The sequence below is a fragment of the Chiroxiphia lanceolata genome, chromosome 3 (assembly GCF_009829145.1).
Source record: "Chiroxiphia lanceolata isolate bChiLan1 chromosome 3, bChiLan1.pri, whole genome shotgun sequence".
Lineage (NCBI taxonomy): Eukaryota > Metazoa > Chordata > Aves > Passeriformes > Pipridae > Chiroxiphia > Chiroxiphia lanceolata.
In genome coordinates, this window is record NC_045639.1 from 83,475,370 (window position 1) to 83,547,458 (window position 72,089).

The 72,089-nt window shown below is 40.3% G+C and overlaps 1 protein-coding gene across 4 annotated transcripts; it reads right to left on the reverse strand.

Annotated features, from left to right (window-relative positions):
* Positions 1-11,574: 11,574 nt before the first annotated feature.
* SH3BGRL2 (SH3 domain binding glutamate rich protein like 2) lies at positions 11,575-50,282 on the reverse strand. 4 transcript variants are annotated; one of them, XM_032683652.1, is made up of 4 exons: positions 50,139-50,282; positions 28,192-28,377; positions 16,823-16,903; positions 11,575-15,720 (listed from the first exon to the last, which is right to left on the reverse strand). In XM_032683652.1, the coding sequence occupies exons 1-4, from the start codon at positions 50,181-50,183 to the stop codon at positions 15,718-15,720; spliced, it is 315 nt and encodes a 104-aa protein (XP_032539543.1). In that variant the 5' UTR covers positions 50,184-50,282; the 3' UTR covers positions 11,575-15,717. The 4 variants fall into 4 exon arrangements, with proteins under 4 accessions (XP_032539543.1, XP_032539544.1, XP_032539542.1 ...); XM_032683653.1 differs by having other exon boundaries at positions 14,066-15,720; positions 28,202-28,377; positions 50,139-50,278; XM_032683651.1 differs by having other exon boundaries at positions 14,066-15,717; positions 50,139-50,278.
* Positions 50,283-72,089: the final 21,807 nt, after the last annotated feature.

Here is a 72,089-nt window from a genome sequence, read left to right on the forward strand (position 1 = left end):
TTCAGCCTGGAGAAGAGGAGGCTCAGGGGAGACCTCATCACTCTCCACAACTCCCTGAAAGGAGGTTGTAGCCAGGTGGGGCTTGATCTCTTCTCCCAGGCAACTATCAGTAAGACAAGAGGGCACAGTCTTAAGCTGTGCCAGGGGAGGTTTAGGTTGGATATTAGGAAAAAATTTTTGACAGAGAGAGTTCAGACATTGGAATGGGCTGCCCAGGAAGGTGGTGGATTCACCATCCCTGGAGGTTTTTAAGATGAGACTGGATGTGGCACTTAGTGCCATGGTCTAGTAACCTCAGTGGTGTTGGATCAAGGGTTGGACTTGATCCTGGAGGTCTTTTCCAACCCGGTCAATTCTATGATTCTGTGATTCTGTGATTTTGCCACATTATTTGACATCAGATGGGGTAAATGCAATTTTTCTTTCTAAGTGTCAGAGAAAAGTATTTTCTATTGGTAGATGTTTTCCTTGGAGGTGATAAATAATTTATTGTATTAATTTTAGTAGGAACACAAGCTTTAGGAAACCTCTATCATCCCTGCAGCTGGTCTCTTACGTTCTGAGGCACTGGCTACAAATTCAAGACAAGCAAATTTCAAGTGAACCTGAAAATAGCATATTATGATCAGGACAGATGTTGAAAGGGTAGAGGAAAACACAGAAGAAACGTGGGCTTCCTTTGATACAGAATTGCAACAATCAAACAAGGGTGGTGATCAAAACACAGATGAACAAGATTTTATTTCCATTTCTGTAATTTATAAAATACTTCATAAACAGAGCTGGCTGGTGTGAAAGAACTTACTTGCTCCATTGATTTATCTTCCTTCACAACACATAAACTGGATGAAATGCCAGTTGAGCAGAAAAGTTTGAGTAAGTATTGTCCACATAAGATTTTTTTTTCTATTATCTGATATTGATAAAGACCTGATTATGTTCTTACCTGATATCAATAAAGATCTGATTATGTTCTTACCAGATCTCTACTTCATAGAAAATGTCTTTAAAGGTTATCATTGCTCATGTCAGTGACACTGTGCCTATCCTGATCCTTCCTTTGCTGCTGCTGCTGCATCCCCAGTAGCCTTATCAAAAAGGTCCTTCTGTATTGTTTCTAGTTCAGTCATTACTGTAGTAACCAACCATGAATGACGATAGTATTTGTAGAAGTAGTTGGAAGAAGATTAATTAAAGGTCATTTGGAAAGGAAGATGGTCTCATGCTGTAAAAAAATAATATCAAGACCAAGCAACTGTAATGGCTTTGGAAGGTTTACTTTTGCTTTTAAAGCAGATGTCTGTGTTGTTATTTAATTATGAATAAACTGGAATAGCTGGATGGTATGGGAAATCTGCTGTAAAGGCAGATGTCAGCCAAACTGTTTTAGTTCATACAAAGCACTTGTAAACTCCAGAGGGTTATGGCCCCTTTTAGTTAAACTACAAAGTCTGTAACATACAGTGCTTATAGTTTATTAAATGCCATTTGTTAAAAGCAACTTATTAGGGAATGTTGAGATTGTCCCATTCCTTTACTCTCTTGTTCTTCCCTCAAGAACAATTAAAGGATGTTCTGCTCCTTTTTGATGTGTAAAATCAGGCACAACCATGTTAGGACTTTATTAGCAATAAGTATATTTTCAGTGGAAAAGAAATCCAGCCCTTTGCAAAGGGAAGCACACCCACGATGTATTTTGGGGGTTCCATATTAGCACCCAGAAGATGGGACCACTGCTGCCCAGATGGTGCCATGACTGGTGTTTTGCACGTGCTCATGCACTGCTTGGGCTCATGTTAAGACAGCGGAAGGTGAATACTGAAGTCAGTCACTGCGTGGTGAGGATCTGTGATTCCAGGGGCTATGAGGAGACACTTCTAGTAGTAGCCGACTTTACTGCCAAATATCCTTCCTTCAGTCACCTTTGTTTTTTGAAGATGTTTATTTGAAGAAGACAATAATATACATAATAATATATTTATGAACCATCTTTGAGATATAGATATGTCAGTTAAAATGAATATTTTCTGAGCTTACATTTGTTGTGATTAATGTAATGCAGATATACAGGTTTGGAGAAAATCTTAAGCACAGCTGAGCCCTTCAAAGTTCTTGTAAGACCAAATCACTTTTCATTTTTTCATTTGGCCTTTCATTTTATACTGAAATCAGGTTTTTTCAATGAAAGATAACAACTTTTAAAATTACTTCAAACAAACATTTTCTTATTTCCTCTTATCCTCAAAATCTTGTCTCACAGTGTCTATAGCAAAGTTTTGGGTGATTACTGTAGAACAAGCAGGAAGAAAATGTGTCCCTGGAGGTCTGGAAGCTGTGACAGCTGGTGCATCGAAGATGAACATAGAATAAAATATGGAGATTAGTTATCTTTTCCACAGAAGACAGGATTTGGGTTCAGACTTAAATGCCTGCATCCAAGTAGCCTTCTCTAGATGTCCATTTGCAGGAATGGGAACTTTGATTCCTTGTTCACATGAGAACATTCATTTACTTATTTTAAATGGAGCTAAGCCACATCCCAGGGTTTGCGTGTTTTCTAAACTGAAGAAAATGACACAAAGCTAAAGGATGCATTCAATTTATGGACTGTAATTAATGTCAACAGAGTGATGATGCATTTATTCAGTGATAAAGCCAACTGATGAAGTAGGGGCATCAAGAAGGTGTTTGTAGAGTTGCTATGATCTTGATGGAATCCTTAATGTTGAAGGATTGTAACCAATATTTAAACAATTGAAAATGGTGCTACTTAGGTCTAGTGGCTCCTATGACCATGGTTTGCTTTAACAGAACTTGTGCTTCAGGTGGTTTGGGTTGTAAGAAAGCACATAACTGCTTTCAAAATATACCTGTTACATCTGTTGGTCCCTTTGCCTATCTCACAGAGTAAGTTTGCAGGGGCACCATCGATGGTAAGCTTCTACTTTCTGCAAGTGCTTCTTTGAACCCAGCAACAAGGAGGCCTAACTTTACTCCACGAATTTTTGGTGAACTTGTGTCACGCTACATAATTTCAGTCTCACTGCTCAGTAACAGGTGTAGCAGAAGTAACACATTTTCACAGAGGCCTGTCTAATTGCAGCCTAATTTTCAGCCTGACAACAGCAGCACTGAAATTCCCTGAGGGGTTTTTCCTGTTTCTGTGTGCCTGTGCAAGGAGAGGCATTTCACTCTGCCTCTCCCCCAGCGGAGCAGAGCTCCTGTCGGCCTCAGCAGAACAGCTGCTTCCCTGGAAAAACCACTCCTACCTACGTACATACTGCTGTGGAACAATAGCCCTTGTAAAACTGGTTTAAAATTGTATTTTTCACTTTAAAAATGTATGTGCTAAATATTTCACTCTGCATATAATTATTAATCTGTATTTCAGCTTTTCTTTAATCTATTTCTAGACAAAATAGGGGTGAAAATAGGACTTTATATAACCCTGATGAAAGTATCTGTCAAGTAACGGGAAAGAAATAAGCACAAGAGACTTGTTAATAAAACAGTAAAACTATCTAGAGACACAGTATTACAACGAGGGAGCTTAGTGCTCTAATTAAACCATCTGCTTTTAAAATTGATTTTCTTTAGCAACCAGCTTGAGTACTGGGGTGCCCCTGCATGGCACTGAGCTGAGCCCATGGACTCGTCTCAGTCTCCTCTGGGCAAGCAGGCACTGTCCTCCACACTGGCTGTCTCAGGTGGCGCAAAATGACCCCCAAAGCCTTTGTCCTCATTCAGGAGTGCTCCAGAGAGGTGTCTCATGTGCCAGGGTAGTGGTGTCCCCTGAACTGGGGCCATTTCTGCCTCATCCATATATCTCCTTCATTAGGGTGCATGCTGAAACCGTACCTGACAGCCCCTCATTTGGGGGAATTAGGGAGGAGGAATAAAATAACCTTTCTCCATCCACTGAAGCAATTTCCTAGGTCTGAGGATAGTGGCTACTGGCTGGTTTATAGAGCAGAACAGCAAAGATTTAGGAGTTTTGTTCCAGAGTACAACTGGAAGAACTTTGCAGTCTTAAAGTTTTGTGAAGAAGTCAATCCCTGTGCCATCCAGCTCTACTGAAACACCATCAGGAGTCCACCACCCGTTTATTTTCCACACATAACATGTTTTCACTGCAGATTAACAGTTTTTCTCACTTCCTTTCTTTTTCTTCTTCTTTTTTTTTTCTTTGCCTTTTTTGGTTTTGTTTGCCTCATGCCACAGGCATGAGGACCATGCTCATTGGCAACATCTTTCTCCTGAAGACCTTTCATGAATCCAACAAAACAGAATAAGTCTCTGGAAATTTCAACCACTGGGATCCATTGCTTGCAAAGGCAAATTGGCAGAAGCCTCCGCAGAAGCAAAGTAGGCAGCAGTGGGGGTGGCTGGCTGGAGCACTGTTTAGCCAATGTGCAGAGCTGCTGGGAAGCAGTGGCACAGGCTACACATACTGCCTTACCTGACCTCTGGTAAATTCAGAGGGCAAAGCTGTAAGCATGGGAAAAGCTAATTAAATGCAGCACTCAATTAAAATCCTTCTAAAAATGTTTATTAGCTTTGTGCAAAACAGTTTACTCATCCTTATACTATTCTGCTCAGCTTCTTTATGAGGACAGAGTGTTCAGGAGTGCTGGAAAACCAAGGTGTAGGATAATTCCGTGGTCCTCGGAAAGTGCCAATTTGACATGGTCTAAGCAGAGCGATGAGGTGCTGCATGCATGTTCAGCCACCTTGAGAGGAATCATAGAACCACAGAACACCAGATTGGAAAGGACTTCAGAGATTATCTGGTCCAACATTTTTGGGCAAAAACATGGTCTAGGCAAGTTGGCCCAGCCAAATCTTCAAAGTGTCTAGTGCTGGGGAATCCAGTGCTTCCTGGGGAGGTCATTCCATTGGCTAATTGTTCTGATTGGGAAAAAAATTTCCTCTTGTGTCGTCAGAATATCCCCAGGAGTAACTTGTACCCCCCCCCCCAGCATTTTCTACGTAATTCCTTTCAAAAAGGGAGTCTCCACCTTCTTCATAGCCATCCTTCAAATACTGGAACATAGAAATAACATCTCCCCTAAGCCTTCTCCTCTCAAGGCTGAAACCCAGCTCTCTCAGCCTTTCCTCATGTAGAGTTCTTCAATCATATTTGTGGCCCTTCTCTGGACTCTCTCCAGCTTGTGCACATCTGTTTCTGCACAGCAGGAACCATAACTGAACACAGCATTCCAGGTGTGGACTGACAAGCGCTGAGTGGGATAATGGCTCCTTTATCTCTGTTAGTGCTGCCCTTGTTGAGACAGAAGAAGCAGCTCCTTTGCTTGAAGTATTACTGACCACGTCCTGGGGAAAAAGAAGCCAGTCTAGTCCAATGAGCTGCAAACAGGTAAAAATAATCTCTCTAAAGCTTCCTGGAAATGGTATGAATTGCTGTTTCAGCCTTTTCAGTTGTTTTCTGCATCTACAAAAGCTTGGTGTCGGCAGAAAGAATTGGAGAAGGTGGTCTGTCTGTAATAACTTTCATTTTCTTCCCCTTAAGCTGTGCCAGGAAGAGGAGCCTACTGTGAAAATATGTCTCTAAAATTAAAACTAATTTCTCAGGAGCCTCCCTACTTACTTTCTTTAATTTTAAAAGCTGGTTTATCTTGCATCAACAGAAGCTTGAACAACATGTTCTTTACAGGCAGGCATAAACTATTCATAACACAAACGGATGACAACAGGATTGCACAATGCTCCTGGGCACTCCTCCAACCAGAGGGACTCCATCCAGCCCCCATCCACAGCGCAGCAGGGCAGAACTCCCAACTTGAAGCAGGGCTTGTACCATACGGCATCTAGTAGCATCCCACAGACTCCTACCAGCACTCACTCGGCACAGAGTGCCAAGCAGGTGTCCATGGACCCTGGCATTAGAGCCATGGGGCTCTGCCAGTGCCTGACCTCCCTCACCTGGCTGAGTAAAGCCCATGGACTTCACAGTCACAGTGGGAGACGGCAGCTGCCGGTATGTTCCGTGTACGGAAACTTCTGTTGCTGCAAATTTGGTCAGCCTCAAATTTTATGTTGGCTGGGGAGAGGAAGACAAGAAAGCACCCGCAGAAGACAGCAGTGCTGCTGTCTCACAGACAACAAAAAATGCCATGTCCATGGGTGAAGTGGGTAAAATGCTTAAAGGTAGCAGGAGCACCAGTTTGGAAAGCCAGTGAGTGTCAGCTGTGAGCATCTCTGTGCCTGTGAGTGATACTGGGCCCAGGAAGGCTCACCATACCCTGGGTTTGGTAACTTCATATTATTTCACAATGTACATACTGTCTGTGCTGTCCTCTAGATGTCAGTGACAGACAGCATATCCCAGCTCCCCACTTCCACCCGTACCTCCTCATAGTTGGGCCAAGCTCTTCCCTCTTTTCCTTTTCCTGGCTTCATTGTCTCTGATACAGGACTGACCCTTTGTGGCAGCACCAAAGGAGATGGTCCTCCAAAGCAAGCCGATATGTAAATCTGTGACCTCATTTTTTGAAAAGGTGAATCTCTGATTTTCCCTGGGTTACCACTCCTTGGCAATACGGTTTGTCCTTTTGCTCCGTTGGATGAGGCCATCCAGATCTCCATGAAAACACGGGCATGCTTTCCCAAAGCAGGTACGTTCTCCTCGGAAGTGAGCAGAGGAGAATTACTGTAGGCCCCTGATCAGGATGGGGAATGCCATGCCAGTGTGTGCTGATGGTGTTACAGCAGGATCTCACAACAATGGACAGATAAGGAGGTGCAGGAGGAAAAAAAGTCTATTCAACAACTTCCTATGCTAATGGAGCTGCTGGTAAAATAATTTTCCATCAGAACCTTTCTCAACGAAAAATGAGGTGGGTGAAAGTATTAAAAAAAAAAAAAAGTCAATGTACTTTCTTTGGGGCTTCTATCTTTTAAGAAGAATGTAAAAAATAATTTATTTATTACATTGGCTTGTTTTCCATCTTTTTATTCTATAAGGGAAGTGGGGAAGTGGACAATGTTTCTCTAAACATCTCTAATGTAAACATCTTCAGACAGCACAGCGTGAAGCCCATATTCACTAGAGACCTCATTCTCTAACCTCACCCTCTTTTCATCCCTCCCCCTCTCATTTCCCAGGATGTCAAAAAGGTCTTCAAGAAGGTACAACCATGATTTAGTCTGCCTTTACTAATGCTCTACAGTGTTAAATGTCTAAGAGCATCATTTGTAAGGACACCATAAGAGTGATTTTTTGGGGCAAATCCAGTGATTTTGGTTTGACGTGCAAAAAAGCCAGGCAGCAGCACTAGACTGGAAGTGAACAAGAGGCAGCAGCAAGAGGAGAAGGGAGAGGGAGATCCTGAGCCCAGTGCAGCACCAGCAGGCAGCATTCAACTGCTGAAAGGTAAAAGACAGATTGTGTACAGGCTGGGGGAAAAATGGCCATTGCCCTTATCTTGCTCACTACAGCACACAAACAGGGCCATAACTGCAACAGGCCTCAGGCCCATCATGTACAGGATTTTATGCCAAAGTAACTGCTGTCTGCCAAGGAGAGTCATGTTCCTTGTTCGAATTAGTGGGGAATTAGGATCTGCCTTTACCAATATTTTTTAAAACATATGTCCACCTATTAAACAGAAATAAAATTCTAAAAGATGATTGGCTACTCATGGTCTTTTCCAGATCTGTATTTTATTCCTGCAGCTGTTATAAGTTTAAGGACCAGATCCCTGGCTATAGATTTTTCTGACACCTTTGAATTAACTGAAGGTTAACGTCTGTCATAAGAATGTTTAATTCTTGTACTTAGCAAGTCCAGTTCTTTCATCTGCCCACACAATATGCCAGGAAATATGCTAAACTGGAGCAATAACTCAGTCAGGGTTAAAATGGGAAACTGCTAAATGGCAACACTTCTGCTAAGAGACTGAAAGGAAATATCAGAATAATCTCTAATTACAAATTTTGGTAGCTGAAGTAATTTAAGTGCTCGTTCTGGACTTGCTTCATGGAGTTACTCCATGCTATTGTATAGAGGGAATCTCCTCTTTCCAGGGATCTCAGTTGGCCATAGATGCCAGTGGTGCTGACAGAGAGAGAACTGAACTCTCCACTGGCAGAAGCATAGCTAAGGCAGTAGAGGAAACCAGCTTGTATGACAGGTAATTCCTGTGAGGGAGGCTTTTTAAATGAAAGAACAAGGACAATGAAGACAAAATATAAAGTTCAGCTGAAGTTTGGAAGAAAGTTTATTTTTTTGGTATAAGAGAAGCAGGATTTAGAGACAACTTTCCAACTGGTATAGCAGAGCCAAAAAACCCCAAAACAAAACAAAACACCAAAACAAACAAAAAAAAACCCAAACAAAACACACCCACGGGAAAAAAAAAATCAACCCAGACCCAGTGTGGTGCTTTAAGCTACAACTGGGTAGTTTCATGAAACAGACTCTGTGACGACAGAAACAGCAGAGGACTTGTCTCTCTAATCCAAGAGATCTCCTCTAGGTTGACTATTTAATGCAGATTATGAAATTTGTTGCATTGAAATACCATCCCCTTTGTAGGTTTCGGCAGGTATAAGTGGGTTTGATGGATACTCACACTTTGGTCAGAGTGAGAATGTTCTTAAGGATATGAAATGCTCACTTAGGCCTTAAGTATTATAGTCCATCTGGAACAGTACTGATGGTACAGCAATTTACCTTAATGACTCAAGAGCATATTTCACAGCAATGCTGTGTAGCTGTCTTGACCTAAAAGCCCTCTCATGGCTTAAACTCAAATTTATGACACTCACAGAAGACATCTAAAAGAAGAAAAGCATATCCAATAAAACCATGAAGAAAAACAGAAGATTTAAAGCTATGAAAACATAAAGAAGAAAATGTGTTGAAGGAAAATTATACCAACGGTAGCAATGATTATCGAGGTCTCATAGTAATAAGACCCTTACTTTGGGGGTCAGCAGTGAAAGCCTTTATCAGCCATTATGGGGTGCCCCACATCAGGACAGCAGTAGGATGCCCTGACTCTGTGGGTTGCAGCACCGGTCAGGCACAGTGCCCAAAGCACTACAGACAGCTCAGCAAGCAGATTCCCTCTCTTTTGGAGATGACATATGGCCATGTCTCTGCTGCAGACAGATGATGTCAGCAGAGGACTCGGAAAGAGCCATTCCCAGCACAGACAATTATTAGGCAATAGCTGAAAGAGGACAATATGAGTATGTGGGCAAAGGAAGCTGAGGCAGAAAGAATTGGGGTCCTGTCCACATGCAGCTTTAATCAGAAAATTTACAACTAAATGATAAAAGTTTTGTATTTGAAAACATTAGTGTGTTCATATCATGCTTAAGACTGATTCAGCTTTCTTAGTTCTCACATATGAAAGTCTGGTCAGTACATCATCGATTTTTGCCTCTTCACACTTACATTCTTCCTGCCTCCCCCCATTAGGGATATAAAGCTCTGAAAGGTAAGCACGGTTTGCTGTGTGGCACGGTTCAAGGAGGTAGCACGCGGACTGGAAGAGGTATATGGTCTCTGAGATTTGAGAGGCACTGAACTAGTGCACTGTTTATTCCTGGTATGTGAAAAATACCTCCTTTCTCAAGCAGCAGGAAGCATCCCCAGGTGGTTGCAGGGCTGCTGCAGCATGTGAGGTGTTTTCTGAGAATAGCAGCATCACCACATAAGGGCTCTTGCTTACAGGGTGCCTACTGGGGCATCCTTGGGGATTGGGACAGGGTATACAGGGTCCGCCTGCTTCCCCAGACACAAAGAAAGGATTTTCTCCTCCTGTGCCTACCTACCACTGGCTTTGCATCTGAATGCCTCTAGAGCAGGGATTTTTAAGACACAAATTTTTTTACTTCTGAGTATTTCCCTGGGCTGAGGAGTCATGGCCAGAAGTATGTGCTTTCCCTGGAGAGTGAGGTTTCTCTCCTGAACTAGATGTAAGTACTGTGGACAGCTGAACTGGATAGGACAACCAAGCAGCTAGAGAGTGGCACATATTTCCCAAAGACTCTGTGTCTGAACTCCCTGTTTCCAATCTAAAATAATTTCTTTCTTGCCTTCTAAACATAATTTTTCAAGGTTCCAGCTGATCTTTTCTTTAGGGTGCTAATTCCTTAATCCTATAATTTTCTAATGTTTCCCAAATTCACCAGGGGATTCCATTACATGCAATGGTCGCCTTTAAAGAAATCAATGTATGGAGGACTTGATCCAGAATGTTTGCACCAGGCAACCTGAGGGAGGTCACTTCAGATGAGAGTGTCAAGGGACCTTCAATGACAGCTTGGTTGAAGTCTATGGAATAATGAAGGCACATCATTCAGGCACCTAAAAGGCAGATCAAGCAAATGAGCAAGTTCAGGAGGACCTTCTCACAGCCCAGACCAACAGCTCTGGGGTAGGAATGAGATGAAGACAGACTGGCAGACACACGTGTGCACATGTGCAAACACAGCAGTGACTTTCAAGCACTTTCCCACTGATGCTCCCCTGGCAGAGGGAGCAGACACAGAGCTGGGATGCATGGGAGGATGACTGTGGCAAAGCATCCTGCATCATGCAACCTTTGCCTGCTTACTGCTCTCAGCATATTCCTCAGCAGCCAGGTAAGAGGAATATGAGTGTCGTAAATTTACACACAGGCTGTGATGCTACATGATCAAAGTGACACAGACCATCACTTCCTCTCTGCAAAGCAAGAAGCCCCTGCCCACCCCTGCAGCAAAATCTGTCTGCTTCTTCCCACCATAACAGTTGAGCTACTAGAGCTCTGCTCACTTCAGAAAGGTGCAACTGGTCCTCCCTCAGCTGAGGATCCCGCTTCAGGCATTTCAGGCTTGCCTTTTCCATCCATACCTCCTGCGTTAGAGCAGGTGGTAAAGAACCTTGTTCCAAGGTGCAGGAGTCATAAATAGGCAAAGTTTTCATGGCAGTGCTCACACTAGATAGCAGAAAAGTTTTAGACAGGAACAATAAGGTATTAAAAAATACATACTAGACAGAGAATCAAGAGAAGACTGTAATGACGCAAACCTGTACATTTAGTTAGACTCTTACCTGGCAAAACATATTTAATTACCTTCTATGGATTAACAAAGTGGATAGGCAAACCAGGAACTCACATTTCTTTCAGACAATAAAAAGCAGTGAAGATTTTAGCTCTACCTAGGAGTTAAACTTCAGTGTGCAGAAACTTCCTGGCCCCAATGTCCAAGTCGCCCCAAAGGATGTGTCCTTTATTTCTGTGGTATTTATCAGCTAACACAAGCACAAAAACTGGAAGATAATAAATCATTCCTTTTTTTCTTCTTTACTACTATTTACCTGGGGAGACCCTAGCACAGCAGGCATTCTGCACATTGCAATTCCCATGGAGGCACCAGGGTCCAAAGCCTCTTACAGGATCAGGTCCACCCCTTCCAGGTTAAAAGTTCTGCAGTGCTTCCATCTGGAGAAGCTGCCCAAACCAAAGCACTCTGATTGTCACCAGAGTGAGCTGCAGCAAGAATAGAGAGTCATATTTTTTCATAGTTTCCTTTGGCACATACAACACAGAGCATGTCTTTTTTGAATTACAACTTTTTATTAGATGAACACAGTTTAATACATAATGTGTACATGGCCTAGGATGCAACGTGCTCCCTCCCCTACCGAGTTACAGAACACTGACGCCGTGAAGGTGAACACCAGCTCTGCATTTGTGCCTCACAGGGATGTTACAGATGGCTGGGAGTGGAAGCTTTGCACACATGTAGGTCTACACAAGACAGGATGACGCACATTAGGAAGACGTGAAGTAGGAAAAGAGGAGTAAGCTGGATCTGCCCTGGCTGGAGGACTGCTCTCAACAAACTGTTCTCCATTTTCCCTCCAAATTCTTTAGGGAACGAGAGGGTGAAGGATAGGCCATGATGCAGTGGAAGTCCTGTGGAAAGCAGTGCTATGTGGTTTCACACATGGCACTGCCAGCCAAAGGCCCCTGCGAGAACCCCTGGTCACGGTGCCGTCACAAGCCGTGCGCCATTCTGCACCACATCTGCCACTCCTGCTCTCTGTGCAGGGTGTACACACAGGGCTCCATCCTCCCGCCACTGTTTGTGCCAAGATCTGGTGAAATCAGTGAGTCACTGAAGACTAATGGGATTTGGCACTTTCCTGATGATCACCCCATTCTTGCACTCCTGTGAAGTGCCACAAGGCACGGCCTAAAATTTCAGGGTCCTACATCTGAACCATGGTACTGCCCCAAATAATGGCCTGATGGGGGGAAAAGGGCAGGGAGGGACAACCAGAAAATGCAGTGAGAGCTTGGCAGCTACTCTTCACTTCAGTCACAACACTTGTGCTGCTCAACACTTGAATCAGATACTTATTGTAAACTAAGTGTAAACATGGATTTATGGGCTTTACTGCAGATCCACTTCCCTTAGAAGGTTTGATTCTACACAGTCAACAAATAGGAAAAGAGAAAAAAGAAAATCACCTAAGAAAAATCAGAAGTTCAGAAGACTCATCAAAAACTGTTTCAGTCTTACAAAGCATGTGCCTTTTGACTCAGGCCTTGAAACTAATTTACTGTATTATTAAAAAAATGGCAATATAGAAACTACCCCTTTCTCAGTTCAAAGTTTAAGCACATCTAGGAAGACCCTACAGAAACAGTCCTCTTTCTGGCAAGGCACTATCCAGTAGTGTGTGGCACAAACAAAAACACCTCTGTCAAAGCCACTGATACAGTGAATGTGCACGTGCACGTCAGCCCACACAGCAGCTTCAGCTAGGTACAAAGATCTACAGTTTAATTCACACTGTTCTCCCTTTTAAAAAGTGGAGTAGTTAGAATTATTAACTAGAAATTTGGACCATTTGGTTCTCAAGCATACCTTTATATGCAAAAATTTTGAAGAGAACTAAGAATTTATTATTTCTTTCAATAACTGTCTCTAGTTTCCCCAGACCTTTTCAGTTACCTGATAGCTACATTTCATTATTACAAAACTGGTTTAAAAAATTCCAGATCATCTTGTGTAACAAACTAGAACTCTACTTAGTTTAACTACAAAAATAAGGCTGTCGCACAACAGACCAAATTCACATTCAAATAACACCTCTTTTTTATATATATATATATATATATATATTTCTTTTTTTTTTAAGCTAGCCATTTATAATTCAAAAGCACATATTCTAAGGGACTTACACTGCCAATCCATACAAGCAAGCAGAATATCTTCAGAGCTAGTGTTGTCCTCCACACAGATTATGCCCACATGTGTGCTCTGAAATAAGCTAGGTTTACTTAACAGCTGTAACAAGACTAACTCTCCACTAAATGAGAGCCTTCTATTCTACATTTATCAAAATTCAAGAGGAGTTTTGCAAAACTAATTTCATCCCTGGAGGAATCAGTGTGGTTTTGCCTTTCACATCAGTAAGCCTGGGATTTTGCCCAGGATTACTCATGTGTATATATTTACACACTTAGGTAAATTTTTCAAACCTGGGACTTCAGGCAGTTCTAGAAGTTTACAACGTATCAAGTACATGATAAATCCAGGATGGCTTTTCTGTAATCAACTGCGCAATTATGTAAATTTATATCTGTATTCATTTACAAAGTTAAATATTTAACTTCCTTCTAGGAATAGTTCCTTCTCCTGTTAACCTGGTGAAGTTAACAATGTCATATTCCCTTCCTATAGTGAGATTCAAGTCTCATGAAAATATGGGATTGGTTACAAGAATGTCACAGTACCTAAACACAGACAACAATTCTTAAAAACATACAATCAGGATTCCCGTAGAAAAGGTGCCGTGGCTAAGATTTTGACCAGTAAATATAACCATGGACTTCAAATCTGTGTGTGCTCTTGCTCCATCTAGCCCTGTAACTGAACTGAGGAGCCAGGTTTGTTCAGTCTGGTACAAAGAAGGCTTAGAGGTCATCTAATGGTAGACTACAACTATCTTGAGGGCAGTTGCAAGAAGAATGGTGCCAATCTCTTTCTGAGTCCCAGAAAACTCAGCAAAGGCAACAGCCACAAATTACATGGCACAAGTTACCTACAGAGTTATGAGATTTCATCTTTGGATATTTTTAATGCTCTGCTAGACAAACCTATATCTGATCCAAGCCAGTGTTGTCGTTAGCCCTGATTTTGACAGTGCTGGGCCAGATGACCTCCAACTGTTGTCCCTTCCAACTAACATGTCTTGTATGCCACGTTTACTGATGTTAACAGAACATTCGATTTGTTGCACAAGATAGTGTGACACTTTTTACAAGTTTGGCTTCCTTCAAGCCACACAGTCTGAGTGGTACTGTGATTGCAAAGAAGCTTTTCCACATAATGGTTGTCTTTCATTACCCAAAGACTGTGATGGCACTACCCTGTCATTATGAAATCACTTGAGTAAAAGACACATTACAGCATAACTGTTATTTTCATAGCCAAACTTGATTCAAGATGCATAATGCAATTTGACTTCTCTCTAGAATGCATTTTGTAATGTATATTACAACGGGCCTAAGTTCTGCTATACGCATCAATGCAGTCTCCCTAGAATAGTCTCCACTTACTTTATTTGGCTCCTTCTTCCTCAGCTGAGCTGCCATTATGGCCTTATCCAGCAAAGCACACACCCAGCTTTTTCACTGTCTTTGAGGCACCACCACATGACCACATCTGGGGATATAACCAGGACAACAGCTAGGCAAGTTAGGCGTGCTCTTGGACCATAGTAGTGTTAACCACTCATGGGACTGAGCCCTGACTCTCAAAGTATCCCCCTGACTTTCACGTGGCTTGTGGTGGAGCTGTGTGTTATGGGAGGTAAACTGAAGGTTTTGGCAAAATTTCAAGACAGTCCAACTACAGAGCTCCAACTGTGGGTGTTAAGACTTTCCTCATTTAAGAGATAACTTCATATTACCATTAGCTATGAGACCCCTTTAGTTCTTCTGAACTCCCCGGTATTTCCACCAAGTGTTTTCCTGCATGTTTCACCTGCTTTTGGAAGAGGAAACATCAAAATATTTCACTTTGGCACCTCCCTCATGAAAGGAATTGGTTTTAAACAGTCAGTTGTAATGTGCATCATTAGACAAATCAAGTTTTCATGAACAATATTAGCAGCCCATGTCTCTTAAAATAACCATGATCTAGAATAAATATCAAGATAAATAAATGTAGAGCAAAAATACAGCAGTTATTGACTTAGACTGAGATCTCAAGATTTATGTTTTTTATCTTCTGGATCATAGCCAGCACAGATAGCCTAATAACCACGAGCACTTTAACTATCATGATGAGCTAATTTGGGAAGACTTAAAAACAGTAAGAAGTCTGACTACATAAGTATGTCCATGAATGATATAAGCCCTACACTTCCACTCCTTGCACTCAAACATACATGTCTGTTAGAATATCAGGGCCAGTTGCAAGAGCAAGCCAAAGACAAAAGTGAAACATCAACAGTGAGTATTATTAAAAACGAAGATGAGTAGCCTGGCCTGTTTCATATGTGTGTCATTAGCTCCACACTATTGGAGAGCACCATCTCATGGCAAGCAGACTACTACTAATGATGCATGTTTGCTCTATCACAGTGATCCATTAGGGAAGCTGTTATGTGCTGAAGAACGGGTCATTCATTCAGAAATGTGCTTGTTGGGACTTCACATCGGCTTTCTAGGGTTCTGATGCCTACTGAAAAGACAAAAACAAAATATTGATTATTACTAATATAATATTAATGTTTTGAATACATTCTCATCTCCTGTGCCTGTGCCCTTTGCATATAAGGTGTCCCTACCCTTGGTCCACATAGCAGCTGAGGATGCATCCTCTGAAGTGTTACCAGACTGAAGCGGATAGTTTATAGAGACACTCCTCCAGGCTTACAACAGGATATTTTCTATGAATAGAGCTTTTAGGAATAGAGTATTTCAGATTGCATCTTTGTCCTACAATTCTCCAAGCTACAAAATGAGGCAGGCTGCCAAAATAACCTGTTTTTGCAGTTCTCTGCTGAGGTTCCTTCCCACTCCTGTCCCTCATGGGGTCCATAAATAAATCAATTCCTGGCAGAAGAGGAGCTCTATAGATACACAAGAGCTACCATCCAGTCCTGAGACAGTACTACTACAAAACACATCTATATCTACAGTACCCAAGGGAAGAAAAATCCTCCCCTATGTGTCTAACCTACAGCCAGAAGGTGCACCACAAAGTCTCTTTGAACAAGTGTCCAGGCTTTCATACGGCAATAAAATTTCCTCTGTCATACTGATGTCAGTAGAAAGATGTTACCTGGCTTTGTGTTCTGACCAGTGTATATGTGTTTGCTAAAACTGAATTCTTATCCAAAAAGTTGATACAATTCCTGACTGCTCCAGCGCTTCAGCATTAAAAAAAAAAAAAAGAAAAAAAAAAATCAATGCCTAGTGAATAAATGCTGAGCCATTATGCCAGGCTACAGACATTCCAGTGCTTAAGATCTTAGTTCTGTCTCCTGTTATAATTCAGCCAGTTGCTTACAACTTAGATTGATAATGTGAAGGAGAATGTATTCTTAAAACTTAATTTATCTGCTGTCTCAAATCAACTCCCATGTATATGCTCGATTTCATTTAAAATGTTTTGCTTTTCCTGACAACCATTTCAATTACCTCAGTAGCATGAAGTTGATGTGGACAAGGTATGGATCAGGGCAGTGATGCATCCGAACACACAGGGTTCTTTCCGTTCAAAGAAAATTCCTTTTCACTATTTTAAGAATTCCATGAAAATTCTGCAATATAACACTGACCTTTGATGCCAAAGTAGGTTTCAGTCCAAGAAAGGAGAACACAGTGTTGCTCTCCTTTGATTCAAAAAAGCCATCATAATCCTAGAGAATTAAAAGCAAGAAAGTTGAATCAACATTTGTATTTATGTTTTCCTGACTGATATTACCACACCTTGTATTAGACTAAAGGCTGACATGTAATAATGCTCAGAAAAATACTGATTGTCCTATGCAAACCTAAAACCTATTCTAAATTGCAACAATATCACCAACTACAGTGGCAAAGAAAAACACATATTCTCTAACTGCAATAACTCTCACTAATTTATTTGACAGGAAAGTATAAACACAGACTTGCATCAAAGGAAATATATTGTAGGCATATTTTAAAGGTATTTAAGTGCCTGACAATGCAAATAAATTTCTGACCAGGTTTTCAATTTACATTTTAGCAAACAAAATACTCCCTAACATGGAAACCTCCAAGAAGTCCTAAGGCAGCTGAACTCCTTATTTCTTCTGTCGTGGAACAGAGACTTCATCATCATTGTATCCCTTGAAATCAGCAATCATATCTCAGCCTTGGCCAATCACATAGTTCAGTATAAAATAAATAAACTTATTGTATATAAAGATAAAAACCAAGCTTAACTATCATGATTAAGCTCCTTTTAGATTTCAGCTGCCTAAAATCAGGTTCTGATCTCGAAATGTTAACTACTACTTTTACTGATTTGATTATTGCATTGGATACCTGCTACTCATCTATCATCAGATGAGCTGACAATATTCAGTTTTCAAGGCAAAAAACCAGAGAAAATCAGGGCACAGTCTAGTGAATGGATCTGGCATATGGCAAGAAGGCAAGAATGCGCTCTTTGTGGTTTGGCAAAGATTTCTTCTATGACCACTAGCAAACAAGAAACACACAGTTCAGATTCTTCCTCCACCACATAACAGCAAAATGGAAATATCAATCCTTACTTAACCACTTCTGACATGTAAAATACTCTGTAAATGTCAGAAAAATTCAAGAATGTGCTCATCACTGCATAGCAATTATCTCTAAATATCCAAGATTAGCAGTTATGCTAAACTTGGAAGCATTCAACAAGAGAAATCCCTTTAAATATTGACCGTGCACATACATGCTTTCAACACAGGCAGTCTTGGCATCTCCACACGCTTCCTACCTGTCATTCCAATGCACCTGATCCCCCAAGTTAGCACTTCTTTGGCTCCTAACCTCTCATCTCATTACTTTTTGGGAGCTCATCTCTCAGCATTAGTTTGTCATGGTTTTGGCTGGGACACACTTTCAGGTGCTTTCCCTGAAACTGGACCTCGATTTTTCTCCAGTAGCAGCTGCTTTGCCTACTTGTTTCCTTCCTGTATTCTCTTGAACATCTAACCACCCTACAATTACAGGGGGAACGTGGATGATTAACAGAAGTTCTAACTGAAAAGAAGAAATCTTCTTCTGACCTGTTTATTCTCAGAAAGCTCTCTTTCTTTTTTTCTCTCCATCAGTGTAAAATAAATTACTGTTTGGGTAGAAAACACACAGTCACCATAGCAAAAATAATGTACTTCCCATGAGATACATAATCACCCTGCAGATGTGCAGAATTTCTCAAAAAACATTTATGGTGTACTAAATAAAGATGCTTTACCAGCATTTCGATAATGATATATTGCTATATCAATGTGAACACAACTGTCCTAGCTCAGTGATACTTTGCGGTTGCATAATTATTCAAACAGTCTCAGCCTCCCCAAAAAACCACAACCCACAGCTGCACAAAGGCAATTTCCCAGCCCAACCCTCTATATTAAAAGTAGGAGCCCTGAAAGACAGAGAGGCCTGCAGGAGTGTATAATGGTGCGCAAGTTTGGAGCTGGCTTCCCACCAAGTCTCCAAAACTCAACAACAGAACCTGCTTCCCAGAGAGAGAAGGAAAAAAAAAACCAAACAGCCAAAGCTGTAGCAAAAAAAAAAATATATGTTACATATAAAACAGATATATACAGTGAGAATACTATATACATATAACCCCAGAAACCCCAAATAGCTTCCTAAAGGGGAAGAGGGGAAGGGAGAAGGGAAAAAGGACAAAATAAAGGACAAAAAGGGACAGAAACAAAACAGGTATACACAATCTAAAACCCCAGTAACCAGTAAAATAAAGAACTGGCAAAATCTCACCACTTCCCTTGAGGAAAGTAGGACAGCCAGATCGTGGCCCAGCATTCTCCCCTCACGCGTGGCAGACAACAGCAGTCGATACAGGCCTCAACTTCAGATAAGCAAGACCACGTAGGAATCTACTGTTCTTGAACCTTGACGGAAGAGAAGAGAGCGGGGTCTCTCCCGTCAGCTTTCTTTATACCTCAGGTTACGTAAAGGAATAGCATGGAATACTTCCTTGGTCACTTTCCTAGTTCCTTCCTGGTTACAACCTGGTCTCCAGGAAGGCCTAGGGTGAAAACTATCACGAATGGTCATCAGGTCTTGGACATATTAGCTGACATAAGTAGAAAACAGAAGGAGTAAACCTTTTTAAGATGTGTCTTTTTGTTGTTTCCTTCTTAGAACATGGCATATGTTAATTTCTGAATTAACATAAATTTACAGTTAACAACCTGAAAGCAAATTCAAATAAAATAGACAAATCAACTAAGCCATGGTGTAGGCTGAAAGAGTACTGAAAGGAATCCCAACAGTGCCATGGATTGAAAAGGGATAACATAATCACTGAATTCCTAGAAGAGCAATAAGTAATACTGAAGCTTTACAGAAGGATGTTTGATTAAGTCCTTGACCTCTACAAATGAGACTTCAAAAATTGAATGGACACTGTTAAACTTGAAAAAGGTCTGTTTTGACTCTTCTAAAAGCAGATGAAAAGCCACAAAGGACACAAGCTATATAAGCACTCACATGTGAAGACAGCGCATGATCTAACCAAGAAATAACCTTAATTTTCTCCACTGGGTTCATATATAAGTGAGTCACACTGTCTCTGGAGATGAAGATAGGGGAGCAGTGGATGAGTACAACCCACAGTGAGAAGCACAAGGGCACTGCTCCTTTAATATCAGGGCAGGTTTAAATTGCCTGAAGATGCTCATTACAGCCCTGCAAACTACCAGCAACCAACCTGCGGGCAGGCAGCTATTGCGAGTATTTCTGCAGCAGCATGGCTCAAGGCAGGCATCTGTTTTGGTCCCTGCCAGGAGCATCCATGCCTCCTAAGCACAGAGGCAGTTCTCATGAACCTCCAGGCACTTGTCTTGACAGTCTGTCCAAGGAAGGTTCTGTGTTTGTTCAGGTGAGTCATCATCTCTTATCACCATTTTCAAGTTCTGTGGTTCTCCTGAAGTGTCTTAATCCCAGTACTTCAATTAGCTCTGAAAGTATCACTACTCTAAGACCATATTTTTTTCACTCTGTTAATAAACTAGTAAAAAAACAGGGTAGGGAAGAACTCACAGGCTGAAAATAATGTCATAAGAAATAAGGCTGCGTTGCTGGCTCTGACAATGACTTTGAGACTCAGTTAATCCACTAATCTGTTTACCCTAACCTCTGTAATGTAATTTAATACTTAATAATAAAAAGCTGTCTTTAAGCATCAGTCATAATTTTTACTTTCAGATTTATCGAGTCTTGATTTAGTATGTGTTGTCCACATTTTTACTGATTATTAGACCTGGATTCACTTACTGAAAAAATCGTGAAGGTTAAACAATGAGCTAAACTGAATAAGTTTATGTCTGAAAGGGCACAAAACCCAGTGGATTAATTTTGAAAGGACCAGGATATTTAATAACCAAAAGAGATTATCCACTAAAAGTAATCTCCCCAATGTTTTGAAATATCTGCATTGCAACACCTATTAAAATGCTATTGACACTTACTTTCATGGGGGATGGGGGGGAAGAAGCATCATGCTTTTAGCTAAAGTAGCAATAGAATTTTAAATAGGACAACTTTCCTACTAGTCTCTGCAATTAAAACAATCTCAAGATATTCAAATGTGAAAAAAATATTATAAAAATGCATAAATAATCTGATTTTAAGAAATCACTTTAGCACGGTAGTTTCTTAAGAGATTATTGAGAAATATGATCTCAGGAACTCAACAGTTGTGCTTTAGCATGTGGTAGGAGTGGGTAAACCTGGCTTTTCCTGTAACACGTTACAACAGATGTTCCAAAAAGACCCTGCCTTTGATCTTACATTTATAAGAAGAGGAAGTCTGTGCAGATTTGGGCCACAAGCAATCCATAGGTGAGGACATGAAAATTCTTATCTCACATAAAGAGCATCCCACTGCTACCAGCAGTAGATGCAGAGGCTGAAGAAGCAAAATGGTGCCAAGCTCAGTGGAAGCTGAGAATTTTTTTACATGAGCAAGAACTCAACTCACTGGTGAGCCAACGGACTCCGTCTGGAAAAATTCTGTGGGACATTCTGCCTCCCACAGAAGGACACCACAATTCAGTGGGTTTGGCCATGTAGTGGTTTCATCTTTCTGCATCAGCACCAAGTTACTACAATCCCTTTGTCACTGTCCCAAGCAGCTCTACCAAGGCAGCAGGTGCTGCAGCTTTGCTGGAATCAGTGGAGCAGTGCTGTCTCACCTCTGTGCAAGGAAGCGGCTCCCACTGACACCCTGGAGACACTCAGAAAGCAGCTGTTAGTACAGCAAACTGCTACCCACTGCCCCACTTCAAAAGGCAACTATGTGTACAAACATAATTTTGACTACAACATTTTAAATTGTGATACTTTGTGCTTTCCAGAGCGTCTTTATTTACGTATAAAATTCTAGCAACATCAGTAGCTGATTAAAACTAACTAAAAAACTGATGGGACAAGGAGACAGTGGACATGAATCGTCAGTGACGCAAAGATGCTCAATCCCTCTGGAAAAGTTGATAAATCCCACAGCTGAGGGTATGAAAGCTATCAAAAGAGACAAAAGCCAGTTAGGAGGAAAAAAATATATCTCAGAATGGTTGGAGGGGATAAAGAAGTGACAGGAGCATAAAGATGGTAAGTAAAAAGCTATTTCAAGGCAGAAAAGGCTTCTTAACAAAATAACTATCTGACTGCTTCAGGCCTGGCTCCTCGCCCTTAAAATCAATGTCAGCTTGATCACCCACCAAGTAACCTGAGCAAGATACAGCCTCTCTGTTGTAACATCAGAACAGTTACAGCATTAAACATGCTCTACCAAGCTACTGGGGAATGGATTAGCTAACCTAATAAGCTCTTGCTTTGTTGAAAATAAACTGAAGCTCACCTACAGACAAGCAAAATCTTTCTAGCCTTGTGCTCAACTTGGTTACAGTTGTGATTCCAGCTGTGATGTGGAGATCTTAAGTGTGCTAGGAAACCAGATCAGTGTAGTGCTGTGATTACAGACACTGCCATCATTAATTTGGCTCAGGATTTCATTAAGCAGGTACACTGAGGCTTGTTTAAATAAACACTGTCATTGCTGAGGAGAAACTATTTACTGCACACCAAAGTTAAAACTGGCAGTACTTCAGATCAGCATAAATAACTATTTGTGCTTCAAGGAACATAACACAAGCGTGATGGCATTGGGTCAAAGTAAAACATTAACACAATGTAGATTGCATTTACAATTAGCAATTATACAGACACCGTCTGTCCATTATTGCACTGAGATTAGGAGAACATTACATCTAACAAAGTTTAAAATACAGTAACTGTTAATAAAATTCCTTCCAATAAGTTTCTCTAAACAACCATGTTAGCTTTGTTGCTGTTTGCTTTTAATTTGCAACAAGAAAAAGAGTGAGTTTGGTTAACACCTCAGACAAATCCTTATTGGTTACAACACCAAGAAGCAGAAAAACAATACTAACAACACCAAAAAGCAGGAAAACAAGGAAGCCACCCAAATGTAGCTTGCACTGCTTCTCCTAGAGATTTTTTAAAATGAAGAGATTATTGGACAGCACTTAGTCTACTGACACACTGTTCAAATTTGTTTCTCTTTGTCAATATTTTTAATATATTATCAGGATCTCTCCATTCTTATAAAAGGGGCAACATAATTGCTACTACAAGTAATTGTGGGGAACTCGTAATTTAAATACATTGAATCAGCACTTTACTCCTGATTGAGTTAATACTGCATGCCATTGAGAATGAACTGTTAGCAACCTTCCTGAAAAGGGCAGTTCAGTTCTCCAGAACAGATGACATTCATTTACTGATCTGATTAGGATTACAATAGAAAACTCTTACTCAGCACAGCTCTCCTTGGAGAATGAGTGTGTGCGCATGTGTGAGTCCTTTTTAATATTATATAAATATACAAATATAAGAGGATCTTGTCTGCACAACACAGGACAAGGTAAACATGACAGTTTTCAATTACCTAACCTTCTGATAAGATCTCTGCACAGGATTTTTAAAGAGCTTACACAATTGACTCTACAAAGCAACTTGTTACTCCTTTACTAAAGGCCAGATGTTTATTTCAGTAATCTATTTAGTTACAGGCTTTCAGAAACAAAGGCTTTAATAAAAGAGAGCAGATGTCAGCCACAGCTCTATTGTCTGGACAGTACATGACAAACTCAGGCTGATGTGGTGTTTGCCATTCATGCAGCAAAGGTGACAAGGTACCCAGACATCAACTATCTAAGGACCGATATCCCTCACCCCTAAGGCAGAGAGTCCAAGTGCAGAAGGGCTTCTCCCAGCCAAGCACTGAAGACTCCAAACCGGCATAGTGCCCACCTGGGGTAGGGGAATATTCAGGGAGGTGTCAGTGGCAGAATCACTAAGTAGTATGCACAGCAACAGGTGTCACCTCCAACTTCTGTGCACCTTCCAGCTCATCATGTTATTTTACAAATTGTTTGGATAAGAATATCATCAAATCAGACCATAGCAGGAATTTGAGGAGTCGTGGAAACATCAGGGAGTTAACTGTGGTAGTCATCCTACTACATGAAGTCATGGCTAAATGACATAAATCAACTGTGTTGCAGAGAAGCTCTGCAAGCACATACTTTAACTTGGACATGTTTTAAGGCAGCTGTAACTTTAACAAAGGACATGACTACCACATGTTAGTTGGTTTTCCTCTAAGAGAGTTTTACTCATAACAATATTAGGTGACATCTCAGAATACTAAATGAAACACGAATTTCCCCCTTCCATTTATTTTAGGAATTGGACCCTGGTAGAATTATCTTTCAACATTTCCTTAATTTTCTGCTGTTCCTTCAAAGAACAGAAAAGGGAAGGTACTAAAGAAAGAAGAAAGTCACACTAATTGTAATGGCACTGCATGTCTAACACCATTTTTACATATAAATTGATTATAACTTTGCTATGTCTTCAAAGTGTTTCTTAGTAGATAATCATATTATCATGATTAAAAGTGGAGCAGTGGGAACTGAATTACTTATTTTATCCTGGTTGTTCTCTGACAACATCCATGACCTTTTCTAGATATTGTTCCACTATACTGCTACATCCGTATTTTGTGCGATGCTATGCACCCTCAAAATATTATTGCCACTTAGTAAGATTTCTTATCCTTTCCCCATACATCTCATATATCATATATCCTATATTTTAGTAGAACTGGCCTTTTTAATTAAAGTCACAACATCTTCAAGAATAAACGCCTTTTCTTCAAGAAAGTATGGTACAATAAGAACTTTCCCTTCCATGGAAAGAAGAATTAGGATCCCAAAGAAAATTGTTAGTAATTATTTCACCTTTGCTGGTTATCTGTATGTATTGCAGAACATCAATGCACTAAATACAAAAATCATAAAGAAAAAAATGTGCAATATTTTCTACTATATCCTATAAAGGTAACTTGTCTAATTTTGTATCAGTCACTTTTACGTGCTTTAAAACACGCAAACATCCTTTATTATTATATTTAGGAACTAGAGAGTCTGGAAACAGAGTAAGGTATCTCCAGAGATGTCTTCGACAGCTATCATTCTTATATAGAGGGATGGTTTACAAAATACTTGCTACTTCAGTTTGAAACAGCTATTCATGAAGTTTAGAATGCAGAGAGAAAAGACTCCAAATAAAAACCATGGTGCTCAACAGGATTGTACTCTCTCCACTACAGGGTAAACAGCAGAACTATAATACACTACTAATATGAGTTCTAACTTCTCTGAGGAGGACAAAATTCTTGGATTATTTTATTTTTACTAAGTTGCTGAGCTTCTATTTTTTAAGCCTTGACAATGGGCAAACTAGCTACTCTACACTTTGCCTCTCGTACCACACTTCTCTTTATAAAGTACATATCACATGGAACTAAAGCTCTTTGCCTCAGAACACAGAAAGGCAGTGGAGAAGTGGTTGATAAAAGTATCGGCATAGCCTGAAAGTAATAACCATACAGACCTTGTGAATGGTCTGAACAGTATCTTGCCAACATGGGGAAGACATGTGGGCAAGGGTTGCTTTCCAATATCAGCTCTGACTTCTATATTCCTCACTTGAGACAAGGACTTAATCAGGAAGATAAACAGTGCTATGCCACTGGCCTTAAGTCATGCACATTCAGCCTAGGGTTTGTGGATGTCTGTGAGCCAAAAACTACTCCAATACAACTGCAATAGGTATTTAAGAATGATTTCACAAACAACTTAAATTGGCCATAAAGGAAACTCTACTTCTGATGGTAAAAATATTTAGTCAAGAGAGTTTCAGCATCATCAATCGTTAACAGTTGTTATATGATCCCTGAGCAATTCACATTAACTTTTATCTAGCAAAATTATCCCTCTTCTAGAGACAGACCTGAACCAACAAGACACGAAGTGAGTCAGCTAAGACATCTCCAAGGGTACAGAGAACCAAATACAGACTTCCTGAATACAAATTAGCTTCACAACTGCTCTAGCTCCTGAAGTGAACACACTACAGCTGGTGTGCTAAGCTGAATTCTGCCATAATGCTTGAGGATCTAGAGAGACAAAGTTCAAACTCTTTGTAGGCACAAGATCAATGACAAATTCCCCAATGACAGACAAGGGCAGAAACTCTGAGTTGGCCTCTAGCCAATTCTGTTAAAATCCTCTCTTTCCTTTTCTTTCACCAGTGAGTAGTTACCTATTTGTAATTTGATGCCTACAGAAAAGAAAAAGAAACATGTATGCATCCTTCCACAATCTTTAAAGAAAACTCAGAAGAGAATGATACATAACAGTGTGAAGAAATCAGTGTGTCAGTAATTGCCTGTGCATTGAATAGTTTCCCAAGAACATTGTACCTCTTCCAGCAGCCTATTTTATTTCTTTCTTGTCTATAGGCCTTCACTGTTTTGCTAGAGTTGATACCCATATATTATATTTCAGGGAATGACAATAAATATTACATATCTCTGCCTCTACTGCTGCCCACTAGGTACTCTATCAGGACTTATCATAACACTCTAAGGGAGAAAAAAAAAAAGTCAGCCTGCTATGTAAATATTTTCCCTTCAACTCAAACTCCCACCTGGAAACAGATTTCCTTTTAAATCTGATTGGCCTAAATATCAGGCAATCTCACATCAGTGACAGATTTCTGCATATAAAACTGTAAGCGTTCAAAGTGCTAACCTGCAGCTTTACAAGAGTGCAGTTTCATAGGGAAGTGGATATTTACAATCTTCTGAAAGATCCAAAAGTCACTTTTAGTCTAAGAGGTGTTATGTATTAAACCATGGAGAATTCAAGACAGGGGAGGTGCGAGTCACAGGCTGATTTCAGACATTAGTTTTCCAGCATTTCTTGCTTTCTGCTTGAAGAGCTCATCTGGGCTGCTGCACTGTGACAGGACATTGCTACCCGGGTAGAGAACTTTGTTCTAAAATGACATTACATAGATACCACCTGTGGAATGACAAAGAGACAATATGTGCAATGTCTGCGGACTTTAGCTAATTGTGATATTTTACCCTCCTTTCCAGCATTGACCTCCTTTGTCTCCTGCGTGTTTTGCCTCCACACTTACTAAGAACTAAGAACTTCATCAACATTACCTAAGAACTTCATCAACTAATGCAGCAGGCTAACTGATAAATGTTGGACATCCTGTGCATACTTCTTTCATCCTAGAAAATATAGTTTCCTTCAAAGTATGTTTGCTCTTTAAAGATGTTTATGCAGACAGTGAAGTCTAGTAATAGGATTAACTCTGCTCAACCAAACTGGCTATCAGCTCAGCAGACAGATTAATGAGATCATCTCACATGTTGCATGACATCTTCTGCCTTTCTAATTCCAAACAGCAAATTCTAAGACCAGGTTAGAACACACTATTAAGACAAACCGAAACGGTAAGAAAAAACAGCTTAAAATGTTGTATTTCCCAGGCAAACTAAAATCACATAGAGAAATGTAAATGCTGTTATTTGTGAGGGGCTGCCTCGTAAGTGAGGTCCAAAATCTCTTCCACATCCCAGATACATCCCTTTGACTGACAGATCTTACCCGGAAGTAAGAAAATATATATGAGTTATACTGCTGAGGTAAACAAGTAAGGCCAATACAAAGCATATGGGAAGGATGTTAAATACCTCACTTCAAGAAGCCAGTTAGCTGCTGCATCATACTCAATCTGTTTGTTGCAGAGGATACTAAATCACTTCCTATGTGCTTCCTACATTAAATTAACAATTGCATGGCAGTCAACAACTTCTCATGAGATCTGAACAATAGATCAGCCAGAATCAGCTTTGTTACAGCACTGTTGAATGTGGCAGGAACTAAGTTAGAATCAGTTTGAATGTACATATCAAAGGTTCCTGCTTCAGCTTGCACTGGTGGATGTAGAAGCTTACAGCAAAAAAAAAGAGCCCATCCATAAATCTGTTGTCAGATTCACAGCAAATACTATTCATTTATCCTAGAGACTGATTGCATAAAGACGCTCTAAGCATAAATGAAATTTACACTATGACAGCAGCAGAGAAGGAGCTTAATTACAATGACAACATAACTCAATCTAGACAATGTTCTCATTCACTGTGCCAAAGATTTCCTTCTGAATTTTTGTGTTTGGACTAGACCCAAGTAGGAAGAAAATCACAAATCCCCAAATTACAGCAGTTTCATAAGGAACTTTAGCATCAACAGGTTGTACGTGAAGCATGTGACACTGCCAAGTTTTACATTTGTGGAGGGAATCCCCTAGATAACCTCAGCATTTACAGATGAATGACTTGAATTTTCCCAGTATGATCATTACCTGGTCCTACTACCCCATTAATTCTGATACTATTAGAGAAAGCATAACAGCAACCCCCAGATTTTTAAATGGCCAGCTGTGATATATTCATATATCATCTGTTGGAACCATGACAGCTACTTACTCCACAGTACCGATCATCGCTGAATATCTGTGGTGGCAGTGGATTGCCCTGTGCAGGCTGCCTATCCTCAGGAATGTTTTTATACATCCATTGTCTTTTCTCTTCTGACATGGTGATATCCACTTCTTCAAACTCTATGCGATTGGCTTCCAGAAACCTCACCACATCCTGTTGCCTCTTCTTTATCTAGATAAAAGAAAGAAAAAAAACAATAGTCATAGCAAGTCCACCATAATACAGACATGTAATACAGGCCATGTAAGGGTCTCATCAGAAGTAGAAGTTAAGAGGCATTTAGTTTTCAATGTCATTAGGGGCTACATTTTTTAAGTATACAGACACCTTGAAATGCAAGGTAAACAACCTTGCAAGTCCCAGAAGAATTTACTCCTATAAATGTTCATTGAAATAAACATGTCATTACATCTGAAAAAACCCCCAACCCAGCTACACACATTTTTGTTTTCCTAGACATCTACACATATTTTAAAACGCAGCTCTACATTCTCCTGAGCAAAGCTTGCTGAATCTTTAATTAAGAGTGTCTGTCTGCATAATACATATGCCTTCAAGCAAGCATGACATCATCTCTTGAGAATTAACTTTTTTGCAAAAAAACAAAAATAGCATGAGGTTTGTACTGAACGTATGGGGGTTTGGCCCCTCAAAGAGATTATCCTCTTTATACAAAAGCCTAACAGAGGCAGAACACTGGCAGTTTTTTAGGGTTATTGTGGCTAAGATTGGCTGACTCCATGATCTTAGAGGTCATTTCCAACCTTAATGATCCTATGACTCTAAGATCAGCCCTTAATGGTTAGCTGGGCTTCAAGCAGATACAGTCGGGTAAAGACTACTTCTGCCTCAAATAGAACTTTATATCAAGACAACAACCTTTGAAAATAAAGTCTATATGGCCAAGGAAAGCCACCTGGTATCTTTCAGCTAGGTCTGCTCTGCATTCTTTTCAGTCCATTCTGTACTTGTTGCATCTGTGTAATAAAATTAATTATTTCAGAAAGGAACTATAAATTAGATGCTGTAGTGTTATTTGGAAAAAAAAAAAATCAGCTTTAAGAATTTTACAGTTTTCCTAGAGTGTTGGATCCATGCAGTTGCTGGCTGGCATAAAGCCCAGGTGGATGAATCATGCCTCTGGGTATCATATGACCTAGATACTATTTGAAAATTAGAGGATTTTTAAAGTGCATGTGCTAGTTGTTCTTGTCACACCACCCAGTCTGTCTATCTAAATGCATCACAAAAATTACTAACTTTTAAAGGAAATACTGATGGAATCATTATTTCTTTGAAACAAGAGGGCAGGCATCCCAAGAAACTGCAAAAACAGTGCTCTTAAACAATTACTGTATTTCTTAAGAAGTGAAATTTACTGCATAGTAAATTTGTGTCTCATTGTCATATTCTTTTTCCTTTCTTTGCATATACTAGTGGGGCTTCTTAGGCATATGCGAACGGATCGCTTTTTCAAACAAGAAGGTAGCTCCTAAAACTGCATGCAACTAATACATTATCAACAACAGCAAAATTATCACATCATCATCACTGCTGTTACCCAAGACAACACACCTTTTACTACGGTCCTAAAAATTCCAAACGTAGAAGTGAAAGACCAACGTATTTTCCTGTCTTTCAACAAAAAAAAAAATCTAAAATTATGTATGAGAGAGGTCATTTCCTTACAGTGGAGTACTGCTAAAACTAACATGAAATTCCTCCTGCACTAGTCAGAGGAACTAGCAAAATTCGTAGAGGCTGGTCCAGCCCTGTCACCCCAAAGCCAGTTTGCATCATCTGGCCAAGCCTGTTAAATCTTCAGCCACTCAGAGTGGCTGCATACAAACTGCACACTGGGAATGATCCCTGGCATGCTGTAACATCTAAATCATGGCCATGAGCTGTTTGTGAGACTCCAAGTTGGCCTTGGACAAAGCTGTCTGCATCAGCAACCATTCTTCAAACTATTTCAGAGTGCTAGAGAGCTCCATTTCTCAGGGCCAGGTCATGCACCAGTACAGATGTAGCCACATGTACCCATTTTCATCTGCTGTACCTTCCAGTACAGTATCTTCCAGTACCCTGTACACTGAGCAGCAGTTTAACTGCAACTTAGATTTAATCAGATCCCTATTATTTTACAGTTCACACCATGAAAATTCTCCCACAAACACATATTTCCTAATCTCTCCTTTTATTTTTATAAAACTAATTAAGATGTTGAAGTGAAATAGATTGGATTGGGGTTTTTTTAGCCATAAGCCTTACAATTTCTCCACATGACATCTGTACGAGTTATCAGCTGTGGATGTACCAGCTGCATAAATTTAAACAAAATAGCCTGAAAATTTTAAGCCAAAAAAGTAGCATTTCCTCCTCCCCCAAGTGATTTGATTCAAGCCTATAAACTAAAACAAGAGCATTAGTTACATTTAAAATCCTATTAAATTATGCCTTGTTGTGTAAGACGGATGCTCAGAGCATCTGCCACAACAGAAGCCAGCTGATTATTCCCCAAGAAAACCACAGGACCTTTGTGTCCCTCTACAACTGGATCAGTGCCGCAGGAGTGCGTCAGCCTCACAATCCTGCTGCAGCTCTCATCTGTGCTTACTCTGAGCTCTAAAAGCTCCCAGCATTCAGCCACATGAAACACTGAGCAAAGACAACACGGCACAGAGAGCAGCGTCAGTTCTCCCTTCCTCACTAGCCTATGCGGAGGATCCGAACTCCTGTCAAGAGCCCAGGGGAGAAATACACATTCTCATTTGACAAACCATGGAGGTGGATAGTCCTCTTCGTAAAACTTTACTTTGTACTTGATGCTTCCAAGGTTTCCAGAGTCTGATGCAACTGAAAGGAATCTGAAAACAGTATTCATATTGTCAGAGGTACCATGTTTAGAAAAGCTTGGTTGGAGGCTATTCATACACCTCTTTGGGAAAGCATTTGTAGTCTTACAGGACAGACTGCTTCAGCAACAAAATATTTTGGGTTTAATACCTTTCAGCACACCAGAAGACACTGAGATACACCACCAAAACACATATCCACTGTGAAGTTTCAGAGGAAAATCTTTACATAATATGTTCCTAATCTATCTTTAAATGTGATGAGAAAACTCTGATAGAGCTAATGGTCTCCTATTATAATTCAATTATTGTCGCCCCTATTTTTAGAAGGGTGATTGTTTTCTGAACATCATTTCTCTGGGTTTGGTTTTACTGTTAATCTATATTTCTATTCAAAAAACTAAGACAGAAAAAAATCCCCAGAGACATTTCAATTTTATCCTGATATTCAGAGCTGATGTCTTTATTAGAATTAAAAAGCTGTCAAAATAGGATGTCCATTGTGACATACGAAACTGCTAAAATGAGCTAATCACTCAGCCCAATTTAACCAGTAGCCTAATTTATGAAGCAAGTCTATTGTAGCCCAAGTATTCTGTCTTTCTGCCCTAGTTTTCATTTTTTTATACTGATTTGCAACAGGTAACAGGAGGATAGCCTGACTTTCAGACTGCTTTGGAAAAAGACATATTCAGGTCTGGCCAGGTGGGACCACTGGGATTATCTGTTCTGACCTTCAGCATCCCTGAATTAATTCCTCTCAGGAGTAGAGTTTCTTCGAATTTTTTTTCTTCTAAGCTCCATTCCTGAACTGATAATAACAGAGAATCTGCTAGTCTTTGCAAATTGTTCCCATAGTTAATTAACCGTTTTCACTTAAAAAATATCTGCTTGCTTCTGTTCAGAGTTTACCTGACTTCCAGCTTTCAGACACTTTATTTTTCATGTCTTTGGCCACAGTAAAAACTATTCTGTTCTAGGATTTCCATTTCCCACACAAGTAATATGAGAGTAGTATGTTCTCCAGTAACAGGAGAAATCCCATTGCTCATTTAACAGCAGAATGAGAAAATGAGGATGTTACCATCATAAATCATGTCCAGACTGGAGCAAAGGTTTAGCAAAATCAGATCACATCCTCTATACAAAATTCCTTGGAAGCTTCTCATCACTTCCAATAGGTGAGAGTTTCCTTCTTTTTTTTCCCCCTCTCTATGCTTCCTGAATCTGTTTTCAGAAGTTCTTCTGTACTAGAAAGGCTTGGCTACTGACAGCTGCTGAACCAGAGGAGCATAGCATGTGGTCTCTTTATTAGTAAATGGCAGGAGCATTTCATTATTTTGTACTATTTTAACCAAGATATTCAATACCATGCAAAAAACTCACTAGTCTAGGACTTATCTAACTCAAATAGGATAAATGAATATGACTTCTAATATGCTATATGCAAGATGACTCAGGTAGTAATATTAATAGGAACTGTTAAATAGCCATGATTAAAGACAACTTCTCCGCCTTATTTAATTAGCCCAGTCAATATAAATGGTACAGAGCAGACCCATTCTCAATTTCAAATTTCTTCACACTGTTAGCAGGCATGTTGCTGGGTGTCTGGTGCTCTCAAAGTAGATGCAGAAGGTTGGTCTTCTGCTCTAGACTCTAGCTCCCACCTTCTGGAGATAGGGTGTTCCCTGGGTTTCTGTCCTCCTGCCTGCAAGTGAAGGAAATGACAGCAGGCACCACTCCATGCACTGGTTGGTGACTGAGATGTGTTGCACTGCCTGTCCTACAGCCTCTTCATCCTGGAACTGAAGGAACTGAAAGCCTAATCTGAACTGTCCACTCATTCCAAACAGATCCCAAGAACAAATAGCCAGCTTTCTGACACAAAATCCCACCCCAAAAAAATATTCAGACCACACATGCGGAGTGAGAACAAAGCCCTGTGATGGTTATCTTCTAAGCTGGCTTGTCAGACCACAGGCACATTTTAGAAGTCCCCCATTTGAAAAAACGAAAAGTGAATGCACATCTAAGTTCACCTCAAATACTTGTTTCACAGTCTGGCATATACCTATTTAGACCTGTGCCTCTAAAGATGGAGATGGTCCCACTGATTTGCTTCCCTCCCTTTCAGTCTGGTTATGCTTTCCTCACACCTGCCCTTACTCCAGAACTGCATCAGCCACATTATCCACCCACTGATTCAGCCAAAATCTGAATGTACTCCATTTGGCAGGGGCACCTTTATAGCGCAGTTTGATAATACAGCTCAGCAGATCTCACTGCTGGCTGTCACTGAGGTGACACAATGTTCTTCCCTCCTGCCAAGTAGCTCCTGCAGCTTTTCCTTCAGAAGTATAATGCAGGAACCAGGGAAACAACGGAAGGAGCATCAATAATGCCAGTGCCACAATCTCATCAGTTTATATCAGTAACAAAACTGCATCCTAAGAAAATGGTTTAGCAGAGGCTGAAGCATGACCAGCTACAGGTATTTGAAATATGAACTGCATAAGCAGCATTTGTGTTCCATAAACACAAGCTCAGCTCACTCCTACAACTGAAAATATTATATGTGAGCCTCTGCCTTTACAAGTCATGCAATCATAACCAAAGGGACTGTTGAAGTGTAAAATGTAAATATAATATAGCTACTGCAGAGGATTACTAATCTTCACTTCTCATACAGATGAGGTTTAACACATACTCTCACATAATAAGAAGATTCTACGCTCTAACAAAGAGATGCAAGCCCCAACCACATCAAACAAACAGAATTCTAAAGTGTTAACTGCAAGTGTACATACACCTTCCTTAGAAAAGCCAAGAGGAGGCAATGTCTCTATAAACACGCTTAGCAACATCTGCATTCTTTTCTGTGTTTCCAATACATTTCTGCTCCATACGGAAGCAATAATAAACACCTGAATGCTTCATCCTCAAGAAAATGTTTCAATACCATAAAAACTGACCCCAGAACTTTTCAATCTGAAAAGAAATGGAACAGTCTGTGAACAGTGGCCACATGCAGTCTGCACTGCCCTGGTCTCCTGCTAGCAGCAATCTTCTGCTTGCACACAGAGACATAATTAAGGACACACAATATGAAACACTCTGTTGAACTGGGAGGGCAATCTGTTCAGCTTTACAAAAAATCAGTTTGCAGGTCTCTGGGAGCTGCTGAAGTACTGCTTAGCCAGGTAATGTGCACACCTTTACCTCAGTGTAATGTATGCATGGTATTTTTGAAAAAGAGTCCAGTATTTAAGAAATACAACTAAAATTTGAGACTGGTTTGTTTTTTAAAAGCCTCACAAGCAGTCAGGAAAGGAAAGCTTTTTGTTTTTCTGTAGAGCTACAAAGGCAGTAGACTGCTCCACATCCAAAGCATTCGTAACCTGATACTTTCCGTGCCAGATGTTGCACAGTGACAAATGCATTTAAATCAATTTCTGTCTTTACGTATGTCTATCATAAGCTGAAGGGAAAAGTTTCTTATTTAAGGTAGTTTGTCCGAAATCATTGTTCTCTGTACAAGTAATAGAGTAGCATTCAGAAACATGAAGGAGCCTTTAGCAAGTACAAATACATCTATCACTGCTCAAGACAAGAGATGAGAATTTGCTCAGGGGTTTACTAGGCATCATTTCCAGTAAACATAAAAGGAAAAGGACAGACAAAAATCGAACAAAGAGAAAAAGGGGAAAGACCAAGAAAGGAAGAGGAGAAGGTTCTACAGAAAAATCACCTAGAGACGGTACCACACAGGGTGCCTTTGAGCTGTATTCGGCTGAAAAAGCCTCTAAAGTCACTCCTAAGTCTACTCCTTTTGGTTTCTTCTGTATTTCAGGAAACAAGACATGCCAACGAAGTACACAAATTAAGTAAGTGATTCTATCATAATTTTCTTCTTGCAGTAGGAACAATGTGTCCTTACAGTCTTAAAAATCCACTTACACGAGTCTCTGATGGACTGCAGGAAAACAGATATTATGAGATCCAAATTTTGGCTCATTACTTCTTCAACAAAAGAATAAGAATGTCACTGAAGCTGGATCTATCTTCCAATTATTGATGTGAATTTGCATTCTGTTGCATCAATGTGAAACTAAAAAAAAAAATAGCACTGCTGTGAAAATAAAAAATGGCTTAAAACAGAGTAAAACTTGAAGACTTTGCAACAGGAATTGAACTAGAACTTGGAAGTCCCACTGAGTATACAGACAGGCAGCTCCAAATCAGAGAGACAGACAAGTAGCCAAAGAAGATAATGTCTACTCCATGTAGACTGAGAAACACAGCAAGAAGGTTCCCTGCCTAGCCTGGCAAGAAGCAGGTGATTGCCAGATTGAAGGGCAGGATGCACGGCTGGTTGTTCTTGTAGGGGAGCTTGCAAAGCCTATTGCTAAAGTACATTGTAACCTACAGACAGAGCTCCATTCTGTGAAATTACACTACCCTGAAAACATTCCTATTCGCTTGAAATGGTATTTGTGCTTCAGATACAGGATTTTTCCTAGTCATAGGTATTTCCTTGTGAGGACACTGGGAAAGCATGCTGATTCTTCTATGGCTGGACTTTACCTAAAACAGAGGGCAGATTACCAGAGCCTGCTGATAACTTGATTTCGTTTTTAAAATGTCTCAGTCAACAATGAGTTGAGAAGTCAAAATTATTAGAATTATGTGCTAGGACTTTTTTTAAGAAAGTTGACGATCCTAGTGGTTAGCACAAAAGACAAGAGAAACTTTGAGCAGCTTATAAGGTCTCAGGGATTCCTAATGCATATCCAGAGCTATCAAAAACTTCTCCTGATGGAACCATCCTGCAGGATTAGACTATTGCTTCAAAAGACTAACAATTCAAGCCATGGCTGGCAGCTAACTTCTTTCAATAGATAAATGGTTTTGTTTGTGACTTACCATATGTTCCAGTAGTTTAAGAAAGTGATTAAAAAGAAAGTGTTATTTTCATGCATTTTTTCCAACAGAAACCTCTCAAAGATGCCAGGGAATAATTTAAATCTCCTGTTTAGCATTCTATATTTAACTCCTCCACATACTACACCCTTTTGTCAAAGTGGCACATTTATAGCAAGTATTTCGCATCATGAAACAAACCCTTTCAACAAGCAACATCTATCTTCCTTTTCAAAATGTATACTGCACATAAATACAAGAATGACAACTGCAACCCTAGTTAATTGAGCTACTCTTCAGTACCTCATAACTAAATGCAAGTTGTTCTCTGATCTCCATGTTATATTACGTTTATTCATATGTTTATTTCTTTTGATTTGTCTAAATTATTTGATTCTGAAGAATATCCTTTGCTTAGCAGCAAGGTCCCAGCTCAGCAAGGTAGATGAGAACTGTCAAGTTCTGAACTATTGGAAACTCTGTCCTGCACAGATGAACAGAAAGCTGATATTTGAATCTCACAGTTCCTACCGCAGAATTAGGAGAGTGGGGAATAGTTTGGTGTCTTGTCCGTGGAAGTCCAATAGTGCTATAGCTAAAAATCTGCAAGGATACAGAGATGTCACTTTTTTAGTGTGCATCAAGCTTGCTTGGTAGAATTATGATTTTGTGAAGGGAAGAAAAACATGATAAATGCATTTTGTTTCTTTATTTTTTAAAAATGCTAAATATGTGGTAATTGTTTAAAGTTCACTGAAATAGCACCAAAGAGAGCAATTTTATAAGCAGGTTTTGGAAAGTAAGAAAATGTTCCAATAGTATGAGTCAGCAATGCATCCTGGCAGCAAAGAGTGCAACCCACATCCTGGGGTGCATCAAACACAGCATCACCAGAGGTGATTATCCCTCTGCACTCAGCATTGGTGCAGCCCCACCTGGAGTGCTGTGTGTAGTTTTGGGCCCACACTTTATGTGAAGGTCCTTGGATGTGTCCAGAGGAGGCAACAAAGCTGGTGATAGGGCTGGAAGGAGTTTCCTGTGAGGAGCAGCTGAGGACTCTGGACTTGCCTAGTCTGGAGAAAAGGAGGCTGAGGGATGACCCCATGGCTCTCTACAGCTTCCTGAGGAGGGGAAGTGGAGAGGGAGGTGTTGCTCTCCCTGGTATCCAGTGATGAGACACATAATAGCTGTGTCAGGGGAGGTTTATACTTTTTTCTCAGAGGGTGGTCAAACACTGGAACAGGCTTCCTAGACTGTCAATGTTTAAGATGCATTTGGACAATGCCATTAATAACATGCTTTAATTAACTTTCAGTGAGCCCTTAACTGGTCAAGCAGTTGGATTAGATGATCACTGTAGGTTACTTCCAACTGAAATATTCTATTCTACTCTGAATTCTGCAAAGAAAAATAAAAGTTTAAAACCACAAAATCTCCCTAACAAGACATGAACACACATTTCCTATTATGTAACATGTTCATCATGTAAACTTTCAAGATGAAAACACACTATCTTTTTTTATGACACAGTAAGTCAGTAGAGCACTGAAAGTGTTTGAACTAGTTCTATGTATTTACCAATCACATTGTTTTGTCACAATGAATAAAGTATCCCCAGCTATGTTTTCTGTACTTATTGCAAATGAGATATAAAAGAAAAATTTTCTGCACTAAAAAACGCAGGTCATATTTCTTCCTTCTCATTAGCTTTAAGCATCAAAACCCAGTGGCATAGGAGTATTTACCTATTAGAATGGGTAAAAACACCCAGAAGCCCATGAGGCGTAACAAGTAATCAGCCTCACTGCATGGGTGGGGTTTCAGTTCTGTCAGCTCAAGATACAAGTTTCTTGGCCGTCTTCTACCACACTCATGAGGCTGCACCCTCTATATTTTGTCACTCAGGACCCATAGCCCAGCACCCAGCTACAGCCAACTGCAGCTCCAGCTATTCCAGAAACAAGAGCCAGTGAACGTAGAATGTGGGTCTGCAAGATGTCACGTGCAGCAGAGTCTCCTGACAGTATGGCAGAGTTTTTAAGGACATTTAGGCAAGCTCCAAAACTGAAGTACTACCTAGCCCAGCAGAGGTATGCTGGGCTTAATGGAAAATCCTGTTCCCACATAAGCCATATTTCTCCCACATAAGTACTAATCCTCCTCCAGGAATTTGGAAGAATGATAAGACCTCTTGGACACTTGAGGGGGTAGGGTTGGTAGGAAATCTAGCCTTTCCCTAAAAGGACTATGCTTACATTTACTTGTTTTCTCATCTTAAAGGATCAGAGATACTATGATTTCAAAATGTTCCCAAGAACTTGAAAAACAAGTATGCGAAATAAAGTTGTCAATGCTTTCCTTATTTTCTTCTGACAGTTACTATCCACATGGCACAGATGTGTCATTCTGCCAACTACAGATATACACACCCTGACAATGCAAGTAACAGCAGTAACAGCAATGCAAGTCATTCAGAGTTTGTTGTGCTATGTTTTTACAGATATTTACAAGTTTTCCCAGCAGTATGTGAACCTGCAACCAAAAAATGCACTTGTGGTTCTAGACAAATGTCATACTTCAGATAAACTTGGACTATATTACTGCAACATTCTATCAGCATGTTTTTGTAAGGCTAGGATGATGGATTTTGTTGATATCATTCTCTAAACCAAGGCTGACTGCCACTGCTATTATTCAGATCAGTAACAAAATTATCTTTGACTCAACTGAGCAGAACAAGGCTTCTAACTTTATTAATAAATGTCAACATTATTTCTCTTTCAACAAATGCAGTTATATCCATGTAGCTTATGTGTTCTTGGAGCTCCATATCTGTAAATTCTCTTTTCTTTTATACTTCTGCAGACCCTTTTCTTAGTGACCAGCTACATCCCCAAACATAGCAGCCATCTGATTATTATCCCATAAACTGCAAACACATTTCCTGTAAGGTCAACAGGAGTCACCTCCACATAGCCAGAGTTATCACTGAATACCACTCTGCATAAAACCATAGATTTTCATATGCTGGGGCCTGATGCTGGGAACCTTTACTCGAAAACAGACCTTGCTGCAGGCAACCCAGTTTCACTGAGCAGGATGGGACTGCTTGTGCATCAGGGCCTTCAGAGCAGCTGTCTTCTCTGATCAAAGACTGGTTTTGTATCTTCTTTCTAACCAATTTTAGCTTCCTAGGAGGCTCCTACTGAAAAATGTGATGCTATTTAAATCCTTCAAATGCCACTCCTATCTCTGCTTCTACATACACATATCAGATCACTCAGTTAGAGATGTTTCAGGAAGACTGTCTGACCTTAGGAGATGCAGATCCAGATCAAAGGTTTAATGCATACTTGAATTGCATTTCTTTAGATTAGACAGGGATCATTTCACTATTATCCCTGCAGCAACTTAATGACAGCTTACAGTTGCTGATGCTCTATTGTTCAACAAAGCAAAGGAAGCTTCCTTTCAAATGAAGACACACAAAAATTCATTTGTCTTTCTCTAAAAAACACAGACCCCAATTTCATAATTAAGAAATTTGATTTGTAATGTTACTATTAAATTGTTCCAAATAATCACTCAAAGGATTTAATAGCACTGATAATACCCAATATCATCCTCTGCAGCACACGAAAGTGCCAGGACACAAAACAAACTTGTGGAAGTTGTGATAGAAGTTCCACTATTAAATTCTGATGAATTTTTTACTGAGTCACATTCCCTTGCTTAAACTGGGATCTATCCAGTCAATTCACAGGACCTGCATTACATGAAATGGTGAAAAGAATCTTGATGGGCCATATTTCCTAACATATGAAAGTAAACAATGTTCTGTCTTTTTGTAAAAACATAAAAATCCAAAAGCCAACAGGAAAAACTTGTTAGCATGTGTGAAGAGAACATACACAATCATGCTTTGGTTTCCCTTTAACATGAAATACAAGTTCATGGTTTCAGGGCTCTGCCTACAAAAAAAAAAAAAAGCTCTGAGGGTAACCCTGCTGGTAGTTTGCAACAAAACAGTCCCATGAAACGAGACATTCAGAAAGCCACAAACTGTGGTTATTTAAGGTTTTGTCACAAGTAGAAGCTTGCCAAAAGTTATCATCACTCCCGCAAGAGTGACAAAACTGGACATAGCCTGGTGCTGCAGATGTTCAATTTCATGGGCCAATGTATCACTAGTCCATCTTCACATTCATGAAAGCAAATGCTCAAGGCTGTGACAAAGAGCACTGCATAACACTGCAGGCATGTGTCCTGGAGCTCTGCAACAGGCAGAAGAGCAACTTAGAAGTTATCAGCACTAAGGTCTTCAATTGTCTCCAATAGCCCTGTGAGAGTTGCTAGATAAAAATCCTCAAAACATTGTTTACACCCATGTTACCTTTTTCCTAGGTAGGAAGGGAAATATTTATGCTACTGCATGCCCCCACTAGCCATCACAATTATACTGGTGAGTATCTTACACTGGTATAGCTATTTTGATATTTTGTAAATACCTCATTATCTGAAATAGGTTACAGAAGTAAAGCTTTTAAGTATAGGCCAGAGATGTGGAATAACAGAGATAGCTGAGCAAGCACCATGATTTCAGCACTCCAGCTTACACAGAAGACAGATACCAGGTATTTTTGACACAGCCCTGACAGATGTTGACATATCTTGAGTAACCAACACACCAGAATTTTATCTTTATTTCTCTTCTGGGGATGCAAAAATCAGTGGTTTACTTTTTACCAAGTGATAATTAGTATCTATTGGTGATTCCGAGTTTAAGAAACATACCTACATGCACACATATACACAGATATAAGCATACATAACATACACTGTATATATATACATAACCATATATATTTATCTCCATATATATATGTAGATCTATCTCTCTCTCTCCATATATATGTGTGTATGCAAAAGTACATTTCTACATATGTATATTCAAACAAAATACAGGTTAATACATATACAAAGGTCACTCCCAGGTGTTAACGTGTGCAAGTTTATTCCTTGCAGTAAAATGAGAAACATTGTGTTCTCCCACATTGTCTTAGTAGGAAGGGTGGGGATTAGTTATCCAGAGAGAGAACAGCAAAACAAATCCTGGAACTCTAAACTGCGAAGGCAAGGTCTGTCCTACACAAGGGAGATGGGCAGCAACAGAAGGGCATGCTGTGATGATTCACATGACTCACTGAACAACCTGCATCTCCTAAGAGCTTCTCTTCATAAATCAGCTAGCAAGACAGTTAATCCCTTTTCTCTGTGCCAAATTCGATTAGTTTATAGTGAAGTACAATATTAAATCTAGACTAAATAAGCTTGTTTACTGATGTAAAATCAAATTGTTTTTCTTTTCCCCCACTAATGAGATAGAAATAACTTGGTTTGGAGAAGGTTCCTCATCACTGTAGCTCTTTTCACCCCAAAAGAAGAATATCCACACACTTTAGACTCAGCCCGTTCAGAATGGTGACAAATATCTCTTACAGTAAAGCAGCACACCTGAATGGAAGCACTGCCACAGCTTTAAACAAAATAATTAAAAGATTTCACCCCAAATACTTCACAGATGGAGCTCTAAAGCCTATGCAAGAAAAGAAAGGAAGCTCTATATGCACACTCTCTTGCTATGAGACAAACCATGTTAAATTAATTGCCTGTACAATGTTTGTATCTCAGTCACCCCTTCCGCCCTCTTACCAACAACTTTGAGTCACTTTTTGAAAGATCAGGTCACACTTTGCTCACCTACATGAGTCACACTAAAATTTGGCGTTTTCAGAAACAACAGTCAACAGTGACTTAAGTTTCTGAATTGACTCAATTTGTCCATCTAGTGAGTGCCGACCAAACAATATACCAACCTTGGGAGAGATGATTACAGAAAAAATCTCATGGCTACTTTGAACTTTTGCAGCTAACTGCAGACTTCTTCCGTTGCCAGCTACAGGTAAGAAACACTACTGCTGCCTCTAGATATCCCCTCACCTTGTAAATTGGAAATTTACCAACTTACGGGATTTGCATAACGTTAACTATCATCTGTAAAACTTATTTAAAAATTAAGCTGCTAAAAAACACTGACATACCGGAATGTTAGATACAGTAGATTTCAACTAGGAATAGATTCTACAAAATACAGCATTTCTGTGTTCATTACTCCTCTTAACAAGCAAAACACAGATAGCAGCATTTCCTTCTGGACAGACTCCATTAGGGGATCAACACTTGAGGCTGCAGCTGAGGAAGCTGTTGCCATTAGTGTACTTGCTAGTAATGAGATACACTGGTTACCAGTCAAGTGACAATTCTTTATCTCCAAGTTCCATTCAAATTGCTAAAAACAAAGGTGATAATGATTTTATACGATGAAGAACTTCCTTAAATGCTGACTATTTTTCCAAAACTAATAATTTCTTCTACATTTCCCTTATTGGATAAACGGATGTATAAACTGTCTGAAATAATTACACTGGGAAATGGATAGTACAGAAGAGTATCAGAGAGAATCTAACAGTGGTCAGCTGAAACATGTTGAATTATAGACTTAAGTTTTGCTTGTATTTAAATTAAAACCAAAAGCATTCATATAGCAAGTGAAACTCATCAGTATACTTCATTTTTAGCAAGACTATTAGAACAACCAGAATATTCAATCTATCCGTCAAAATATAGGATTTTTTTTCAAGCTTTTACAAGTACTAAGAAAAATAGTTTACTCTGAATAAATACTGCCCCCACTGCACTGGCAAGATTTGCTGGGCTTTGGTACTATCAGGTAAGTTTGCCTAGTAAACTTTCACTTTTCTTGTATTTTACCTACATGTCCTTAAACCTTAAAAATGGGGAAATATTCAGTAATAAAAGAGAGACATAACTAATTATTTGTTTCTAGCTTTACTGTCCACCAGAAGGTGGAGATTCAGGACATTCAGCTCTCTTGCCTAGAATGTGGACTGTAAAACATATAGCTGGTACTCAGTTGCTATGGTTTGCCAAAGGACAGAGGCTTAGGAGTCCAATACAACCCTTCTACCAACAAGCTAGTTCTTTCATTTTAGGTAGATTATATCCTGAGGTTCATGCCTCCTTACTACTAATGAGGACACATAATATTGCAGACATACTTGAGCAATTCCAAGTTGGAGCATTTTCTCTCTTACAGGCATGAAAAAAAAATTTCAGAACAATACACATTAATGAAGTCCTGAACTTTTCATATACATGAAATACCATTTGGGTTTAATGATAAGCATGGAAATCATCCAGCTTGAACAAAAGCCCAGTCAGACAATGAAGATTTTTTCACCAATTTCAACAAACTTTGGATCACATCTTACATGAATTTACTACACTAAACACCACAACCTACTAAATGACTGCAGATCACAGGATTCGCATTAGTCCAGCAATGACCTTAATTCAATATCTTCTTTAATATCTCTTTTTGCATAGATATTTAGCTCATTAAAAAAACCAACAACTACCAAACCAGCAAAAAACCCACCACCCAAACCTCTAGTGCTTAGCATATTTTGCCCAAATAATACTTTCTGGGGAAAAAAAGGTCTATAGAGAGGAAGCGAATATCTGACCTAGGTTTACAGAAGAATAGCTGAACAAATGTTGGGAAAGCAGTTCTGTGATGCCAAAATGTAGTGAAATTCAGCTCATTGTCCCTTTGCTGAGCTACCCTTGTAGTGACAAGAAACCAGACAATCAGCATGCAGTAGGCTGCATATGGAAAATGTGCTGCTTTCAATTGGAATTCACCAGATTAAAGTTGCTGCTACCACGATCTTCATTTCAGCAGCACTGAAACGAGAAGGTGCAGTGACTCAAAGTGTTCCAGCATGGGAGTCACCAGTCTCACCTCTCAGCTGGAGCTACTCTCTGCAGGAGCAACGTTGCCAGAGAATAATGTGACAATGACAACTGTAAATGTGACAGTTTATATGTTGGTGTACTACTGTCAGACAACAAAATGGGGACAACCAAAGAACTGCAAACACTTCAATCCCTGCCTTTCCTTCTCTAGACAGTTATGTGCCCAAATTAATTTCCATTTTGCAAAACAATATGGAAAATAAAAGCATTCCAAAAGTAATTTGTACTAATAAACCGCATACAAGTTAGTTATTATTTCAATATTCTTTTTCATTAATATATTCAAATTCAGTTATATGTGACATCCAGTGATCACTGACACTATGATCAGGGTCAGGAAAAAGAATTTCTAGGCTTTGACGATATGGGTGGAAAATTAAGGAGAACAGGTCACCATCAGTGCAGTATGCCCATTTGGGGACTCGCACTTTGACACTGCTGTACTCTATAGAAAAACAAAGGGGAAAAGTTTTCTTAAGCCCAGTCAGAACAACACCTCCTTTGAAATTTTATTACAGCTACAACTGTAATCAAAGGTCAGTAACTGTCCTACTGCTCATGACACTGCATAGTCCACAGCATGTTCTTCAAGGTAGCATTATTTCTGACATAGTTTATCTGCCAAGAAGAAATGTAAATATTTGAAAAGCACTAGAGCATACAAGAATGGTGCAACTCTTAGGTACTGAATACCATACACAAATTCCACCTGCATCCTTGTGACTAGGGTTCTCACTCGGCTCCCTCCTGAACGTGTTCATTGAGCTATCTAAACTGCTGTTCTCACAGTTCTCTCTATCACAAGGCAGGAGAATTAACTAGAATTTAGACTTATTTGGAATACAGACTTGAAACCTAAATCCATAGGCCTTAAGGTGAAAACCAGCTAAAGGTGAAAACCAGCACTGCCCTCCCTGCCTGACAGAATCCACAGTCATGAGTGAGGCTCTCAGGCCCCCTCTACCACAGCCCTGCAAAACAGGACTGACAGAAGCCAGCAAAGAGGAATATGAAGCCACTGACCTGACGATAAGAAACTTGAGGAAGAATGAGGGAACTAATTTTGTCAGTCAAAGGGACTAAATCCAGAAAGTCTCCAGATCTCTCCTACGGGCATGATATAACTGCTAATGTCCAAGACATGGATACACATGATGTGTCCAGTGACTGAGAAAGGATCCAACTTTTTTCATCCAGAATCACTACTGTGGTTACAGCACCGCTCTGCAGGTGAACAACCAAAAGCACCATCTTGACCAAGTGAAGTGACAAAGTACAATATTCATGTGGGATTCATAAATCAGGCTTTGAAGATCCAATCCAACAGGTGTACCCTTGGCATGCTGACACGTTAGGCAATTCTGTGGTTAAGAATTTACTGCTACTTCCCAAGTAGATATTGCAGGATCACTTCTAACTGTAAAGACTGTCTCAATTCTGAAAAGCTAACTTACCTGCTGCTCTGATTTTACTACATTATAAACTTAAAAAATCATGATAATGTTTATAATTTGCAAAGATTATTATTTTATATTATAGGTAGTTGAACTTCTATAAATTACATGCAACAAGTTGTAAATTCCTGCAAATCACCACCATAACTAACTGTTTTCACAAAAGGTACTTAAATCACTCAATCAAATCACTTTCAATTTAGACTGTTGTGCTTTTGGGGTGCAGAGAAGCAAAAAAAAAAAAAAGTTAGATGGTGGATATTCTAAGTGACATATTATAAGTTAACTTATTCCACCCCACTCAGTGAGATGCACAATATTCCTGAGAAGTGCTATGAGAAATGTTGAAGTACAATGACTTTGTACAAACATGGGTGGAGTTGAAATTCACCATTGATAGGAGACCGGCTCAGCCTTAAGAATGCTAGCACTGTATTTGTCTTCATTACATTACCCAACAACATGTGAACCAAACAAACTTGACTGTAATTATTCTGACATTCCAATGTTTTATAATGTGATTTAAAATCATTCCAGGAAACGAAAAATCCAACTTGTTTGACCTCCATAATACGCTTAAACAAAACCCAAGCTTTAGTCTCATAAACCCAATATTTGCTGTAGAAACAATTTAACTGTAACTGCACTTATCAAGCTTCCTAGTAAAAAAATCCATCATTTTCTTCAGTAGCAGGAGTCAAAGTCCAAGTTTTGGTCATTTAAAAAAAGTCTATTCTTTTCAAGTTGTTGCTGTTCCTTCTAAAACCCTCCTGTCCCTCTAAACATGTTTTCATGGAGAATGTGGTTGAGCAGCACTTGCCCTTGTACACTAAATGGAATTCATTTCAGTGATGTGTTCTTCTCACCTTATGAAATGCTTTCCCACTGACATTTTTGTGTGTTCACATCTCTCACTAGTCAGAGTAGATTCTGCCCACTGTGCCATTATTCCATTAACTTCCCTATATTATCTGTCCAGCTTAACAGGTGAAGCTTCAATAAATAAATATCACAAAGAAGAAAGTACAAGTGAGGCAGTTGTTTGAGGTTTCTCCATTATCTGAAAGTTCTTCAACGATATTCCCCTTACATGATCCTCAGTCCTCTGACTGCAAGACTGAAGTCTTCTCTGATTTGGTATTTCTAGACAATTGTAAGAATTCCAGACATAGAGTTACTTAGCTAATGCTACCAGCTTCCTGACAAAGGTAGAGCTGCTTTGAAACACTGAAAACCATTTAACTATGAGTCAATACATAATATGGTAGCACAAATGTAAATTTTTATTAATAGACTCAGAAAAGTAAAACAAATAAAATTACAGTCACCTAGGAACGATTTGGTGAAAAACACGGACATAAGCTATTTCCTGAAAACAGTGAAGCGCTGCTGAGGGAGAAAAGCAAAGGCTACTTTAAAAATAACCTTTCTCCTAGGCACAAAAGAACATTGAATGTCCTTATCAGGGAGGAGTAGCAAAGCCTGTCTCCCCAGCCCTACAAAGAAGTGCTTGGAATTCAAGACACAGCTTACCAACACAAGTAGAAATTCAGGTCAGAAAAAGTAGGAGACAGTAAGGCTTGTAGAAACATGCCTGCCTGCCTATTCAGAGGCTTCACATTGTGATTCAATCGGATCTGCCTAATGCATGCTTCAAACAACATGAGGTTATTCAGAAATGTACACACACACACACACAACGCTTCTCTCCTCCTTTCTCACAAGAAGGTCTCAGAAACTTGTCTACAGCGTCCCTACAGGCTAAAACCACAGTCCAGCTTCCCTAAACACTGAAAATCAATGTTTCCACTCAAGCAACAGCTAGGTTTTGGGATCTGTGAGCTACTTGAAGCTCATGAGGAGTTTATACTCATAGCTCCTATTAAAAAAAAAAAAACAAACCCACAAAAAGAAAAAAAAAAAACCAAACAAAAAACCCCAATCAAACAAAACAAAACAAAACCACAAAAAAACCCAATTATTACCAGTAACCTCTCAAGGGTCTAAGAACCTTCAGATATTTGGAAGATATTGCAGGGAGAACTCCAAGATTAAATGAAGGGAAAATTCATATTATTCTTGGCTCCTTCTCATCTGCTCCAATTATTTCCTTTCCTCATTCTTCTGAATGACCCCTAAAACCACTGTGTGCACTTATCTCTTAGACTTATGTATGACAATTGCATATTTTTATCTTCTTTCTCACAAAAGAAATTACACTAAGTATCGAGATCAATAAATATTTTAGTAGTTTCTAGAGGAAATTATATTTATGCAAACTGAATCCTGTGCTGACTGAAGCCTGGTTATACACTACATAACCAGTATGTTTCTCAGGAATATTTCAGCCAAATGCCTATCATTTGACCTCAGTATTCTGAAAATTTCAAAAGGAGTCACACACAAAGAGTTTAGCTCACTATATTTACCAAAACAAAAGCTTATCCTAGAGTCTACATGGACTTTTTTTTTTTTTACTAAAAAGTAATTTAACAAAGTATGTGTAGTGAGATTAGGAAAGTGAATTGTGTCAAAACAACATTGTTTTTTGTTTATCAGCCAGTATTACATATAGAAGTTTTTGGTCAATTACAGCAGGTCAGATACTAATCTGAGCAACATCCACTCTCACTAGCAGCTAGATTACAATTTGACTCAGGTTGACCTACAGGTAGAAATAAAATCATGGATTCTGACACCATTTTTAGCAGGAGACAGAGTAGGATCAATAAGGGATACTCATTTCTCTAGACAGGGAAATCATCCTGTCTCATGAATTGCACAGGATCTCAAAAAACAGCTGATGTAGTCATGCTGAAGGCTGGAGGAGATAACAAGGAATTAGATACTCAAACACTTTTTGTTTCCTTTACACTAAAGTTTAGTTCTAGGAGAATGAAAATAAGTTTAAAACTTCCATGTTTAGAGACATGCAATACAATATAATAACCATCTTTTTCTCCAGATGCAGATTCCCACATAACTAGTTAACATTAGTTTTTTCTTTTTCATTTTCCTCCATCACTTAACCAGGATCTACAGACACCCCCTGCAAAGCCCACAGAAAAAAAGCCTCCATGATGTGACACTGAGAACAGCCAGGAACCTAGCCCATAATGAAAGCTCTTAAATGCTGCGATAACACAGATGAAGAAAAATTGACAGAAAAGAGATGTCACAGCTCTTGTCCTGTATAACAGTACCTTCAATCACTAAATAATCTGTTCTTCTCTGGCTAGGCTGTACTCAGACGTACTGCTGTCTAGATGAAGAAACTTCACTATCACCAGCATACAAACTCTTACCTATATTACAGATCATTTTCTTGTAGTCCAACCAAGAAAAAAAGTCAGCAAGTGAACTAATGTGCAAATTAAATTGCTTGTCAAATTCAGATTTGGTTTGTTGGGTTAATAGATAGTTAAGAGGTTTATATTGCTGTTGCTAACAGGATATGTACCTTGCAGACAGCCAGTGTATGGAGAGAGCAGAACCAAAAACCCCTATCAATAACCTCCTTGCAGACCAGAGATGTGGGTGAGCTAACTATGTGGCCCTTTTCTATGGCTTCAACAAAAACAAAATACAAACCCATGTATTATTGTTCAACCTATGAGGCATGAAACAGAAACTAAACCTAGCAATACTAAGCTACCAGAGCGTGAAACAACTGCCCATGTGGGGAAGAAGATGTTTCTCTTATGGATGCTTGATGGACCTGGATTATAGAGTTCTGAAGACGCTCTGTTTACTCAGTTGGCTACTCAAATGGATAATTAGTCTTTATTAGCTGTAATGCAGCCACTAAGCATTTTGAACACTTCATGCCAAAACATATCAGAACATATAGCTGTCATCATGCCACTGAACTGAAAACTAGTACCACACAGTAAAAGGCTGGAGGAAGTGAACACACAATAAATCTTCAGATGGGAAAATTCAGTGCTACATCCTTCTGCAATGCAAAAAATGCCTCACTGCTGAAGCATAAAGAACATCAATTATATTTAAATCATTCTGATGTTTGTCATTAAAGAACAAATTTAGTAGAACACTTACATCCAGATTTCCTTAACGGAAAACTGTCACTTTATATGAAAATATGGAAATTCATAGGTCACATGCATAATTAACTCAACAAGAGAATGATGCATGAGTTTCAATTAAACAGCAAACGCAGTGATGTCTTTTTCAAAAAAGAGTTTGAAAGGAACTGTACCTTTTCTAGAGTATTTCTTAATGCAGAGAGGTGCTGGTGGCCTGAAGCCCAGTGTCCCTGGGCTCTCCTTGTATTTATCTGTCCATCCTGCAGCGGTGCAGGCACCAAGGCACCGTACCTACCCGGGCTCGGCGCCCCTCGAGGCGATCTGGACCTGGTGACTGCCTGCCAAGCGGGCAAGTTTAGCCCTGTTTAATCACCTTCAAGACCCTTTAAACACACCCAAGGTTTGTCCCCTACAAAGGGGTTTCGGGGTGCTTGATTTGCCAAAGACAATTTACGAACTAGTTTAAGCTCTGGCAACCTTGCGGGGGATAGTTGTCATTTTCCTCCCCAACGCACACGCAAACCCGGCGAATTCAGCTCGGCGCTCCAGGACAGCCCACGGACGCACTCTCGGGTCTGGGGTCCGTGTCGGCGTGCGGGACGAAGGCTGGGAGCCGAGGGCAGGCTCGGCAGCCGCGGGGCGGGCGAGCGGCGGCTCCAGCCCCGCGCAGCACCGGCCCCGCAGGCTGAGCTCTGCCTGCGGCGGCCCCGCTCCCCTCCCTCCCTCCCTCTTCCCCGCCGCTCGCCCCCACTCACCGCGACCGAGCCCGAGGAGGAGGCGACGAAGACGCGGATCACCATCTTCACCTCATGAGCCGCGGCGGCGGGAGCGGACGGGACAGGGCAGCGAGGCTGCGGGAGAAGCTCCCCCGCACGGACGGGGCCGGGGCCGCCCGGCTCCACCCCGCCACCGCCCCCGAGGGCGGCCACCGCCCGCAGCACCCCGCCCCGCCCTGCCCTGCCCTGCCCTGCCCGGCGGCCGCAGCCCCCTCGGTGAGCCGGGTCCGGCTCCCGGCTGGCAAGAGGCAGGCGATAGCGGCGAGAGGCGGGAACGTGGGGGCGGCGCGCAGGGACCGACGGGCGCTGTAGTCCTGCCCGGGCGGGGACAGCCGCAGGACGGGGGTGGGAGGCAGCCTGCCCGCGCCCGCCTGCCGGGTAAACGGAGACGAGCGGCAGCCTGCCCGCCCCCAGCTGCTGTGCCCAGCGCCCGGGACTACCTGGTGCCACGGGTGCCTTTGGGAGGATAAGAGGGGCTTGCGCCGCCCTCCAGGTGCGCTGCTCACAGGTCGAGGTGAACAACGTGTGAAATTGACCCACCTCGCCAAGAAAGCTGCTCCTCGCTCACAGCTCAGGCTGTTTCTGGTCCTCCTGCCCCGTGCGGAGCTGCCAGCTCTGCTCCACTGGGGCCCGGTCTGGCCCCGCTGGCCGCCGCTTACTGCGGCAAAGAGGTGGAAAATGAAGCCGTTCTGGGCAGGTATCCCTGTCGAGGCAAGCTAGAGGGACAACACAAGGTGAGTAGGCCACTGGGCAAGAGAGCTGTCCTACACCATACATCCCAAAGGAGTTAAACAGTGCTGCCCGTTTTCATTCTCTGGTATAGATGTACGGTTCCCAGTATTGTCAGCCGTGGAACAGATGTTATTAATCAAAGGGATAAGCAGACAACCCCAGATAACCCTTCGTCAGTCAGCTCATCTGCAAGGGACCAAGGGGAATCCCTACAGCCCTCGTCAGCTTTTGGGTCTGTGAGGACGCAGCCTGTCTTTATTTAAAGTCTAAGAACCACATAGCTGGCAGCCTTACACATGTTACTGCAGTTGTAACCCTCATCTTCTTACTTCTCTACATGCAGCCAGATGGTTACTCATTTCCTCCGACTAAACTCTCCCTTTCAACCGTTTCACCCCAATGCTAAAGTGTGTGATGTCAGCTTCCTTCACACCTTTGCGTTGCCACTGCCCTCAGTGATCTTCCACTGTCCAGACTAAGCACAGACCTTGACTTGCTGCTAAATATGTCCTTAAAACTTTCTTTACATTTTAATATTGATCATTTGTTTTGAAATCCTGCAGGTCTTGAAGAGGGTACCTAGCAAGAGCCATAAAATGCTCAGTGCTCACTTTGAGCTTGATTTATCTTGTGGAAGTCACTGGGAAGCTTTAAGCTGACTTCACTGTCCTCTAGAATGGAGCTTAATGTCAGCAATATAAAGTCCAATCCCAAAATGTGAATTCAATTACCGATCCTGCAAAGATTTATAGCTACGCATTACTTCATTTTCATGAGAGTGCTTGTTGAAAAAATAGAGTAAACTTCCTCAGAGTACACTTAGGTACAAAGGTTAAGATTTTCTGGCTTCAGTGCTCCTGTCTTCACTTGAGCATAACTTTTACTGTGGGAACCACTAACCAATGACCAACAAGTGTTTACTGCTTAATTGCTGCTGACTGCTCAGCAAAAGGAGCGAAGGAGACGAACTTTTCTTTATGTTGGTTTGTAAGGTAACACCAAACAGCTTGTTAAAATTCTGTGATAGGGGTGTAATTATAGGAATTTGCTGGAAAATTCCCATTACCTTACTCAGTGAATTTCCTTCACACGGCAGGATTATTTCTGACAACATATTTTCCTGTGTTTCTTTAAGATTTCTTTAAAAGATGGAGGTGCTTACTTCCCACTTATTTCTCTATCTACTCACTACTAGAAAGTATTGGCTTTAATATTCAATTTTATGAAACAAATAGAATCAGGGCAACTCACTGCAGCTGGTTGTATGTGATTCATTCACAGTACTAATATGTAGCACTAAACTGTAATAACTCCTGCTTTCTAATGTATTTCTTAAATATAGCTGGGGAAAAAAAAAAAGAAAAAATATTATAGCAAGTCTGATTCTGAAAGCTGCTGAACACCTTTATCTCTCAGTAAATAGAAGAAGAGGGTGCTCCTACCTATCAGAGAGAGCCTTGACACATAACCAGTAGCCTAGAGAAACTATGTGGCAATGGCACTAACTGAAAAAAGCATGAGCTGTAAATAAAGAAATTAAGAATTCTAATGGGACTGTAAAAACCGTAACTAAGGTATTTTAAAGGTTGTTTCCTCTCCTTTTAAGAATCTTCTACTTTGTAACCTTCAAAAGCCACAGATTTAGTCTCCTTTCTCATCTGGAAAACAAACAACTTTCAGTTCACTTGAAAGTGTTTCGGAGCTGCATAAATTCACAAAAATCTATGGGGAAAAAATGAGGTAGTTGAAAAGGTAAAACTGTCACCTGTTAGAAGAATCCAGACCCACTATTCCATTTCAAATACCCCAAACTAATCTGTAGCCAGCCAAGGCAATATACATTTTTCTTTTTGTTTTTAGATTCTCCCTTTTGCTCCTGTAGCCCTTAGGTCAGGAGGTTCCTACAGTTTGAGTTTCAAAACAGAGTCTAAGCAGCTAAACTCATGGCCAGAGCTGATAGACTCAAATTGAGCTAAAGTGTCAGAGCTCATGGAGGTCTTCCAACCATCACACTTGACACAGCTTTAGCCAAAGCTTCAGCATCCTTATTCCACACATGTTTAGAGACACCATCCAAGACAGAGCAGGGGGCTTCCCGCCTGCATTCAACCAGTTGACAACAAATGCAACAACTTAATTAAAGTATCCTTTCAAACACCCTTTGAAGCAGATTTTGAACAAATCTGTATTTCAATGAATTTTCTTACAGTTCTCCATTTTTATAAGTAAATTTATAATATTTTGGGCTAAAATTTTTGCACTCCTAACTTCTTGGTATCAATTGGGATGCAACACAGGCATTGAAAATCCAGATAGCTTTCTCATTTATCTCTTTTGCTAGTGTATCCATACGTATCAAGAAGCTAGTTCATCGTGGAAGTAATCTAGAAAGTTAGGGAAAAGAAACATTACACTGAGCAGTTAAAGATTTTAAAGCTTGTAGAGCAGCCTCTTACATGGCTCCTAAGCAGGGAACTATTACTCTGTGGGGAGTAAAACCAATCAGACATCATCACATGACATTTTGCACTTTCAGGTGGTGTACAGGTTAAGACTGGATATCATGCTCTGTCCTGCAGCTGCTGCTGGTAAATGTCCTGAGGCCATTTATTTAAGGCCATACTTTAACTCCATTTCTATTGTACAGTTCTAGAGGCTTGAAGACAATGGTACAAACATCCAGTTAAGTAGAGAAAATGTAATAAATTAAAAACATTGCTAAAATGATTTATGAGCAGTTTCCAATGCTTATAGGAGGGGCAGGGGGTAGTTTCTAGAGATTTCATGGTAAGAATGATTCATTGTTATGCCAGGTCTTCATGGAAGATTAAACAGAACTTTACTGCTGCTAGGGTAACAAAGTACACACAAAACCAAGGCATACGAGTATGTGAAAACAGAAGTATAAAAGTACAACTTTGGGCAAAGAACATTCTAACTGTGATAAAAGATGAATTGTATAGCAAGATACAACAGGGATAGGAGCAAAATATGGGAGAAAGAGAATATTTTGTTCAGGATTGAAAATCACTTTGAAAAAGTGATTAAGATGGCTTCATTTCTCACCCGAAAGGAACAGTCTGTCTGAGGCATATTAGAAGTTTTCTGGTCTTTGTGTTGTTGGTACCCATCAGTTACTTCTCTGGGTTCTGTGAAATGTTGCTAAGCAGGAAGATCACACGGACTCTGCAACAATCCACATATTTGAAATTTCTAAAGGATTCTTTAGTACTTTTTAAAAACGTTAACTTTCAAAACGTTGAAAATACAGTTTTAGAGTTTCATTAAAAGCTCTGATTGTTCTGAGCAATCTTCCTTGATAGAAATGTGACTGTCACGGTAGGGAGCAGAAAACAGTAGAGAAAACATAGTGCTCCAGCCTCAACAGAGCTACAGAATATCATCAGCTGCTCTCACACTGCAGAACCCAAGAGAAAGATAACTTAAAGGCTCTAAAACATGCAAAATGGCCGAAGTAATATAATGTAAGTACAGGACTGTTCCACTTGTTGCATAATGGCACTCAGTGTGGTGGCTGATAGCCTATAAACAACTTGGCTAGACACAGCTTGAAAGCATATGAAATAATGCTGTTTGGAGCCCAGTTCTCTGCATTCATCCTGAAAGCCACTGTGTTTTTAAGGTATCATTTTAATCACAAAGGAACTTCCAGGGTACATTTTCTCAGTTGTGCTTAATGCCTGCGCTGTGTGTTTTACATGCTATTATGAGTCCTCCTCTACACGCACAACAGGCAGCCCCTAGTCGAGATCACCCTACCCCTTGCAAGAATGCTTTGGATGTTTTATTACTCACCAACATCTCTCAATAACAAGCTCAGATTCACACAAGACTCTGTTTTTCCAGAACCTTCACTGTGGCCAGAGGTTTACATTTAAGAGCGTTTCTCAGTGTTGCCGTGGGATTTAGGTGCTTTCCCCACGGGCAGATTTTAGAGATAATGTCCCAAGATAAAGCTTTTTCTCTTTTGGCTTGAATTACTCTGAAGCTACTACAAAGCACATGTGTTAAAGTAGACTCTTGGAAAGAGATAGAGCTTGAAACAACTTCGAGAAAGGTTTTGGCACTCACATTCACAAATTTGTGGCATGTTGGGGAAAGCAGAAAGGTACCACTGTTCTTGATTTCAGAATGATTTCTGTACCATCTCTTTAACTGAAAAAAATAAACTCAAACAAATATAAAAAGATTAAAAAATCCACAGAGAGCTGAGTAAGCCTTTCTTCATGCCATTTAAATCTAAATATACCTAGATAATTCCAAAGCTGTATGAGTCCATTCTTCTCAGCTGCTGCCCTTTAGTCTGCTGCTCTTCAGTTGAAGCATGACTGGTTTTAGTATCTGTGGCTGATTTGATTCCCTCCATGAATTCCTAATACTAAGAAGCTTTGAAAAGAAAAACATTTTCATGTGAAATTCATCATCTGATACAGCTCAGTCATCTGACATGCAATAACTGAACCTGGAGATTAATACATCCTTCATGTTCTGTATTAAATCAGTTATCATTCCTTAAACTTACAGCTACATTTTATAAGAAGTTCCAGAGTTCATTTTCTACTTATGACTTTAAAGATCTCGCCATTGCTGAAGGTGGTGCCTCTAACTGAGGGGCAGGACCTCAGGCAAGTTTCATTCTGTGTCCAGCCTTCTACCCTGCCTACTCTCTCAGTCCAAGATACTGTAAACAAATCAGGCTCAACAATGGCTGGTTCACTAGGCTTGCATCCTTATTTCTGCTAATTTGAACAACCTTTAGTAACCTTCATTACTGCAGAGGGATGGAACCTCCCACAAATCCCATTTTCCCATCTGCAGTTCCAATGAAACCTGAATTAGTGAGCACTCAAGATGTGAAGTGCACTCAGGGAGCAGCCATAGAGCATTACATTCCTGCTAGCTCTTTCCGGGAGGGACCTTCTGCCAAGCCCTTGGAAAAACAATCTACCACCACATTCCTTTTGGCCGTTTTCCAGCTGGTTTTCCATGTCTGACCAGTCCTACTCTGACAAGGCATTTAGAAGATTCATTTCTTGCAGGATGCAGGAGAATTGGGTCTGCAATAATATTTACGTATACAAGGACAAAGAGCAAGCAAACTTGTGGAAAATAAGAAGCAGCTGAGTACACGAATACTGGCAACTTTCCCAAAGTGTATGCACTAAATGAACTAAGAATAGTTAACATTTTTATAGTCAGGAGTTTTTTAGATGTTTCACAGAACAGAGAGATGGGGAAACATCTCAAACTTGGAAAGCTGACATAAATTTGAGGATAAAGACTATGCGTGCGCTCATTTCAAGCATGGGTTCAAGCCCACAAATGGAAGCCATGTTCACATTGAGGGGACACAAGACTGTACTCAGTCACAGGTTTGAGATGACCTTTAGGAACCAGCAGGAGAGAGACTTTGGCCCACCCTTAATCCTCATCTCAGAGGCCAAAGGTGCAGTGTGGACACGCCTGCCCTGTCAGAGGTGTAGCCCATCTTTCTGCAGAAGATCACATGCAACTGCCAGAGACTCTCTCCACAGACAGGATGCACAAATGGCATGAATTCAACTCCATAAAAGCAGCTGCACACAACCTACTGGCATTCTTCTAGGCTAGGAGAGTGCTGCCTTGATGGCATTGCAGGTTTCATGACCAGGGACCAAGAAGAATGAAAGAGTGTGGAAACCACATGGGTCTCATTACCCAAACTGGAGAGGGGATGACCCAAGCTGGAGAGGGGACTATAAGTTTGAGCTGAAGCTGGTGGAGGGAGAAGAAAGAAGAGGAAAATATGGCAGCAATGATTAGGGATGTGCTGCAGACAGGCCGTATTGCCCTCCATGGGAAATCATTGCGATTCATGAGATGGTTTTAACAGTGAGGACCCTCTGCTGCCTGTGCAGAAGCGGAAGAGATGTGGATTCAGAGCAAGAGTGCACTGGGTGGAAACCAGCTGCCTGGCCTGGCAGATCAGCAAAGATAAAATCTGTTCGACTAATACACTGAACAAAGGAACATGTAGAAGGCAATGTAAACTAGGTTAAACAGCAGCCAAATAAATGAGAAACCATGCAATGTCTCAGGCAGTGGGTAGAGAAATCATTGTCCTTCCATGCATTGTCTTTCCAGTCTCAATCCAAACTTTTTTGTGCTAAGCATGGACTTGCCTGTCAAAGTATATACACTTTGTGTATTCTTTGGTAAAGTAATCCTGCTAAATTTGCTAACATTTATTTATTCCTTTCAGATTTGTAGAACAAAGTTTGTTATGTTTTGCATTTCCATGTCCTGTACCCTAAGTGGGTAGATATCTGTGATACCCAGTTTACTTTCTATGCATAAAAAAACCCCCACCAGTTCTGTTTAAAATAACAGAAATAACTTTGACTTGATACTAACTTTTTAATGTTTGTTACTACAGTTTATGAAAGTCTGAGAAATATTAAACTCAACACAGTAGATACTTTGGTGTCGCAATTGGATGCAGCATTTCTTAATGGAATCTAGATAATAGGACATAAAACAGACTTTCTCAGAGTTTTTGGACTACAAAATAGGCTGCACTGGAGTCCAATGTGAGGGGCTCCTCCTGAGATCGCTCACATCATCAGTGGGTCAAAGACTAGCGAGGGTCCAGCATAGACCTCATGGAAGACTTCATAGAAGGGAAAAATATTGTCTCATATGTCCATAGAGCCAGTTCAGCTCCTTCATTTCAGTTCCTCATCAAATCACTGAAGCCCATATCTGCATTGAGTATTCCCATTGAGTAGACCTCACTCAGACAAGTAGCATTCAGTGAAATAAATGGGGCTATCTGTGTGAAAAATGGATACTCCACAAAATGGGTTGCAGATTCATGCTGGGAGACAGCAACTGTGAATCGTCATGAACTCAAAGATCAGATTCTTTTTAGGATATGACTGGCGAGGGCCCTACAAAATTTCCATTGCATGGCCCAGTGGTGAGACACTGGCCTAGAGGCTGAGAAACCTGACTTGGTTCTGAGTTTAGTAGCCAACCTAGTTTGCAGCAGGCAGAGAATCAGAGAATAATATATGTCTTGTATATCTTCATTAAAGCAACTTCTGAGAGACAGCCTCCTTTCCAATATTTCTTTTAGGATCTTTCCATTTTGTAGCTCACTGGGATGCAGCCGTTAAGCATGACAAGCAGTAGGTAATTGTTAGTCATGGTTTTCATACTTATAGACATCTCCATTTTACTCAGACTCAGCTTTACCTTTGGTATGTTCACATGGTCTACTTGTTGCTGTCACTTCCAAGCCTGGGTTGTCTCACCTGTTTGTCTGAAAACTACATCTAGATGTTGAACCAATGAGAATGACTTTTATGGGACTAGGATATGACGAAGATCATGGCTGAAGACACAGTTTCTCTCATTGTCTGGAATTCGTGTATTAAGAATAAACTTGTTAAGGATTCAGAGTAAATTTCTAGTGAGACTGATCAAAAACAGTGCTGTGAGCTTCCCCAGGAACTAAGGGCTATATATACTTCTTGGCACAAGTTACACGAACAAATAAATAAAACCAAGTGAACTGGGTTATACTATTTCTCCTATGTTTGGAACTTGCTGGATTCCAACAGAGATAGCAACCTTTGTCAGTGAAGCAAATATTTTTTATCTGTCACATGGAAATTCAGGTCTTGCTTTATTATGGGAAATTAAAGACTGTTCCCAAATTGGTTTAGTGCCACAGGGCTGGTTCTTGCACAGAAGCAGGTCTGTTATCTACAAAATATTAATATGGACTTACTAAATTTGACTTGCATCTGCATACATAATACTTTTTATGATATTTACATCCTTCAGGAATTTAGGAGACTAGAGGAGAAAACAAAATTAAAAAAAACCCAACCTGCATACAGTCTTATTCATAACTCCCCACTCTCTGGTTCCTTCTGTAACCTTAGAGTTTTTTGTAGTATTGATTTGTAGCATTTCCTAAAATGTTAGTTCTTTTCTAAAGGTTCTGCTGTCCTTTTCCTGGTTTTGAAAAAAATGTTTTAGTTATAATGAATGATTCATAGCTCCTGCAGATCATTCAGGGACACCATTCATAATTAATGATTAAAATGCAGTAATAAAACATGAAATGTTTGAAAGTCAGCAGTGATGCCTCTAAAGGTAGATCTTTGTCAGAAATTGCTGACAGCATCAGGAACTCCCCCTCTATAATTATATATTCAAAGATAACAATTTTGCTCTTTATTTTTTCCACTTTTGCATTCTCTCCCTTGCAGGTATCTTCAGGTCAATATTCTAGCAAGTGACAGTTTGTCTATAATTTAATTTAACATTTTTCTTTCTTAATTTACATTTTCACTCATTTTTAGCCCGCAGTGATTATTTGCATGGAAAGAAATTGTCTTCAAAGTCTATATTTAGCCTGATATATCGGATTAGAAATGTAAGCCAATCATCCAATGAGGTTAATTTTAAATCCTGTGGAAATTGTACCATGCTATTCAGTTTTCTCAGCATTGGTGCCCATCTTGTTTGAGGTCATATGACATTTTATTCCAATGTCAAATGTAATTTCCCACCAAAAGGAATATATGCAATATCCTAAAAAGAGTAATTTTAGAATTTATAAGCAGAAGTCTGAGCAGATTTTTATTTTAAGCTGATGACCTAAGGACTGTGATTGTGTTTTAAAATATGCAAAGAATTAACAGAAAAGTCAAGGAAAAAGATCATAAACTTGTGTTTATTCCACTTTTCCTACCACAAACAGTATTCACCAATTCTTACTTCAGGGTCACCCACCAACACTGGTAGCCCTGTGTTTTAGCCAGTGATGTATTTATTATATTTGTTCAACATAAATATCAGTTCATAATGTTCTTAAGTTCTACATCTGCCATAACTGCATCCTTTCACCTCAGTTTGTACTCATTCTCCCTCCTTGAAGAAGCCAAACATTTTAGATGTGTTTTTTTTTAAGTAATATTGCTGTTTTCTTGGCAGTGACTGTCTAAGGATGACTATCACATTCATCATCCCCATCAAATCTATTTATATCCATTGATTAAAATTCAGCTTGTGATCATTTAGCTGCTGATGGAGCTCCCCGAACAGCAAAGAAGGCCATGCATCCGTGCCAGGAACAGTTGGAACCACTGTGGAGAGGGGGCTGAGAGGATCTGTCATCACACAGTCTTTATCCCTTCAACCTCGGAGAGGTATCAAAAAAAGGCAAAGACTGCTACCTCACCTATGTATTAGTGTCATTAAGGCTTTCAGCAGACTCAAGAGAATTTTGATTTTTCAGGGGTTTTTGCAAGGTGGCATGAATTTTACAAGTAATGAAAGAGAATATAGGGAGTAGATGTGATTGTCAAACTTCCAATGAAATACTAATAAAATACTAAATAGATGTGATTTTAAGTTATGGAAAATACAGGTAGGAGTAAATGTGGTTTTGCTGCAGAACTTGTTAAGCAAGAGATCGAGGCAGTTCTGCTTTAAACTTTTGGATGATCCATGACAAGGATATTTTTGTTTTCTAGAGCATGGACTCACTTGAATATTTCATTTCTTAAAGTGCATGAACAGGAACTGAAGAAACAGTATTAAAAAAGAAAGAAGGACCAGAGAGTTGTAAAGTATATTCTCCTCCAAGGCCATGAGCCATTCAGGAGGATCCCCATCACTATGCAGGGCTGCACTGGTTTCATAGGGGCTCCTGGTGGACATCAGGGTGTCTCCTCACAGAGTGCTGCAGAATTAGGCCTAAACCAAACATATTTATATTATCTCAGAGAGCTAAGCTGCTTATCGCTGTGTGACAGATAATACATTATACAGCTGAGTGGCTAATAGATTAAACACAGAAAGGCTGATGGCAGGGCATTTTCAGCTTCTTTGGCTTATATTCTCCCTCTAGGAATGACACTGAGAACTTGGAAGGTGCAGAAAAGAGTCTCACCTTCCTCTCAACTTCCAGGTTTCTCCAGAAAACCTTCTTTAAGATATGTATAAAGTAAACACTGTCTTCTGTATGCAAAAAATTGAGCAATCCGAAAAGTCATCGTGTTTTATAAATCTTGATATGAATGGATCTTAACTAGGAATAAGGATTTAATAATTAGCTATACGTATTATTAAAGGAAGTCAGTCAAATATTAAGAACTCTTTAGTTTGGTTCTGAAATTTCAGCTTTCAGTTTCAAAAAGGGGGTTAAATCTGCAAAAGTACAAATGAAATATCTCTGCTAAGGAAAAGATATTTGTATATAGTTATAGTGGTGTGCACAAGCAACCAATGATCCCTGTCCAGAATGCAGCCTGAGAAGGATTAGGATTTCACATTTGTAGCTATTGCCATACATGAAATTAATGGAATTGACAAGCTAACAGCATTCGCATGAAATAAAGAGGTATTTTTATTTTCCAAATTTATATTTTAGGAAGTTGTTCTTACTTAAACCATTCCAGGCACTGGAACTCTGTCTCCTTCCATGTTAAATTGGGACAGCAACCAGTGCTATGGCTTTTGTGGATGAGCTAGCACTCTCCCCAGGGATCTCCACACATGCTTTGGGAGGCAGCACAGGCTGGGGCACACTGCTGGTTTAGATATAGCAACACAGTTTCAGAATCACAAAATTACAGACTCCAGGGACTTCTGGAGGCCATCAGTCAGACAAGCTGCTCAAAGTAGGGGCAACTAGATTGGGCTGCTCAGGGCTGTGTACAGTTGAGATTTTATCTCCGAGGTTGGAGACGTCATGATCTCTCCAGGCAGCCTGCTTCTGTGTTTGACCACCCTTGTGGCGAACAATTTTTTTCCTAACATCTGCTCAGAATTCCCCATGTTGCAGTGTGTGTTCAGCTGCCTCTCATCATCCCACATGGCACCTTACAGAAGAGTCTGGATCAGTCTTCCCCATACCCTCCCAGAAGGTAACAGCAGACAGAGGATCCCAGGGTACATTGCTGACTTATGTTCAACCTGTTGTCCACCAGGACTCCAGTTTTTTTTCTGAAGAACTGCCTCCTGGCCCATACTTACCTCCTGGGGTTGTTCTCACCCAAGGGTGAAAGTAAAGCCTGCAGGGTCTCACTGACTGGGGCCAACTCTGCAGTGCCTGCAGAGCCAACAGGGCCAGGCTGGTGCCGTGATGGGGGCAGCCCAGATCCTGGGGTCACCAGACTGGTCACAACCACGGTGCTGCCTGTGGATGAGCTGAGGTCCCATCTGCAGGTCAGCGCCCTTGGCACAAGACAGTCAGCTGAAAGCAGCTCCCGATGGCAAGGGTTGGCCCTGGCTGTAACTCCTCCACAGCACATTGGAGAGCTCCCCCCAATCCGCAGAGGCCACTCTCGGCTGCACAGTTAGGGATCTAGCCCCAAGCCCAGCAGCCAAACCCCAGGAGCGGAAACATATACCCAAAGCCCAAACGATCTCCACCCCTTGTCCAGCTCGATAATAAAGACATTAAACAACATTAGCTCCAGTCTCCATCCTTGATGGATGCCTCTACCCACCAGCAAGCCTGTGTGAAAAGAGGCAACCGGAGCAAAGGAAGGACGAATTTGAAGGAGGGACCACGCTGTTTCCAACCCCTCCACCGCCTTTAAGGGCTGGTTTTACTCGCACAGAGGCGGGCGGGCCAGCTCGCTGCCTCTGCCGGTGCTGAAGCCCCACCTAGAGCATCGCCGCGCTACTGCGCCCGCCGCCCCGCCGAGACCGACACCGGCAGCGCTCCGGCGCGGGCAGCGAGGGGGAAGCCACAAAAACCCGTCCGTCGCCTTTAAGGAAGTGGAGAAGGGTTAAGAAATAGAAGACAAAATGGTCTGCTCGACAATCCTGTTCTTCTGCTGTCGGGGCCCTTGGCAATGGGACCGCGGTAATTTGAATTTCAGACTTTGTATTGAAAAAGTTGACGTTGGACCCGTATTTTCAGGCAAGAAATATAATCGCTGGGGTAACTACAGGCGTCTTTAGCTAGCAAGTGTCATCCAGCAAACTAATAGAAACACTGCTATGGGATATTAATGAAGGAATTAACAGATTAGGGGTTTATTAATGTCAGTTGACACAGTTTGCCAGGAACCCAGACTATCAAACAAATTTGATACTGCTTTAATGAGATTAAGCATTAGACTGATAATGAAGATTGTGATTGAAATAGTGTCTTTAACAAACATCTGACATAATCTTGCATTAAAAAATAACTATAAAAAAATCAATGTAACATGTTAAATGTTTTTAAATGTTAAATTTTTAAAACTGGTTAACAACTAGATCATAAAAATAGACTACAGCTGAAGTGTTTTCATTCCAAGGGATTGCATGTTTTGTGAGCTTATAGAAGGATCTTTTTGGCATGAATTTTTTCAATACATTTATCAATACCCTTGATGAAAACATAGCATTACTGCCCAAAAAATTTGCAACATGACACACAATTGCTGATGTGGAAAACAATAAAAGTAATAGTTTTATTATATAGACTGACTGATCAATTGCTGAGATAAAAAAATTGTCCAGTTTTGTTAATTTAGGTGTGATCCCAAACGCAATCTTATGCACCTAAGAACCAAAAACAGAATTAAATTTCTAGATCTGGGGCTGAGTCCTAAAATGCAATAGGACACAATAAAGGAAGCCCATCAGAAGAAGAAGGGCTAATGAACAGCAGTTGGGTGCTGATGCCACAGTAAAAGTCCTAATCAAAACATTGCATAAATGAGAATTCGAATGATACAGTGTCTTAGCAGAACAAGTGTCATCAGCTCCAGCACTCCACATCCATAATATGTATTCTGGTATCACAGAATCCTAGAATGGCTGAAGACATGGGAACCTCTAAATATTGCTTTGGTCAACCCCCCATCTGTTCAAGCAGGGTCAGCCAGAGTAGGTTGTCCAGGACCGTGTCCTGTTAAATTTTGAGTATCTCCAAGGATGAAGACTCCTCAACCTCCCTGGAAAAACTTTGATCACCTGCGCAGTAAAAAATGTTTTCTTAGGTTTAAATGGAATTTCCTGTATTTCAGATTGTGACCATTGCCTCTTGTCCTGCCACTGGGCATCACTGGGAAGAGTCTGGTTCCTTTGCCTTTACTCCCTTTGCCTCACTCCTCCCACCAGGTATTTACAGGCACTGATGAGACCCCCCTGAGCCTTCTCTTCTCCAAGCTGAACAGTTCCAGCTTGCCCAGCCTCTCCTTGTATGTCAGATGCCTTAATCATTTCATTACTTTTATGGCCCTTCACAGGACCTACTACAGCATATCCATGCCTCTCTTCTACTGGGGAGCCCAGAACTGGTCCCAGCACTCCGAAAGTGCCCCACCAGTGCTGAGAAGAGGAGAAGAGTCCCCCCTCTCATCAGCTGACAGCACTCCCCCCCACACACACACAGACCCAGGTGCCATTGCTTGCCTTGGCCATAAGGGTGCCTTGCTGGCTTATGTTAACGTTCGTACCTCACGCAAGAGATCAGTACCTAACTACCTCCCAGCACAGGTACTCTATGTCACACACACTCCTGGTCCAGACTGGAAATGACCTCGGAGCTGGGATCGAGTTAAAACCATATGGTTAGCTCATTTCAACATCCTGCTTTTGAGAACCTCTCCAGCCTGCTTCATCACAGTTATTTCACCAAGTAACAGGTAGTCATTGTCAACAGGTTGTTCTTACAGTGCAATGAGGACACAACTCACCATTTCTGGCAAACACTGCTATGGTAATTTAGCGTGATACAATTTCCCCTTCCGTGGAAGAGCAGCTTCAGTCACTGGTGAAGATTAATTTGACTCAAAAATAGCAGATTTACCCAAACTACCTGAAATAATGCCCCTCATCTCCTTCTGTAGGCTCTCATAAAAGCAGTCACCAGCAACAGCATGGCAGAGCAGGCAGCTGGGGTCACTCATAAAGCTCCTACATCTCTTCCACTCAGTTCATCTGGGTAAAAGCACTCCCCTTTGCCTTTAAAAAATGTGCACTTTCTTGCTTGGAACTAGTTGCAACTTCTAACCACTAAGGTTCCTTGCACCTTTTTACTGATGGACTAAAAGTCATCTACAAGGAGGAACAACAGAACTGACCCTCAAACTATCTCTCAACCTTTATTTGTATCTTCTGTTGGATGTCTCTCACTGCAGCATTGAGTTTTGTGGACCCCTGGTGATTCTTGAAATGTTTGTCAACACCTTTCTTCAAGTGTGGACACCACAACGGCCTACCTTATTGCAGTTGACAGGTTGGACTTGTGGTAGAGGAAAATGTGATGCCACTTTTCTCTGCAGACTGGTATCTCCTGGCAGCAGCCATGGAATGGACTGGACTAAATGCCCAATGACCAATACCTCTTTACCATTTTTTAATTACTTTAACTGAAATGGATTTACAGTCCCAGTTACAAACTGACTCTTTCTCCAGTTCTAACCTGCACTAAACTCATGAGCCTGAAAGGTGCAGGGCAGAAAGAAAGGAGCAGAATCTGCTCTGTGGAACAGGTGAAACACAGCCCCAAATCCATTACTTTCTCAAGGAAATATTCCCCACAACCACCTTCTCCCATCGGTTAGTAGCTGACTCATGACAATTCAGACCATGCATCCAGCAAGAGGGCCATTCACGATACTGTATTGGGCTACCAGAAGGTTCCCCACACAGTGACCAGGAAGAGATAAAGCAAGTGAGAGTAAAGCTTATTTCACCCACTTTGTTTAGATGGGTGTTTCTCCATTTTTATTGATAACACGGGTTGTCCAGAGGACTAGCCCCTCAGGCCCAATGTTAGCCTTTGTAAACATCCCCTGTCTGAGCAGGCCCAGGATTTTCTTTGACTATATGAAAACATCCTCCCCTGCAGTCCAGGTTAGTTCATCACTGTCCTTGTTTTTCTGACAACAATGCAGTGATTGATCTCATTATTTATTAGATCTTAGAAGAGGATTGACCAGTTTTGGTTATAAAACAGAGGAGGGAAAAAAAACATTCAGAAAGCAGATTTCATCAATCAAAGCATCCTTGAAGCAGAGTATGGAGGCACAACGTGAATAGTATAATATTCTAGCTTTTTTGGAAAAAAACCCAAAACTGTTAAACTACTACAAGTCCTGAGAAGACAAAAATCGGTTCAAGAATCATAGAATATCCTGAGTTGGAATGGACCCCACAAGGATCATCAAAGTCAATGTTATTTAATTCTTATAAGAGAATTCCAGTAAGCTGATGCATACATTGCAGGAGTTTATGCACTGCAGGCTGTAAAGGCTCAAATGCCACCCTAGATAGGATTTTAAACAAATCAAGATCATGAGTCAAGAATGCTGTCTCCAAGCTGCTGTCCTAAGCAGTTGTACCCAAAGTGCCCAAGGCACATGTTCTGCACGGAGGCACCTCAGCCTTCACAATGATTGGCAGCTCTGGATGTGTCCTCACGGACAACTTCAGCCTGCCTCCTCTCCCTTAACAAGTTTGACTTGGGAGGCACATCCAGAAATCCAAGGACCTAAGTTTCAAGTCCCTCCTCGAGTGGACACATCCCTACATCCTACTTTCCCAAAGTCTGTGATATGCAAGACTGTGGGCTGAAATTATGGCACGTCTTCCTCCTGGAAACATTCCATTTTGCATTAAAAAAAGAAAAATAAAAATTTGATGACATGATCAGGTGTCTAGAAGCAGTGTGAGTCATTTAGGTCTCTTTCTTAGGTTTAACACTAATAATCAAAATGTGTCTCCATTTGAATGAAGATTTTTTTTTAAGGGGAAGATTTTTCTCCATCCCTATACAACATTTGTGTACTGAACAATAAACTGTTTTCAAAGCGGTCACATTCAATGCTGAAGCCAAATTTATTTTGACATAACATCCGTTCTCTTTACTGGTTTCAAAGATATATTTGACCTTATTCCTCCACAACATAATTTATATCACTAAACCCTACAGAGACAGAACAAAATTCATTTCCTATCCTAGCAGTAGAAATTAATTTTAAAGCCAAAAGAGATGGATGTTCAGAAGCAAAACACATTGTTTCTGATTAAACAATTTGTCAAAATTATTTGGTCACTGCATTTTTTTTTGTCAAAGACTAATACACATATTGTGAATACGAAATTGTAGATTATGCAAAAGCAGCAGAAACAAGTCCACAGATGTCACGTTTGTCCTTCAAAAAGTGGTTTTCTGGAAAAACATTACTAAAACCTTCCAAGAATAAATGCAGTATTCAACATAAAGCTGCCAGAACCTGAATAATATGTGTGAAATTTTCCTCCCAGTAGCATATGTCTTCCAAAGAGAGATGTCCTTAAACTGAAATGTCTCCTCAAATATTTTCTTTCTAATCAAACATGCAATAATTGGTGAGCATCTTCTCCACCTTCCAGGTTTACTGGGGTTTTTTTGTAGTTTAAATTGCTTATAAATTACTTGTTGCTGGACCATAAGCAATTACCTTGTTTTAATTTGGGCGCTTGCTAAAAGACAAGATGAGAAGCTAAGACTTCATATTGTAGTATTGGAGCACCTTATTTTATTATGTGGAAGTGTTAATTCATCACATCGTAAATTACATTCCTGTGATTCACCAGCAAACACTTCTGTTATTCATCTGGTATTTCTCCACACAGGCAGTTGTGAGCTCAAAATCCAAGCAGGTATACTAACACAGAGAATTATAATAATGCCTAAAATCTCTGAAATCACTAGTACTGCAACAGTAGATGTAAATGTTTCTTTCACTGCCTATGCTTTCCCTTTATATTTCCATATTTTAAATCCTTGGAAAATCGTATTATTAAAAGCAAATCCCCATGAACAATGCCCATGCATCTTTATACATCTTTAAGTTAAGCTGAGTTCATGGAAGTCCATTCTCCAGTGCCTGTCGAGACACAAAGAGGTGTCAGGTGCACTGCAGCAGCTCCAATGCCACCTTGGTCAGAAAATGCTCAGAAAATCCCCTTGAGGGAGTTGCAACTTGTCATAGTATAAGAAGTGACACCAGAAGACATGTTTCAAGGAATTATACACTAAGTTGTAAAAGGTGAGCGGCTGCTATTCAGCCGATGACTCAGGAGCACTTGCAAAAAGAAATGGTGGAAAGGTTTTGGATCCCTTCAAGTCACAGGGCATGGGAGGCAAACTCTGAAAGTGATCTTGGGCTTTCATTTCTCAGGTCAGTGAGCCTACAGTAAGAAAGCGGCTGGCCTCTAACAAAATCACAGCTTATTTTGACACATTACAAGGAGACCATGAATATTTATAAACATCAAACAGACTGACATTTAATTTATTTGTATTAGAATTTGAAATATTTTGATTATATGATTGCAGATAATTGAGAGCGAAGGGAGGTGTGTGGTCATACACGATGTATCTTGTATGCAGGAGATATTACAATATATGTTAAGGAAAAAACCTTCAGCTGACCATAACTACATCCATACTCATGCTCTAATAGAGAGATCTACTGACCTTGTAGGCCACCTTATAGCAGTGGAGAGTGGGAAACAAATTATGGGTGGACTCAATGATCTTAAAGATCTGTTTCAACCTAAATGATGCTGTGGATTCTATTCTCTAAATATCTGCCTTGCTACTGGGAGCAGCTGCCTGAACTAGCACTCCTGGCTACCCAGACCTGTGGAACTGCTTTGGGCCAAAATCTCTTAGTATAAACTCACTGACTTAAACAAAGATTTTTCTGCAAGTGTGAATGCAAAATACTACCTTAGGTATATATGCGGGGAGATACATATTACGTTATACATTTGTTCCAGTGTGCAATGCAGTATCATATAGCCTATTCTGAGGGAAAGCAGCAGAAAATGTGAAGGCTCAAGGATCCAAAGGGGATCTTCTTTGGTACTTCATACTCACCTGATAGTTTTCACCAGCCTTTCATCTTTTGCATAACTGAATGTCTAAACCTAAATCTCATGGTGATTTTCACACCATGCTGTGTTCCTGCTTAAAGCAAGGAGTATGTCACTTTGGCTCCCTCATTTATATTTCTGTGCGTACTTTAAGTCACCACTTCTTCAAGAAGTTGTGGTATTGAAAGCAATACCATGAAGATTTTCCCCTTCCAAATTTGATCATCTTTGTTCTGGTAATTCAGGGAATCTGTTGTATCCATCACATTAGATAACTCATTGCAACAGTTCCTGCCCCATATGCTACAGCCATTGCTGTGGTGCAGTGGAAATCAATAGCATTTTCTCTATGCATCAGGGATTCCTCGCCGATATTTAGGTATGACGATTAAATGAGCATGGGTTCCACTACTCTGAATAAGCCCGGGCCTTTATCCCTGTTGGTACCTCTGGGAGTATCAATCTGTGTGCACTATGACCTGATTTAGTTTTTGAAGGCTTCCACCCCTCTTTCTAAAACATCCCTCCCCTCAGTTAAGCTCCGAGGCCGATATTCTTTTTGAGCCTTCTACTTCCCCCTCCAGCTTTTGAATTACATACTCTGTTTCAACGACCTTCCTGTCCAAGCAATCACTTAAGACATCAGACTTGCTTTACACAGACAGGAGAAATTGCAAAACTTTATTTCTTGCTCAGGTGTTCATGTTTTGTCCTGTCCAAGGGAATCTGAAATACCACATCATCATTTATCTGCACTGTATCAACTGTTAGGTTGTTAGGACAATATCTAAAATACATTATTTGTAGGTTTTAGATTAACAAACTTCCATCAGTTAATCCCTATGCCAACCTTTTGCAGTATCTGAATGTATTCCAGTTCAGCAGCTGATGAAATCTGTTGGCATGATTCTTAACGGAGCATTTGATGGAGAAGTCTGATAAGATGCCATTTGTTCTGAACAAGAGGCCTGTTTTCAGAATGACTCAATACCTGTATTCAATACCTATATTACACATACATACTATCTGAACTCAATACCTGTGTTACTTACATTCAGAAACAAATCATTAGTCAGTTACTAACCAAGCCCCAAATGGTTAGTCATGACAATTAACCTATAAATTATCAACACAAAAAAAAGTCCCTTACATGTCTTTTAATGCTTTCTCTGGTTCTTTTTTTAATTGCTTTTTCTGCTTACAATTTTCCTAGCTATGGTGGACATAGAGATGGATTATGAATCCTTTTCATCCTATTTACAGCAGCAACAGCATTTCAGATTCTGGCCTGGCTTGCTGCCAGATGCAAGCAGTACATTTCCTCCAGTTGCAAGCAATAAAATTATTCTGTCTTTGTCATTCCCTGGATCTTTTTGAAGGACATCAATGATTCTCTGCCAGTGTTGCTGTGACAAATTATATGCTTTAATTGTTTAGCACAAAGGTGAGCTACGCAAAGCCACAGAAGGATGAATTTTAAAAATGAGCCACATGAGGTTTTGTTTATTTAAAGCAATTTCATAATATTAAGGCACGTATAGCAAAATTATTCAGTACAATTAGGGAGACAATCAAAATTAGGAAGTTCACAGACAGGGTTTTGGGTTTTTTGCATGCTTCATGCCTGTTTTCTTGGATTTTAGGATCAAAAAATTAAGAACTCCATTCAGCTTGGGAGAATCCATGTCAGGTTATACCTCACAGGTACTTTATTGGTTTTGAAATACCAGTGTCTATCTCCTCTTTTTTCGCAGGAGTTTGTGCTGCCATGTTTATGATTACATTCTAGCCAACTCACTAAATCACATTTTCAAATAATTTAATTAAGAATACTCAGAGTTCTTGCACACAATGCACATATTTTTTGAGAATCTCTCAATTATTTCACAAGCATTATTTTTTTTATTTTTCCTTATAAAATTTATGGTCAGGGAGGAGGGGATGGCAATATTTTAATTTCCAGTGCATTAAAACTCTAATTTCTCACATATTTCCTTATTTTTATTATGAAGAAAGTGGAGGGTTTTGCCTGAAAATATTGCCATGGTAAAAAAAAATGGTACTTTTTCCTGTTTCCTCCATTTTATTGTTTTTATTTAATGATCAATGAGCATTAATTTTGAAAATCCAGAACTGTGGAAACTCAGTTTTGTCAAAGGCAAATCTGTCTTCTTCTCAAGAATGTCCCATTTATGTCTTCCCATGCAGGCAGGTTATAATTTTCGTACCAAATGTTCTGCTTTATCCTACTCCACCCAAATTCTTGTGTCACTTCCATCACTGCACTATCATAACATATTCCATCAGCCAGCAATGCAAGCAAGATCTGCTATTTCCTTTGCCTTCCTCTCTCTAAAAAGAAGTTTGTTCAACTACATTTATTAACAAAGGTTAGCATTAGGGTAAAAAAAAATACAACATTAACTTGAAGTAATAAAAGCCAAGGTTTAGAAGCTCTCTTACTTCTTTGTGGAATAAACCACAACAGCCTCATTAAATTGGGCCTGCCTTTGAATTCAAGTATATTTGCTGACTTTAGGTAGTACTTTTATCCTTTTGTCAGTACAATCCATTTTGCTTCAAGTTCTAGATATTTTATAATCTGCTAGCATTCCTCTTTCGTTTTTTCCTGCTAGATTGGGGGAGTTTTGCTTTTAAATTACACCATGCACACACAGAGATATATATGTACATATGCATAAAACCTGTCACATATTGGTCATACTGGCTATTTCTTTAACTCCTATCCTAGAAAAACATTTCAGCAGAGAGCACTTTCTCTGCTTTTGCTCTCATGCCTAACCAGTCGTTACACCCAGGTGCTGCCCTGACCTAAAGCTTTAAGACCTGTTTAAGATGGCAATGCTGGCATGTGCCCGAGTCCCCCCAAAGGCTTCCCTCAGTCCCACTGCCTGGAGGAGTTGTGAGGAGGTGCAATGGGTGCCAGCATTGTGGTAGGCTGCTCATCCACCCCTGTGCTCCCTGGCAGCTCCCTGAACAGAATCACAGATTCATTCCAGTTGGAAAAGACCTCTGAGATCATCGAGTCCAGCCTAGGACCAATAGGACCGAACACCACCATGTCAACTAGACTGTGGCACTAAATGCCATGTACAGTCTTTCCTTAAACACCTCCAGGGATGGCGACTCCACCACCTCACTGGGTAGCCCATTCCAACCTAATCACCTTTTCTGTGTGAAATTCCTCCTAATGTCAAACGTTAACCTCCCCTCGTGCAGCTTGAGACTGCCCTGACATCCAGTGGCCTGTTGCCTGGGAGAAAAGACTGACGCCCACTTGGCTAC

Excerpts from the sequence above, each read along its gene's own strand:
- SH3BGRL2 (XM_032683651.1), bottom strand. The coding sequence starts at position 50,183 with ATGGTGATCCGCGTCTTCGTCGCCTCCTCCTCGGGCTCGGTCGCG. Across the intron at positions 28,378-50,138 it reads CCTCCTCGGGCTCGGTCGCG|ATAAAGAAGAGGCAACAGGA; the intron begins GTGAGTGGGGGC and ends TCTTTTATCTAG. Across the intron at positions 16,904-28,191 it reads GCGATGATCGGTACTGTGGA|GATTATGATGGCTTTTTTGA; the intron begins GTAAGTAGCTGT and ends TTAATTCTCTAG.